The following is a 72,089-nucleotide window of genomic DNA, read 5'->3' as shown; positions in this document are numbered from 1 at the left end:
ATAAACGTCTATGGGTTTTTGAGTAAGTGGGTGGGGTTGAGCTTGTGAAAAGATGAGAAAATGCATGAAGATTTATAGATACTGATGGTAGAATGGGAGGTGGGAGAAGTGATCAGTTCTCTTTCATAGGATTTAGCTCCATTGAATACATTGAAAATACTCTTATATTCCAATCTTAGGCGTTGTAGGTAGGTTCGAGACAAATGATAACGAAAAATGCAGAGATCCCTTGCTTTGTATTCTAGTGAGAGGATATTGATCAGCTTTGATGAGCGCACACACGTGTGGAATAAGATAATATACATGTCACACATGTGCCAGCATGGCATATGTTTGTGAGATCAATCCTTCCATCAGGTTTTCCTGAACTCTTACACGTTTTCCCAAAAATAAATTCCGGTCCAATCAGCACGTGTGCTACAATATTGGAAACAGGTGGATCAACTGGAGTCTTTGGGGGCATCAAAATTGTGGTTCTTTCCTGATGGATGGACTGGATCCCGGACCTATCGTGCCCTGCTGGCGCATGTGTGGCATGTACATCGGCTTTATTTCACGCCTGTAACCTTTGCAAAGGTCTCAAATGTTATAACTTTTAGATAATCTTACAAAAAAAGTCGCATTTTTTAACGGCTGGTTGCCTATGCGTGGGAGTAAATGATTGATGTTCATGTAAAAGTCACTCCGACCATCTGGTGCGTCACCTTATCTCATATCAAGGGCCCAAAAATCATCCTGGCCTGTGATTTAGGTGGACTACTTGATTGGAAACAATGTATAGGACAACCGTCGGCCTCTAAATTATTTATAAGGTATGACCCACCTAAATCACGGATGGGCCGGATTTTCAGGGCACAAGCCTAAATTTTGTGTTGAAACTAATAGTTGAATTGAATTTCATATAATTATTACAGTGGACCCTGTAAAAATCAAGAGTGAATGTCTCTCTATCAAATTTTATTTTATTTTTTGCCTACTTGACTCACAAGTCAGCTTGATTTTTTTTATGTTTTTTTGTGTGTGTGGTTAAATTGGGATTGGATTTCATATACACGTTGCAGGGGACTCCACCAAAAACTCAAGTCCCGCGTCCTTTTGATTTTGACAGGCCACCCATGTTTATATAAAATCCAGTCCAACAATTTTGACAGGCCCACTCTGCTGCTAATGTAAGATACACTCCAACCATTAGATATTTAGTCTTATGTTACGTTCATAAACAAAAACATCATGCTGACCTATGATTATGTGGATCACACTATAGTAAGCACTTGGGAGAGAGACGTTCACCCTTGATTTTTACAAGGCCCACCATTATAATTATAAGAAATCAACTCCAACCATTAGTCTTGGACCGTACTGGCCTGGGCCAGATCAAATTATGATGATTACATAAAATCCACTGCAATCATTAGATGCCAAACTAAAACTTAAGCTTGAGGCTCAAATTTTAGTCCCATCCGAGTTTCATGAGAGCCACACCAAGGAAAACAGTTTAGAGGATGAGCTTTGCCTCATACACTATTTCTAATCATTTGACCCATAGGAATTACTTACCGGGCTTATTGTTGTAGGTGGATTTCACATTAACACCACATTAAGGCCCACCCGAGCTGGCCACCTCTTTTCTTCTTTTCTATGTCTGAAAAGAAGTCCAACCAGCTGGACTCCGAGACAAACCTGATGGATGGATTAGATCTCACATGTAAGTGCCATGCTAGCACGTGTGTGGCATGTACACGAGCTTTATTCCACATGTTTGCTCATCAATGCCAAATAATCCCTCACTACAATACAAAGCAAGGGATTGTCTTAACCAACATACAATGCCTAAGAATGGAATATATGAGAATTTTCAATGTATTCAATGGAGCTAAATCCTATGAAAGACAACTCACTTCTCCCACCTCCCCTTCTACCATCGGTATCTATAAATCTTCATGCATTTTCTCATCTTTTCACAACCTCAACTCCACCTACTTGCTCAAAAACCACAACCATAGACGTTTATACTCATTAATAGTATTGAAATCATGGTTGCTGGAACGGTGGGTCACGAAATCTTGTCACCGATCTCACCATCGAGACTCTGGAAGGCAATGGTGAAGGACTCCCACAACCTCATGCCCAAGCTCATGCCTGAAATCATATCAAGCATTGTTGTTCTAGAAGGTGATGGTGGGGTCGGCACGATCAGACAGTCCAACTTCACTGATGGTAACTAACATAATTTCTTTTTTTAATACTTAATTAATATTCCTTTAATTAATAAGTTTGATAACAGCATTATACTTCAAAAAAAATTTAAAAATAAAAAAATAAAAAGTGTTTGTTTTGTTAATGTGCAGCCATCAAGGACTTCAGCTACTGGAAGGACCGCATAGATGAGATCGATGACAATAACCGCTTGTTCAAGTACTCAGTGATCGAAGGTGGCCTACTCGGGAAGAAAGTGAAATCAACTACATTTACGCTGGAGTTCAAAGATGGCGTCAATGGTGGAAGCATATGCAAGTTTCATGGGGAGTTTGAGACGGTTGAAGGTAACCTGCCGAAAGAAGATGAAACCAAGGAGATGATGGGAAACATGGCGGGAATGTTCAAGGCAGTAGAAGGATATCTCCTTGAAAATCCAAATGCATACATATAGCTTTGATTGATTATGAGGCCTTCCTGTTTGATTTTGGTTGATTGTTGAATAAGTTCCATTTCTTTGAACTGTGTTTTAATGGGAATAGGAAGCCCTACAGCTTGTTTTTGTCTTGCTATCATAATAATAATCTTTGTTCCTCTATATTGTGATTGTAGTGGTACATCCACATAAAATTAAAAGAGCCTTAAAGAGGTTGTCACTTTGTTGTTTTCTTTATTAATGATTTGAGGCCGGATCCACCGCAAGCTTTTTAGGTTAAGCTTAACCTACAACACAATGTGTGGCCCCCACCATGATGTGTTCATGAAATTCATCCATCCATCTTATGGTTCCCCTCATTTTCTACTTGGACCCCAAAATTTGGGCCGTTTTGAAATTCAGGTGGGCACACGATAAAACAATTGGGATGTGAATGTTTGTTATTGAAAACCTTTCAAATTGCCAATGGGGCCCATCGTGTTTTGTATATACTGTTGTTAAAAAAGATGTCTTAAATTTGAAAAGTTCTGGAAAAAGTTCGACTAGTCAAAGCAAGTTCGACTCAAAGTCCAGCAACAATGTTTCTGAAATTTCTGAAGTCTTCAACCAGTCGATGGACAGGCTCGACCAGTTAAAGGTTACACGGATTGTGCGCGGACTGGGTGAATTTGAGGCGCTTTCAAAGAGGTGCGTAAGTGAAGTTTCCTAAACTATAAATAGGAGTACCTAGGGCCATTCTAAGGTATTCTAAGGCGTTATAAAGGTATTCTAAGGGTTTCTGGAAGGGGTTCTAGAGTTTCAAAGGGTGTAGCAAGGGTGAGATTCGAGGTTGTTTAAATCGGGTAAGTTATCTCTCTTTGTAATTTATGCTTTCATAGTAGATTTCTGTCACTTTGTGCTGTGGTTTTTTTCCAAAAAGATTTTGTTCGCTCTTGGATTGCTATCCTAGATCCAAATTTGTGTGATTCCGCAGATCAATTCCTAACAAGTGGTATCAGAGCAATCGTTTGGGCACAGATCTAAATCTTTAGGATTAGCAATAATAGGAAGCATTAAGTATGAGATTAAGAAGTACTCAGGAAAAAATAACTTTGAGTTATGAAAAATCAAGATGATTAGTTCCTTAATCAAGCAAGGTGAAGATGGTGCTCTTGAGGAGCAAAAGTCTACTATGACTAATGATGATTGAAATACTCTTGATAAAAAGGTCTTATACTCGATTGGTTTATGTCTCACGGATGAAGTTCTTTATAATGTCATGAGGGAGAAAACTGCGGCTAAGTTATGGGCAAAGTTAGAGGATGTCTATGCGAAAAAATTCTCTGAAAATCACCTACACTTGAAGCATCAATGGTATAACTTCAAGATGGCAGAGAGTGGAGATCTGGAGGTTCACATCAACAACTTTAATAAATTGGTTTGCAAATTACTGGATATGGATGAAGTGATGAAAGATGAGGAACAAGCATATATGTTGTTGAATTCTCTTCTGGCATCATATGAGTCATTCAAGGACACAATGTGTACCACGAATAAAACCCTAAATGTCGACACCGTTATCTCAGCCCTTCAAGAGAAGGCCATAAGAAAGCTAAATGACGACATGGAGACATCTTCTGATGTACTGTTTACGAGGGGCAAGAATTCTTAACAAGGTACAGGATCTTCAAGTTCTAGATCCAAATCCAAGGGCAAAGGCAAAGGTAAGATAAAGTGTTAGAACTGTGGGATGAAAGGACACATGAAGAATGATTGTGAAAATCCTAAATCTAAGAGAAAAGAATCTGAGGCTTCGTATAGGGAGGCCAATGTTGCCACATCAGATGGATCGAGTGGATGTGATGGTGATGGTTTGTTTGTGTCTACGATCAGACGGTCATACGATGATCGTAGGGGCGAGTGAATTCTAGACATAAGGGCATCCTTTCACATGACTCCTCATCGGAATTAGTTTGCTAGCTACAGAGAGTGCGATGGTGGATAGGTGTTTATGGGCAATGACAGTGCTTGCAATGTTGTAGCTATTGGTACGGTATGCATCAAGATGCTTGATAGGGTGGAGCATACCTTGACTGGTGTCAGGTACATTCCTGATTTGAAAAAAAATCTGATTTCTTTTAGTGTACTTGAGGCAATGGGCTGCAAGTTCACAGGTATTGATGGTGCTCTTAAAGTATCTACGGGGGCACGGGTAATCATGAAAGCGCAACGACTCAGTAATCTTTACAAGTTGATCGGGAGCACTTCAAAAGGTGGAGCTGCAGTGGCTATAACAGATTCCACATCTACACGTGTGTGGCATGTTGGGCATGGCCACATGAGCTGGTAGGGCAAGAAGGATGTGACGCACGGACAGATATACAGAGCAAGTGGAGAAGTCACCTTTGAAAAGAATCACACAGCATAATCACATGATATCAGCGAGGTACATAGATGACTCCAATATCGCATATGCTCTCGTTACAAGCGAGGGGGATCCATCTACTATTCAGAAGTCTCTAGGTGAGCCTGGTGCTGAGAAGTGAAAGGTGACTATGGACGATGTGATGGACTTGTTGTACCAGATCAAAACACTGGAGCTGGTGGAGCTTCCAGTGGGCCGGGAAGCGGTTGGATGTAAGTAGATCTTCAAGAGAATATAACATGGATACAGAGCAAGGCTGATAGCAGATGGTTATACTCAGAGAAAAGGGATCGACTTCTCAGAGATATTCATGTCGGCGGTATAGAAAGTGTCTATTAGATTCGTATTAGCGCTGGTTGCCCAATGCGATCTCGAGCTGAAAAGGATGGATGAGGAGACTGCACTTCTGCATGAGAAATTGTAAGAACGGGTCTTCATGAAGCAACAAGAGTGGTTCGAAGTTAAAAGGGCTGAGAAAAAGAGTTTGCAGCAGGTCGTGGTACGACCTATCGCCTAGGCAGTGGTATAAAATTTGATTCTTTCATGGTGAGTCAGGAATTATATGTTGATGACATGTAGATCGCTAATCATGACTTGTCTGAAATCAATGTACTAAAGACTCGATTAAGTGGGACATTCAGGATGAATGATCGGGGGGCTGCAAAGCAGGTTCTCCGCATTGATATTTATAGAGACTAGAAGAGGAGTAGGCTTTGGTTATCTTAGGTAGAATACCTTGAGTAGGTATTAATCAAATATGTGATGGACCAGGCAAAGCCGATGAGCGTTTCCTACACGTCTCTCCTCAAGTTTTCCTCAAGACATGTCCCATAACAAATGAGGAAAAGCAGTATATGTCTCATGAGCCTTATTTGAATGCAGTTGGCAGTGCATGCCATAGTCTGTATTAAACTGGTGATTTTACAGGCAATCGGTGTTATGAGCAAATACCCCTGCTATCAACATTGGGTGGCAGTGAGATGGTTACTTTGATACATTCGATGTAAGAAGACTACGTCTTTACTTTTAGGAGGACAGGGACAAAGTTAGTTAGGTATGTGGATTCAGATTTCGAAGGTAGTGTGGATTTCAGAAAGTCGACTTCAGGTTACTCGTTTATACTAGTGGGTGGAGCAATCAGTTAATGTCCATCTTATTCGACAGGTGCTTGAGGAAGGAGGCGTAACACTGGAGAAGATTAACACCAGTGTGAATTCAGAAGATATGATATTCAAGGTCGTTCCTGTAGCGAAGTTCAAGTTCTGTACAACTTTTCTAGGCTTGGCGATGGCGTAAAAGGAGGACGGAGTGTGCACAAGAAGCTATGATGTGATGCAGAGATAAGAGAAGAGATCAAAAAGCTACACGTTTGAAGATTTAATACATAGTGGAGATTGTTGTTAAAAAGGATGTCTTAAATCTGAAAAGTTCTGAAAAAAGTTCGACTCAAAGTCCAACAACAATGTTTTTAAAATTTTTGAAGTCTTCAACCAGTCAAAGGGGTGCTTTGACCATCAAAGCTCAGGCTCGACCAGTCGAAGGTTACGCAGATTGTGCGCGGACTGCATAAATTTGAAGCAGTTTCAGAGAGGTGCATAAGTAGAGTTTCCTAAACTATAAATAGGAGTCCCTAGGGCCATTCTAAGGTATTCTAAAGCTTTCTAAAGGCATGGTTTCTAGAGTTTCAAAGGGTGTAGCAAAGGTGAGCTTCGAGGTTGTTCAAATCGAGTAAGTCCTCTCTCTTTGTAATTTATGCTTTCATAATAGATTTTCTGTTGCTTTGTGACGTGCTTTTTTCCAAAAAGGGTTTTCCACGTTAAATCTTTGTGTTCTCTTGTAATTGCTTGGTGCTCTTAGATTGCTATCCTAGATCCATATCTGTATGATTCCGCAAACCAAATCCCAACATATACCATCCAATCCATTTAGAAGTTTGGCCTGACCAGGATAATGAGACATAAGAAAAAACCCACTTCAAAACTCAGGTAGGCTACACTGTTATTTTAGAGCTTTTAATCCTATATATTACATGGTGTGCCGCGCTTGAGCATTGGATAGGACTTATATGAGAACATGAGGAGTCTCACATGATCCACAATTAAACATAATATGCACATCTAGCGCAGCGAAGGACGTGATGAGGTCAATCACCATCTTCCTCAAGGATAACTACTCCGAATCCACAAAGCTTCTCTGGACTCCTCAAAGAGATTCCACAAGGAATTAAAATAGAAATAATTTCTAATAATTCAAAATAAATTGATTGATATTAATCAAATGAAATTACAATCCTTTAAATAATGAACTCAAACCTTGGACAGATTTTCAAACTCAAACTCCCTAAAAATGTGACTTAATATAAATAGTAAACTTACTATTTATAGGCGGTCATGATTCCTACTAGACTTCCTGGTTTTCGGCCAAAAATAGTAAGTGTCCAATTTGGCCTAACCACATTATTCTGCTAATTGTTCTAAGTCCTTTTAATGTTGGGCACTACTCCTAAAACTCAAAGGATCAAAAGTTATAATCGAATTAAAACATACTATTTATAGTAAAAATGGAAATAAAATGGACTATCAACCATCGATCTGATAGAAAGTTGCAAATTCGGCGTGGGCAACCCGGTATAGTGGGTTGCCCAAAATCATATATGGTATGTTGAAACACTCGTTCCGGTTTGCCAAATACAATTGTATTAAGGTTTCGACGATCCTATCACTTTTGCCTCCTATCGGGCCTTATCTGGTCCATCTTGGCCCTGAAAGTGTCTGAGACCCCCGCTCTACATCAACATCTCATGAGTTCGAAGTGCGAAGTGCGTTAGTGTGTAAAGTTCTTTGTTGTGAAGGAGAAGATTCTAAATCATCTAATGTCTATGAAACACACTGCATAAAGCCAAAATCACCAACCCTTATGGATTTAACTCCTAAGGTGAGGGAAACTGGCATTCATGGCGCTGCCACTAACATGATGCCTCTTTTTTCACGTGCGTTTAATCATTGAATGATTGACCGTGTGGAAGTTCCAATCATTCAAAACCAGCACTGTGGTTGTGAGCCCAAATCAATAAATCGCCAGATGCGAACAGCATGCTTGATCATCTTCCAATGCTTTGAACTGTCCATCATATGGGCTGTCCAGGTGATCACAATCCAAAGATCTTTGCAGGACACTACTCAATAGGATCGATGGTCTGGATTATTGAATTGTTTCATTTTTTTGTTGCACGCCCCATAAAAAGAAGTGCCCACTAGATTGTCAGTTCAGCTTAATAATTTTTAATTTTTGTACTAAGATAGTAAACAATGCAAGGAGATTTTCTATGATAACATATGATACAGCCCCATCCAACCATGAATTTAGTAAATGGTGCATCCATGACGTCCACGTAGTGTAGTTAGAGCTGGGCATGGGACGACTCATCCGACTCGAGTCAGACATGACTCGATCGAAACCAAGTGGGTGAGTCAATCTGGACCGTGTAGACTTCGTCCAATCCAAACTCAAACCGAGTCGAGTTTGGGTCACCTGGTAACTCAACTTGACCCAAAATCCAACTCAATACTGACTCAACTCAATCCAAAACTCGACTTGTACATATACAATATATAAAAAAAATACTCAGATCTGACGTTTCAAATCTGAGATACCATGTAGTTGATGGAGAGGCTGCAATTCTGGCAAGTGCACCTAGGTTAAAAGTTGTGATTTTAGCCACCCGTTTCACCCGACCCGACTCGGTGCCAACTCGACCCTACTCGGTACTTGTGACCAGGTCGGACTCGGTCCAGATTAGTCCAAGCCAGACCCGGACTCGGATTGGGTCAGGCATGCTAGACTCGGTACCAAGTCAGGTTGAGTTCAGGTCAGGTCTATTTCAAAACCGGATCATGTCAGGTCAGCCCTAACTTGGTCCGAATCGACTCAATTCCCGGCTCTAAGTGTAGTGATCTCTTTTTTTTTCTTTTTTTCTTTTTTTTTCAAAAAACCTTTGTACCATTGATAATTTAAACAGCGCATGTACAAAGCAGGGATTCATGAGGGCAAACCACAAAAAAAAAACTTGGGCCTCTCCTATCGTATGAAGCTAACTAAAGGAAAAAAGGAAAACACAGCTCTAAGTGTAGTGATCTCTGTTGCAAAGGAGGAAGGCTAAGAAAACAACAACATTCAAACAACACCATTCTGAGAATCTATCGATGTCCCTCACTGAGGCCACCTATGAAATATCTAAGATCATCAGGTCCATGTTATTTCTGAAAATACAAGCCGATTCACCTTCCCAATCTGAAAATACAGTCCAGGTCAAATGCAAGTCGATTACCCCATATTACATGTCTCATCGATTTTTCCTCTCACCTGTTAGTGAAAGAGAGGCAACCAAGCGATCCATCAACTAAAGACGAGTATGCAGTCCGCTAGATGGAGGCACAAGTACATAGTCCCTTACATGAAGGCATGAGTGCGTGACTCAAAGGGGACGCGAAGCACCGAAGCGAAGCGTTACATTGGTCTTAGGGAAGGGGTATGAAAGAGTGATTGAGTAAGAGAGAGTCTTATGACACAAGGAAGAGTGTGAAATGATAATGAATAAGATCAATGTCTTCGTCAAGTAGTAAAGGACTTGAATCCACGGGGTATTTTCTTTAATCCACAAGAAAAATGATAGAAAATATGGATATTTTATTGAATAATGTCTAATGTATATGATTTCTCTATTACATCATTAATAAAGAAAAAAATAAAATCCTATTTCAAAATTACCTAAAATAGCAAAATTCTAACTTTAATAAAACTTGTCCAAAATAGTACAACTCATCTAAAGCCTAATTTGCCAAAAATAAAAAGTATATATAAACTTTACTAGAATAGTCCTAACATGATTACAAGTAATTTCTAAAAAAAAAAAAAAGATGAAAATCTAGAACTCTAAATATAAAAATAAAAATACAAAAAAAATCGGATTTACTAAAAATGATAACCTTTTTTTATAAAATCTCATTTTTGAGTTGGAAGCATACGTTTTCTCACTTAACGGATGGACACGACCAACTATGCGGGTCAGTTAAGCCCGATAGTCCGTTATGGTATAGATTGATAAGTCGTACGTCTTGTAATGATACCATGATTTGATTCACACTTCAAACAGCAATTTATCCCTATCTAGATTGAATTTCTTCAAACCAAATGTGCCTACGGCGCAATTACATCATGCCCTATGTAGGAATGGATTCAAATCTGACTTCTTTCACTTCCATTTGGCCTAGCCATGCTAGGAATATGGAACAAATTCCTTCCCCCCAAGCTGGCTATCTTCGCTTGGAAGACTTCCTGCAGGGTGGTCCCAGTCGATGCGGCGGTCCAGAGGCTTGGGGTGTCTATTGCCTCGAAATGTGAATGTTGTCATTCTCCCTCTCCTGTCAGTTCGGCGCAAGTTTATGGCTCCATTCGACTACCAGTCGATTATGCCCAGTCCAGCGTCTCCCCTGCCTCGTTACCTCACGACTATCAGCCATCTGTCCCAGGGATTCTCAGCTCTCCTGGTGCGGTCGAAACCCTGGACCATCTGTTTTGCTATGGGATAACGGCCAAGCGAGTTTGGGATTTCTTTAACAGTTTGTTTGATATTCCTCTAATCCTGAGTCAGCCTTTCCTCTCTAGGCTTTCTCTATGGACTTCGTCTGCTAGCCTCAAATTCTGCTCTTCTATCCTTCTGGGTCTCATTCCAAGCCTTATAGTTTGGGAGCTTTGGATCAGTCGAAATGCTGCTAGATTCGAGGGGAAGAGAATGTCTACCAACAACATCATCTACAATGTCATTCGATGGATGCGTGAGATTGGATCTTCTTTTCCAATCTCAGCTAGCCATACCATGACCGAGATTGCTATCCTCAACGCTCTTCGGATTGGCATCTCATCCCCAGCCCCTTTCAAAAAACTGACTATCGTCAGATGGTCCAAACCCCCCAAAGATTAGCTAAAGCTAAACATTGATGGATCGTCAAGAGGCAACCCGGGTGAAAGCGGTGGTGGAGGAGTGTGTCGTGATCAGTCTAGTAAACTGATTTTTGCATTTCACAGGTACTATGGGTCTTCTTCTAACACGATGGTCGAAGCCCAAGCAATGCTTGACGGGCTAGACATTTGCTCTCACATGGGTCTTACCAACATTGTGGTGGAGTCCGACTCCAAAATTATTGTGGCAGCAGCGGAGGACTTTTCTATTTCCTCTCCTTGGAAGATCTGGTATATTCTGGGGGAAATCCAGTCCAAAATTCCTGGCCTTAACCTAGTTTTCTCGCATGTCTTCCACAAAGGCAATGCAGTGGCGGATGCCCTTGCGAGAATGGCGAGTGAAGGATGCCCGGACACAAACTTCACTAGCCGAGCCTCGCTCCCTAGGCACATCAGAGGTGAGCTTGTGTTCGACATTGCGGGGCTGGGCAGGCTTAGAACCCCTTAACCTTTTCCGCCCTGCCCCCCTCGAGTAGTCAGCCGTGCTGTGTCCCCGGCTGTGTTTTTTGCAGGATCCATTGTCGTTTTTTTCTTCTGTTTTTGTGTGTACGTAGTACACAATAGGCGTGGTCCTCTTTCTTTTTGTAGGGACCCTCCCGAAAAGGCTGTAAATCCTGTTGTCTTAAATGAAATTCTCAGTTTTTCTTTATTAAAAAAAAAAAAAAAAAAAAATGCTAGGAATGTCCTACATCACCTTCTATGAGAAGTGGCCAACACCTCTCCCCCCTGTACCCTCGTAGGTAGCCCCCCCCCCACACACACACACACACACACATATATATACCCGATGTCCATTGTTTCCTAGAACGTGCCCACTTGAAGAATGGATCTACCTAATTTTTAGGTCCAATCATCTTTCAGGTGGGGCCTATTTTTTAGGCAGCTCAAACGTCAATACATGTGGCACTTTGGTTTTATGGGCTCATTCGATAGTATAACATTCCACTTATATTAAGGCCCCCTTGGGATTAAGGAAAATGAAACCATAGATTCAATAAATCATGAACTTCTCAAATTCATGGATTTACATTACATTTAGATTTGACAAATCCCAAAGACCATTGTTTTGAAATGAAGCTTCAAATTCTTCATTTCATGGTTTTACAAGGTTTTTAGTTTTTTTAGATATTTGGATTTGCCCATAAAAATAATAGATTTTTGAAGATTCAGATTGAAAAATTAATGAATTTGACAATCCTCAACAAAAAAAAAAGGTGGGGAATATTTGAAATCCATAAATTTCACAAATCCTGGCCTCAAATCCCTTACCCCAAACAGCTCCTAAGTATATTCTTATTTAAGTCTTAGATACTTTGAGCTGTCCATCAAATGACCCTAACCTCCGATTATACCAACAAGAAGATCCTAACATCCAAACTAAAATTTAACTGGAGGCGCACATCCAAAGAGAAAGATGTAGTAGCATTAAGATAACCGTTTGGATTCACAATTGTATTAAATGGTTATTAAGTTTTAAATATTATTTCATAATCACTCTAATTTATGCAACCAAACACACCCAAACCAAAATCTTTGATTTTTAAAGAGGCAATAAAGGCAGGCTAATTTAGATCTACTCCTGATAACCAAATAGGAAAATAATTTCAATTAGAAAACATATGCAAATCTCTCTCATTCACAGTAATAAAACAAAGAGAAATTCTAGTACAGATGTGTAAAAAACAAAAAGAAAAGAAAGGAAAAAGATAGAATGGATGTGGGACTAGGGCTTGTGGGTCCTCTTCTTATACTTGTCTTTGATCCAGTGGAGGCTAAAAGAGGTGCCTTCCTTAAACTTCTTAATGCCAGAGGCAGCAACCGCTTTTGTCTTCTCCAACCCACCTCCAATCTTCCTCCCATTTCTACTCTTCACAATCTCTTTTTTCCGGTCTGGGACTGGGTCTGGATCGCTGTAGTCCCATTGATCCGCCCACGACGTTCCATACGAGCTATTACTCTCCATTCAAACCTAATTATCACAAAACCCCAACAGATATTTCAAAAAAAAAAAAAAAAACCAATTTCCAACTTCTAAGACATTGAGAGAAGGAATTAGAGAAGGAGAGATTTGCTGAGACAGTTGGTGAAGGCCTCTTTGGGCTATTTATATATATTTATGGAGGTTTGATAGATAGACTCGGTTTGCCTACCACTCCTTATTAATAGGGATTTTTACCGCAGAAATTTTGATTTAATCAGAAAGTGACTGAACGTTTCTTTGGTAAGCATCCCTTTTCAATGGGATGAAATGATTCCATCACCCTCATCTACTTTTTTTTTTCTAAAATTCGTTGGAATAGTGCATTGTGGCCTCACGTGGTGATTGGGTGGGCGTGCAAGTAAATGGGTCGGCTGCTCGGGTGGGCCGTAAAAGGGTTTCCAAATCACCACACCATTTTACGTGGGGTGAGTATATCTATTTATAATATTGTACAATTGTACAATCTAATTACACAGCTATGGTATCTACAATAAAGGGAAATAATCCCTCCCCCCCCCCCACAAGCTGAGCGTGGGATTATAGCTGACGCGAAGCTTGGATTGGAAAAAGGCAAATAGTGGCCGTGAAATACTTTTGGTGAATATATCAGCAGCCTGCAAATTTGACGAAACATATTGAGTGCAATGGGTGCCGGCAACAACAAGTTCTCGTAAGAAATGGTAGTCAAGGTCGATGTGTTTGGCACGCTTGTGAGAAACAGGATTCGAGCTTAAGAAAATCGCGCTCTTGTTGTCACAAAGTAACAAAGGCCGATGTGTGAGGGTGACCTTGAGATCACATAGGAGATGAGTAAGCCATAGAACCTCAACAGCGGTAAAAGAGAGAGCACGGTACTCGGATTCGCAACTAAAGAGGGAAACTGTAAACTGCTTTTTGGCACTCCAGGAGACAAGATTGTCCCCAAAATAAATGGAATAACTAGAGGTGGAACGCTGAGTGTCAGGACACCCTGCCCAATCGGCGTCAGAATAGGCCAAGAGACTAGTAGATGGCGATGCAGAAAAGGTTAAGCCAAAATGAAGAGTGCCCTTGACATAGCGCAAGATATGCTTAACGGCCTAAAAATATTCTTCAGTTGGAGCATGAAGAAATTTACTAACGGAGTTGACAGACTGAGCAAGATCAGGGCGCGTGATGGTCAAATACTGTAAGGCACCAACTAAAGAGCGATAAAGAGTGGGATCCGAAAAGGGTGCACCGTCAGAGGAGAGGCGCTGAGACACAACCATTGGTGTAGCAACAGACTTACTGTCAAGTAATTGAGCACGAGCAAGAATGTCATGAGCATACTTGGTTTGACTAAGAAAGAGTCTATCCGGAAGAGAGCAAACATCAAGGCCAAGAAAATAGCTCAAGGAGCCTAAGTCCGTGAGGGCAAATTCCGCGTGCAGCTGCTGAATGAATCGGTTGAGAAGTGCTAAATTATTCCCTGTAATAATGATGTCATCAACATAGAGCAACAAGTAGATGAGATCAGCTTTCCTACTGAAGACAAAGAGGGACGTATCAACACGGCTGCAAGAGAATCCAAGTTGGCGCTGACTGTTTGCTGGGCCATTGGCAGTTACATTGGTATCAACGTCATGCCAACAATTTCAATAGAAGCGAGGTTTGGTCAATGGTGGGCAGCTGTTAATGCCATGCCTTGACGATCGGTAAAGTTCATGTTGCTTCCTTGCTTAATTATCTGGGAATTGTGGAAAGCTCGCAATGTAGCAATTTTTTAGGGTCAATCGGTGTCCCCGGATAGAGTCATTGCTAAAATTAGATGGTGGGATACCTTGCTAAACGTTACTCATAACGGTGGAGGTGCGCCAAGGTCACGGTCGCCTCATAATTTCGCCCAGCCAACTGTTAATCCCAGTGGCAGACCAGAGGTGGTAAGGTGGATTAGGCCAAAGCCTGGTTGGATCAAAATTAACGTTGATGGTTCTACCAAGGGAAATCCTGAGAATTCTAGTGGAGGTGGAATTTGTAGAGGGGAGAGGGGTGACTTCATTTTTGCCTTTTCACACGGTTATGGTTTTGGGACTAACACGGTTGCCGAGCTGCGAGTGGTGCATGATGGCCTTCTTAGCAATATTCAGAGGGGCTTCGATCATATCATTATTGAGTCAGATTCGAGGCCCGTAGTTGAACTAATTAATGGGCTGACACAGCCAGGCTGGAAATGGAAGGCATGGCTGTTTAGAATAAGTCAGTTGAGGCGGCGGGGTTAGGTTAATGTGGTGCACGTCCATCGAGAAGGGAACTTGCTGGTAGATATTTTGGCTCGTTTTGGTAGTGCTTCTCAGTCTCAGGTTTCTTTCGAGAATCTTTCAGATCTTCCTCGTCAGGTTCAAGGTAACATTTTTCTAGACAAAGTGGGTTTGGGTGCGATCACAATGGTCTGATCCACAATGGGTGTTTTTTGTAATTATTTCGTCTGATTTCAGGTTGAGGCTCCTGTTTTATGTAAAGGAGCTTCCCAGTTGTAAAGGTTTTTTGTGATGATCAAAGATATAATTTTTGAAAAAAAAAAAAAAAAAGAGAGAGAGAGAGAGAGAATCCAAGTTGTGAGAGAAATGTACTGAAACGATGAAACTAGGCCCGCAAAGCTTGTTCCAAGCTATAGAGAGCCTTTTTAAATTTACACACAAGAAGATGATGTCGAGGTTCAACATAGCCGGGAGGTTATTCCATATAAACATCGTCACAAAGAACACCATTAAGAAAGGCATTCTTGACGTCAAGTTGATGTAAGGGCTAGCGATTAGACACGGCTAGAGAGAGAACAACCCTGACGGTGGACGCTTTGACCACGGGACTAAAGGTGTCGGTGTAGTCAAGTCCGGGAAGCCATGTGTAGCCCTTGGCAACTAGGCGAGCCTTGAAACGATCAATGGAGCCATCAGAATGATATTTAGTCCTGAAAACCCATTTGGAGCCCACAATATTTGTATTGTGTGACCAAGGAACAAGAACCCAAGTATCATTCTTGAGCAGCGCTACAATCTTTGCATCCATGGCGGCAAGCCATGCAAGATCCTTAGCTGCAGAGAGAAATCCTTTGGGCTCGAAAGTACTAAGCAAGGCATGTAGAAGGGTCAGAGGTTGAACAGTGCTGAAAAGAGCCGGATGCTTGGGTTTGAAGATCCCATCTCGAGCTCGAGTGACCATAGAGTGACGAGCAAGTGGAGCTGGATTAGACACTGAGGAGGATGGACCAAATCCGGTGGAGAGAGCTCTAGAGCCTGAGGAATCACGAGGCTCACGTGCAGTAGGATCCAAAGCAGAGGAGGATGGGCTAGAAACCTACATGGACTCAGAAACAGGAAAATCATCACAGATTGTGCAAGGGTCGACAAGGGGCCGTGTAATAGTGGGCATAGGGGATAGAGCCAGAGGGGTAGGAATAGAAGTGCATGGCTCTAAAAAATTAGAGATAATCAACTCCGAAGGGGGATGTGCACATGAAGAGTCTAAAAATGGAAAGAAAAACTTATCAAATTGAGCATGTCAAGTAATGTAAATACGAGAAGTAGTGGTGTCCAAGCAACGAAAGCCCTTATGAGATGAACTGTAACCAATAAAGATGCAAGGCAAACTACGCGGAGCAAATATATTAGAAACATAATCACATAAACAAGGATATACTCGACAGCCGAAGGGATGAAAATGCTCATGATTAGGAGACTTACCATATAGAACCTCAAAAGGTGAAATACCACCAAGGATCGGCATAGGCAACCGGTTGATATTGTAAGTGGCAGTGCAGAAAGCATTAACCCAAAGGTGAGGGGAAACATGGGAATGAAAGACAAGAGCAAGACCGGTTTCAATCACATAACGGTGTTTGCGTTCTGCACGTCCATTATGGAAAGGAATATAAGGACATGACATTTGATGATGAATGTCATTGTCCTGAAGATGAGATTGAAATCAAATACTGGTGAATTCGGCTCCACCATCACTTTGAAAAAATTTTATTTTTGCCGAGAGTTGATTTTCCACAAATCGTTGGAAGTGGAGGAAAATATCAAAGAAATCATACTTAAGCTTCATGGGGTAAAGCCATGTGAAACGTGAGTGGTCATTTATAAATAACACATAATAGATAAAACCCACATTTGATTTAACAGGGGATGGACCCCAAATATCACAATGAATTAGGCCAAGCAAATAATTAGATCACTATCGTTAGAAGAAAAAGGCAATCAATGACTTTTTGCTAACTGACATATAAAGCACATATGCGGAGTGGGAAGCAAAGAGGTAAGAGATAAATGGCGTTTTATATTAAATAAAGATATAATAGAAGGATTGACATGTCCAAGTCTAGCATGCCATAAATCAAATGAGGCACGTAGAGATTTTTTAGCAAGAACAGAAATAAGAGCCTGATTTTCGCGTTCCAGCACATAAAGATCACCTTCTCGTTTACCGGTTGTCACCGCCTTTCCTGTTATTCGGTTTTGTACAATAAACTGATCATTAGTAAATATAACAGTGAATGAAAAATCAGTAGTAAATTTACTAATGGATAAAAGATTTTTGGTAAGGCGAGGGACAACAAGCACATCTAACAGTTGAATATTTTGAGAGGGGTAGACACTACCAGTGTGGGTAATTGGAAGAGAGGCTCCATTGCCTACTAGTACACGGTCCTTACCAGAATATGGTTCTGATATGTCCGGTTTACTCAAATGAGGGGTCATATGTGTTGAGGTGCCCGTATCCATGAACCAATCAGACTCGACTTCAGTTGAAAGAGAGCAATTAGTAGTGAATGCTTCGGCAAGCTAAGGATCAGCCCTATCATATCTATTTCGACAACAATCAGCAGTATGGCCCTCGGTTTTATAGATCTGGCAACGGGGATTGTAATGATAATGGCCATGACCAGGTCCACTGTTTCGCTGGTGTCCTCCACGACCACGAAACTGTTTAAAATGACCACCACCACCAGAGTTAGAAGAGGAACCATGGGTGGCAGTGAACGCAGCAGGAACAACAGGAGATTGCTCAAGAGATTTCTGAAAAATGGCAAAGCTTTCAGCCTTAGAAACTAGATCGGTGAAGAGGGGAAGGGGTGTGAGCGACATCTAGGTAGTAGAAAAGGTAGAGAAATCAGTACCTAACCCCCGAAGAAACCAATGAGATTTGTCTATATCATCAATCGGACGACCCATCGCCGAGAGCTGATCACATAATGCCTCGAATGAGCGAGAGTATTCGGAGATTATGCGGTTTCCTCGTTTGATCAGTTGCAACTCATCTTTGAGATGGAGTTCACGTGTTTTGGAATGATGGCTGAAAGAGTTTTCCAAGGCAAGCGAGACGTCTCCAGCAATGTGAAGACCGAGCACTTCTGCCATAGCTTCTTCGGTGAGGGAGGAAAGAAGCAAGCTGAGGATGCACTGATCTTGAAGTTTCCAATCTGTGTATTTCTAGATTTCTGTAGAAGACTCGGTAGCAGAGGTGGAGTTTGTGGGTGGAGTAACGATGGACCCATCGACATAACCAAGAAGTCCCTGGTATTCAAGAAGCGGAATAAGCTGATTACGCCAGAGAAGATAGTTTGAGGAAGAGAGCTTAATAGTCACCATATGAATCATGGTGTTGAAGGAAAGGAAAGAGTTGGAGGAATCGGCAGCCATGGGGATCGGTGGGAGGTTGAACCTGTGAGGGGCTCTGATACCATGAAAGGGTTTGCAAATCACCACACCATTTTACGTGGGTGAGTATATCTATTTATAATATTGTACAAATGTACAATCTGATTACACAACTATGGTATCTACAATAAAGGGAAATAATCAAAACAGATTTGCGTGACATCTCATACAATCAAGGAGGATCCAGTGAGTCAATGGAGGATGATTTACAAGGATTCTCAATAGGCCCCACCGTGATATTCATGTAAACCTGACCTCCAGGTGGGCCACCTCGTGGTAGGCCAAACTGGCAAATATCACATTCATCCAGAGTGTTGTGGGCCCTACAATGATGTATGTGTTTCATCCATGCCATCCATCTATTTATTTAGATCGTTTTATGATATGAGACCAGAAATGAGGTATATCCCAATCCTAAGTGGACCACATTACAGGAAACAGTGTTGAATGAACATAGACCATTAAAAACATTTTGGGGCCATAAAAGTTTTGGATCAAGCTGGTCTTTGTTTTTTCCTTTCATCTGGGCCCGTATGACCTAATCAACATATTGGATGTCAAATAAACAGTACAGTGGGCCTTAGGAGGATTTTAATGGTGAATATCCAATCACTATTGTTTTCCTGTGGTGTGGTCCACCTGAGATTTATATCCCTCTAATTTTTGGGATCAAGCCCTAAAATGATCTGTAAAAATGGATGAATGGAATGGATGAAACACATACATCATGGTGGGGCCCACAGAGCACCGACCAATAGCCACTGGGTTGGTGGCAGGGGGAGTAGCCAATCCGTTTCCCATCCAGTCCATCCATCAGAATGGCACTACTATTTTGAGGAAGCGGCTTACTTGTGACACAGGGCGCATGCCCGGGGCTGTGTGGGGACACGGATATGTCAGTGACAAATCCTCTCCGTCCATTTTTTGGCAAGACCACAGTAGGACAGGCTCCTAGATATCAGGTAGATCCAAAAACTCATGTGGGCCATACTACACGAAACAGTGGGGATTGAACGCCTGTCGATGACAGAATCGAAGCTTTGTATCAGGACGATATTTGTGCCTACAGTTTATCTGAGTGGCAATAGGGCATAAACATCATGGTCAGTTCCAGGAAGGTTTCAACGGTGGACGTTTCCGTTCACACTGTTTCGTTGGTGTGGCCCACTTAAATATTGGATCTGCATGAATTTTAGAATTCTGTCCTATTTTGGTCTTTCAAAACAGATGGACAAAGTGGATTTCTCACGTACATTTCTGTTGACCCCACACAGCCCTGGCACAGGTATATCTTTGTGCCCGGGGTCACTGGCAATCAAGCTTCCCTATTTTGATACCTTGGCCCAAGAACCCATTTGATACACCAGTCAGGTGGACCAACCCATCCACCTGTTTCCAATACTGTGGCCCATCTGCTGATTGGACCAAATTTTATTTTTGGGAAACCATATAAAAGCTCTGACAAACAGATGGATGGATTAGATCTCACAAGTGTATGTGTGACGTGCTCGCACATGTGTGTCATGTACATGAGCTTTCAGCCACACGTGTGTGCGCTTATCAAAGCTCATTATTACCTCACTTCAACACAAAGCAAGGGATCTCCTCATTTTTCATTATCATTTGTCTCAACCTACATACAACGCCTAAGATTGGAATATAAGATATTTTTCAATGTATTCAATGGAGCTAAATCCTATGAAAGACAACTCACTTCTCCCACCTCCCCTTCTACCATCGGTATCTATAAATCTTCATGCATTTTCTCATCAACTCCACCTACTTACTCAAAAACCACAACCATAGACGTTTATACTCCTTAATAGTATTGAAATCATGGTTGCTGGAACAGTGGGTCACGAAATCTTGTCACCAATCTCACCATCGAGACTCTGGAAGGCAATGGTGAAGGACTCCCACAACCTCATGCCCAAGCTCATGCCTGAAATCATATCAAGCATTGTTGTTCTAGAAGGTGATGGTGGCGTCGGCACGATCAGACAGTCCAACTTCACTGATGGTAACTAACATAATTTCTATTTTTTAAATACTTAATATATATGCCTTTAAATAAGTTTGATAACAGCATTATAATACTTCAAAAAATAAAATAAAAATAATAAAATAAAAAAATATGTGTTTGTTTTGTTAATGTGCAGCCATCAAGGACTTCAGCTACTGGAAGGACCGCATAGATGAGATCAACGACAATAACCATTTGTTCAAGTACTCAGTGATTGAAGGTGGCCTACTTGGTAAGAAAGTGAAATCAACTACATTTACACTGGAGTTCGAAGACGGCATCAACGGTGGAAGTGTATGCAAGTTTCATGGAGAGTTTGAGACGGTTGAAGGTAACCTGCCCAAAGAAGATGAAACAAAGGAGATGATGGGAAACATGGAGGGAATGTTCAGGGCAGTAGAAGGATATCTCCTTGAAAATCCAAATGCATACATATAGCTATGGTTGATTGTAAGGCTTTCACCTTGGAGTTTGATTGATTGTTGAATAAGTTCTAGTGTTTGTTTTCCAATAGCAGTTAATATCTTGCTATAATAATAATAATCTTTGTTCATTTACAGTGTTATTAATGTAGTGGGACGTCCACATAAAGTGAAAAAATGTTTAAGAGGTTGTCACGTTGTTGTTTTACTTATTAGTGATTTGACGCCGGATCCACTACAAAGCTTTTTGGTTATGCTTAACCTACCACATAATTTGTGGCACCCACCATGAAATTCAATCCTTCCATCTTGTGTTTCCCATATGTGGATTAATTGCATCCTACCCTGATGTAGAGGGGGTCGCAGATACTTTCACATCCAAGATGGATCAAAGAAGGCCTGATCTGAGGCAGAAGTCATCAAGACTGTCAAAACCTTAAAACAAGCATATCTCGCAAACTGGAATGAGTTACTCGACGTACCATATATTATTTTGAGGTAGGACAAGCTACTTTAGCCAACCAACCCGGCTATGCTGGGTTCTCCATGCTAAAATTACGAGATTCCATTAGATCAACGGTCGAAAATCAATTTTATTTCCATTTTTACTATTTATAGTAAATTTTAGTTTGATTATAACTCTTCATCCATTGGGATTTAGGGTTGTGTCCAACATAAAAAAGTGTTTAGAAAATTAGGAGAATAATGTGGTTCATATGACACTTATTATAAATAGTAATTTTACTATTTAGAGTAATGAATTTTAGGGAGTTTTAGTTATAATTTAATTCCTAAACTTCTTTCAAGTCTTGGTATCCCTATTTAAAGGGTTGTAGACTCATTTATCAATCATCAATAAACTTATTTTGACTTTCTAGAATTATTTCTAGTTTCTATTTTTCCTCACGGATTCGAGAAGTCTCTGTGAGAAGTCCAGAAAAGCTTCGTGGATTCGAAGTAGTTATCTTTGAGGAAGACGGTGATCGACCTCATCATGTTCATCCCTATGTCATACCCTTGCCTATCTCTACCTACAAATGAGCAGATTTGTGTGGGGGTCCACCGTGATGTATCTATTTATCCACATTTTTCATCCCTTTTCTCAAATCATTTTAGATATGAGCCGAAAAATGAGGTAGATCCAACTCTCAAGAGGACCACACCATAATTACTCTTGCATTTAATGCAACCCAAGCTTACCATTTGGTAGTACTATAAAACTCACGTGGTATTGTTGATCACCTTTATGTATCATCAAAATCATAGTCATATTCTTCTTAACTTCTACTTGACTAGCTTGACTTTAGCTTTCATAGGTAAATGGTGTACAACTAGATCTTCGTCGAGCCAAGCATGTTTTCTTATTAGACGACAAAATTTGATAACCGCATTTCAAGAATTCGATCATCATCTGCCTCTCATCAGGGGACAAGGATCTCCCATTACATACTTCCTGAGGAGTCTCGGAGGTTTCGAAATTGATTACCTCGAAATTGTCAAGTGTAACATTGGCTTTTGAATTGAACTTATTGATGAGATAATCAAGTTCGGGAGTCGGACCATCATTTCTCACGTCCTTGACCTCTTCCAAACCCAAGAGTTCAAAATCTAGTTTTATGTCAAAGTAATAGATGTAAACTTTGACTTCATGAGACTCTTAAGATGAGTCTGACACCTTATTGCACATGGTTTTTGAAAAATAAAAAATCTGACTTTTTTGGAGTTTTGAAATTTTTTTGAATTTTTTGAATTTTATGTTGTTTTTGAATGTTTTTCAACTTTTTTGGTTTTTTGAATTGTCAAACATCAAGCAAGCATGTGTTTTGAACCAGTGTCTTTCCTAGCCTTGCTCGAGGTTCCGAAGCCTATTGTTTTTAAGACCAACATTCTTAGTTGTTTGGTCGGTCGACTCAATCGTCATGAGAATTGTGAACCAATTGGGGCCATGTGCTTCCTCCCGAGCAGGGCCTGAGGAAGTAATAAGTGGATCTGCTCCTTCGTGCCTAACCATCATGATGAAGCAGGGATTGGGTTCTAACTCAGTGTCAGATGTATCGGACTCTTCTTCATTCCCAGTATCATGCAGCTCTTTTAGATTGTTGTATCTCTGGTGAGACAATTGTGGTGGTCCAATCAAGCATGGGCAACTCTTGGCCCTTTGTGAGACTATGGCTGTAAACATGTGGATTGAAATCCGGATTTTGATCCAGGTGGATGATTCCGGTGCTGATGAATTATACTAGTGTGAAAGGAAGAGGGCGGCCCATCTCCTGACGACCTTCCCACCTTCTCTTGGAATCCAGCTCATCTGATTCATCTTCTACAGCAGACTCATATCCCAGTCAAGCCCTTCCTCTCCTTTCTTGAAATTCAATCACTTTGGTGAGGCTTTGATATTCAAAACGGTAGTTTAAGATCTGATGCTTGGATGGAATGAAGATGTATGTATTTTCGTTTGAGAGGACACGGCGAATTGAAAGTTGTGATATGTGTGGTCTCTCTATAGGTACCATGCATCGATGACCGAGATCTTAGTGTGCATGTGTACATGTGCACGCATGTTTACTTGCATTTTACAAGCATTCATGCATCCATGAATCCATGCATACATACATCCATCAATTCGCGTAAGTATAATTGATATATATGTGATTTGTCAATTTAGTGTGAATTGTTGTTGTATGTGGAAAATAATTGTTTGATTGTAGTGCATATATGTATGTATGTGTACAAGTAGATACACTAACACTCTCGACACCTATACTCGGTGGGCTACGAATTCAAACAGACACATACGTAGATTAATTTTTTTAATATGAAGTTTTGTTAGAGTCGGGAGAATATAATGCCTGAAAAATTTATGCACTTGTGTAGGTACATGAATGCATATCCTATTGCATACCCTAGATTGAACCCATCCTTGCTCTTGCTCCGGTGGTAAACTCTCACGAGTTTCAACACCCGGTCAACGATTCGAGTATCCATAGGTGGTGAAATCTTGGTGGTGGGATTTCACCCCTTACCCCTTGACCGGGTGTTGAAACTCTCACCACCTATGGATACCCGAACCCTTGACCGGGTGTTGAAACTCCTAAGAGTCTACCACCGGATCAAGAGTAAGGACCCACATATACCTGGTGCTGACCTTTAGGAACCCAATATATTATCCCATATTCAATCATCCATCAAATCAACCGCTAATTAATTATTCATCATCAGTTGAAAACACTTGACCGTTCACTTCGCTTGTGGACCACCCCATCATATTAAATCAACCTTTGGATCTTCACACCAACTCTTGTGCATATCTAATTGTAATCTGGCCCGTTAATCTTATCTGCCACCCATGAAAAGTCTATCTAACCATCTAGATCATGATCTAGTGACCAGACTCACAAGTACATGGACATAAACACATACATGTCATCATCCTAAACTTATATATTATCTTTTACTTGATCTATAATCAATCCAAACCAGTAAAAATGTTCTACGTGAGCTGATTTCGCTATCTAAACATTAAAATCCAATCAGTTTGAACCAAGTCGTGTCAACTCAACTGATGAGTTTTCAGATTGAGGCTTGAGTGACCAAATGGGTGAGTCAACTCAACAATTCAACCGAGTCTTTGTTTTTTTTTTTTTTTACACACGCACACACACCCCACACACTCATGCTAGTGGAATTTCACCACTTATGGATACTCGAACCCTTGACTAGGTGTTGAAACTCCTGAGAGTCTACCACCGAGTCTTTGTTTTGACTCGACTTGATATCTCAATAATTAAAACATATAAAATATAGTTTAGTTATTAGAAATATGTAAAATAATAAAACTACAGGTGCAACCGCAAGTGGTGAATTGCTTGGGGTGCTGGTAGTAGTGAGGATAGGTCCACAGAAAAAGCAGTTGACTGGATGAGTGACTCAGTCGATTCATTGAGTTGACCGAGTTTACAAACCGACTTGATGAGTCTTGTCAAAACTCGACCAAGTCATGTTCAGAAGCGAGTTTCCACAATACTTGCGAGATTCTTTACCAAGTTTCAAGTCGAGGCATCCCAAAAACGTCCAGGTCGAAATATGGCTTTCAAATTAAGTTCTGAATTAGTGGATGCTGCTAAAGGGAGTGGCGATGCCACACGAAAAAAGGATGAGCCTCGTAGAATGGCAGAGGCAAATAGAGCTTTTGCACATTTTCCTTAATCCATGAACAGGATCTATATAGACACAGAGATCCATGGATCCATACATCTCGATCAATATTTAACACAATGTTTGTACATGAAAAATAGATCAGAAAATGAATGCATGGGTCGAAAATGGTGGGACACATTTTTCACTCCACCGCAAACATGCATGCATTATAAAATTTACATAACATGAATAGCTTTGAGAAAACAAGACTAAACAGTACCTATTTCACGGAGCTTCAGAGAAATGGGAAATGGTCTTATGGCATGGGATTGGAGGCCCCATCAAGTCACACGGATGAGAAGAACAACCATAACGAATATGCAAGTCATGATGAAGATTATGAGCCATGTGAAGCAAGTGGTCTTGAAACTCTCAGAATAAATCTCCATGGCCCTCGTGTTTGCATGCCCAGTGCTCGCCAAGCTATGTTCCACAGCCATCTCGGTTGAATCGAGTATCTGCTTAGACAGAAATTCCCAACTAGAATAAAAATCAGCAAGGCAGAAATTTTAATCTAATGAGAGAAGGATAGTGGACCCAGAATCACCATAAACAATGGTTTTAAGACCCCAGAGACTCAGATGGATTCTGGTATCAAATCACCATAGACACCTGAGTTGACTTGAACGAGTCACATCAGACTCAACCCAGTCTTGAAATCATGCCAGAAACAGCTATTTTCCTGTACGCATGCATGGAGACAATTAACGATACTTGCGGTGCATTTGCACAAGTTCAAAACACCCAAAAATAGGGGTGGCAATGGATCAGTGGTTGGTGTGTGGCTCAGCTAACCAGCTTCTAAGGCAGGTTCAGACCAAGCCAAATTCCAGGCTCGTGTTAGAAAATTTGGCCCCATTTACATAAAATGAGTCGGGCTTGGGTTGAATCCTACCCAACCCAACCATAGAGCTTATCAAAGGGCTCGGCCAGATGCCCCAACTCGACCCAACCCTGCTCAAAACCTGAAACAAGTTAATGGACAGCGAGTATATACATAAACATGATGCGTGTTTGTACGTAGCCAGTAATTAGGCAGGGCTGGTGTGCCCCATATTCATTATTAAACCTTAGCGTGGTTGTAATAGGCCAGTTGAGCCCTACTCTATTACAATTAAACGGGTCAGGTCAGGTCGGGTCTCGTCAGGTTCAGGCTTTATTAACTGCAAGTGGTTCAGGTTGGTGCGAGTTGGGTTAGAGCTGAAATTCTCGACCAGTAAAGTAAGTGGGTTGCAAATGGGCTGACCCTGAGCCAACCCAAACAAGAACGGCTGCTACCCCTACCAAAATATTTTAAAAAATAAGGAAAAAGAAAATGCTTGTTTTGTTTACAAATGGCCTAGAAGTTTTTGCAAGGTGTCTGCTTGAGTTGTAGAATGTGAAGATCATTTGAATGTGAAGATCATTTGAATAATTGAGGAACTAGGAAGTACTCAAAAAATTGGTTCAAGTCTCAAATGGGACTGTAACATTAGGTTTAAGACTCGATGGAGTAAATATCCAAATTTCAACTAGGCTCAGAAAGATGGAAAGCTTTCAACAAGGGGAAAGGATTAGGCTCAGAAAGATGGACAGCTTTCAACAAGGAGAAGGGTGGACCACTGCCTTCCTTCACCTTACAGCTCCACCAGCCACTGGCAAATGTAGGATTCAAAAAGTCGATTGAGTAAATGTCCAAATTTCGACTAGGCTTAGAAAGATGGACAACTTTCAACGGGGGGAAAGACAGACCACTTCCTACCTTCACCTTGTAGCCCCGATATGGCCACTGGCAAATGTAGGATCTTGAATCCTACTCTTCCAATACAGGCCAATGTGATCGCACAAGGTCCTGGCTGTTGTTCATCATGTGGGCCCACACTGTTGTGTCTTGAAAGTCAGGCCTTCCCGTTATCCACTGGGCAGTGCGCTGCTGGTCAATACTAACAGTCCATTTCCTCCATACACCTGATAAGCAGATTGACCTGGTTAACGGGCTGCAGCACATGCATATGCCCTATGGCTCACCTAATGAACGGCCTAGATAGTGCACATACATGCCACATTGGCATGAAGGGGGAATAGGATTCAAGTTCCTAGTCCTGCAGTAGTCACCACAACATTCTACTCAACACCATCACCATTTTTTCAATATGCATATGAAACACTACTGATCAAAAGTTTTCTGTTTTCATCAGATAATATAAACTGCTCATGGACATTGTATCTGATTATGGGATTATGGTTATAGATTGAATTGCGATCCTTACCTTCTCAGTGTCTTGCAATGATCGGTTCATCATGAGGCTACTCTCTTTCAGTTGCTGTGCTAACCCAACCATTTCATCTGTGAAATCCTCTTGAAGCTTCCTGCCAAAAGAGGAATAAAATCATTAGAATCTAAAGAAAGCCAACAAGTGTTTCCAAAAGACCATAATCAAAATGTATAATCCATAGGGCTAGATATGATGACGCCAACCTAATTAAGTATAATCCATAGGGCTAGATATGATGAGGCCAAACTAATTAAAATCTGCAAAGGTAGAGAAATTCCAGTGTTTGGTTGAAATTCTCTGCATTCCTTTTCTTTTCTTCTTTTTTTTTTCCTCTTTTCCTTTCTTTTTTTCCTTTTGAAAAGTGACGCAGGACAATTAACCACTTGCTCTAAAAGCTCGAACTGTTAGAGTATGGTGAATTAATCCCTTTATCTCATAGCCTAGGCCCCACATCGCATGAGTTAGGACCTCGGTCAAACCCCCTTCGTGGGCCCTAAATCACATGGGCCACCCACCTCAAGTGTGTCCCCGCATCCCACGGGCTACCTCACTCGAGTCCGGTGTGAAATGCACATTAATCACCCCCGGTGAGGAGTCTCAAACACAAGACCTCCCCCGTGGGCCCCAAATCACATGGGTCACCCACCCCGAGTGTGTCCCCGCATCCCACGAGCTACCCCACTCGAGCCCAGTGTGAAAATGCCCCTGCATTAATCACCCCCGGTGAGGAGTCTCGAACACGAGACCTCCCACTCTGATACCAATTTGATGCAGGACAATTAACCACTTGCTCTAAAAGCTCGAACTGTTATAGTATGGCGAATTAATCCCTTTATCTCATAGCCCAGGCCCCAAATCGCATGGGTTAGGACCTCAGCCAAACCCCCTTCGTGGGCCCCAAATCACATGGACCGTCCACCTCGAGTGTGTCCCCGCATCCCACAGGCTACCCCACTCGAGCCCAGTATGAAATGCGCATTAATCACACCCGGTGAGAAGTCTCGAACACGAGACCTCCCCCATGGGCCTCAAATCACATGGGTCACCCACCCCAAGTGTGTCCCCACATCCCACGGGCTACCCCACTCGAGCCCGGTGTGAAAATGCCCCTGCATTAAAAAGATTATCAAAATATATTAAATTAAAGGAATTGGAAAGAATCCCCAATACATAGGATAGGAAGCTTGGCCACGGAAATAGATAAGCAAGAAACTGCTGAAAAAGTTGGATACAATTCATCTGTGTCAACTTGGATTGGGTAGTACCTGATCCAGTTTCAAACCATGAGTTGCCCCTGGCTCAAGTGATTCCCAAACTCACCCGGGGCTGAACAAGTCAATCCAGTTCACCAAGTTAAAAGATGTGCCTCCAAACAGGGGTTAGTTGTAGTATATCACCCATTCAAACTTCAAGTGTTCCTTGGATGTACCCCCAAGTTGGGATTACTCTGTAATTCCCGCAGAACACATCCATTCCACATTTGGGGCATTCATTCTGCATTTGCAGCAGTATAAAACGGAATCTTCTCCCTCCCTCCCCCTCTAAATCTACCAGAAGGATTGCTTGAGTTTGGATCATATAAAATACAATCTAGAAGATGTGGTTGAACGGTAGAAGAATCTATGGGTTTGTTAGTAATTGATAGTCACCATCTGGAAATACGAGTCACAGCCAGCCGGGAATGTGAGAGATCAATGAGGGAGCTACTAGCTCTCTGAGTGACCGAATCTATCCTCCCTCCCTCTCTTTGCAGTAGCATAGAAAACTGAATATCCCTCCATCTCTTTTCTTTTGATAATCAAAAGAATAAAAAGAAACAAATATCCTTCAAAAAAGCACTCTTCACTGTCATCTAAGCCTTATCCCAACTAATTTGGGGTCAGCTGCATAAATCCTGTTCCACCCAAGGTTTGAAATTGGTGTGTTACGTAATGCACTGTTCCATCAATGCTGCTACATATCACCCTGTATCGCCTTGTATCGGCTGTTTCAGGCTGATGCAGGGTTGAGACACCCGTTTAATTCATGGGCAATACAGTACATATCAGGCAATTAGTACTGGTTTCTGATGATAATTCAAACCTTGGTTCCGACTTCCAACCAGTGTTTTAAATAGCATGTAGTGTACAGAGCAACATTTGCAAAAGCGGACTGCATACTGAGTAAACTGTGGGGCCCACTGTGATTTATGTATTTTATCCACTCCGTCCATCCATTTGACCAGATAATTTTTGGGCTTGATCTCATAAATGAAGCATATCCAAATCTCAAGTGGACCACACCATAGGTAATGGTGTGAATTGAACGTCTACTGTTGAAATTTTCTTGGGGGCCACAGAAGTTTTGGATCAAGCTGATATTGTGTTTTCCCTTCATCCATGTTTGTGTGATCTTGTGAACACGTTGGATGACAAATAAACATCACTGTAGGCCCTAGGAAGGTTTCAACAGTGGAAATCATTATTCCCACCGTTTCCTTTGGTGTGGTCCACTTAAACTTCAGATATGCTTCAATTTTGGGCTTAACCACTACAATGAGCTGGAAAAAGGCACGGACAGCGTGGATAAACCACATACATTCATGGTGGGCCCAATAGAGTTTACTCAGTACGATAAAGGCATACTGCGTTACTCAATACACAATCCGATTTCAACATTTGCCCATGTAGTGCGTAGTGTATAGAGCAGCATTCACCCCTGTAGTGTGTAGTGTAAGCTACATGGTACTTCTATTTCTTAATTAAAATAATAGGAAAATGTGGTAAATAGTAAAAATAATATAAAAACATAGCAAAAAAAGGCCTAGAAAAAATATGCTTCATTTTTCAAGTAGAAGCATTGTTCAAAACAAGTTCTCCAAAGTCAACACACTTATATTCAATCCAAGACAAATCGCATTAACAAATTAAAAGGCAAACAAGTAACAAAAACAAATATATACAATTCTTTTTTGTAGCTTTAGTGAAGAGAGAGAGAGAGAGAGAGAGAGAGAGAGAGAGAGAGAGAGAGAGAAATAGCCAAGTATCATTAAATGACTAAACATGTAAAGTCAGGTAACTGTGGGACTGAGTAGGTTGGTTACCAAAACAAAATGGAAAACAAGGGACAACCACCATGGAGAAAAAAAGTTATGCCTATCCGACCATCACGTAGGCCACAGCATAGAAACAATGCACAACCTATTGAGAAACCACCACTGTAGCAAAGCAGCTGATGCGGACACAAGTGCATTCAAGGTGTACCAACGAAGAAAGCGCCAACCACAAGTGCCGTCCTTGTGGATAGGCGACTATTAAAGAGCTGAAGACCTTTCACATGTGATTGGACATATAGAAGACCCCACTTAGGGAAGACACATGTGAAGGAAGATTGGAGAAAGAAGACCGAGCGCCCAAACTTTCCCATACTTATGTTATTTGCGCGTTTTTAACTTAGTTAGGGGTCTTTTAGTAATTTTATGTCTTTATTTGCTTATCATAGGGGTATTTTAGTAATTTTATGTTTTTATTTGCTTATTTAAGTGGGCTAAAGCCCTAAACTCGAATTTCAACTATTGATTAATGAAAAGCAAACCCTTTGGTTGCCTCCTTCCTCTCTTCTCTCTAATGGTGCTTCTTCTCTTCCATTGATCTTCTTCTTCTAATTTCTTCTTGTGCCCCTCCAACTTCTTCAAGGTAATAATTTTTTTCCTTCTATTTTCCAGTTTTGGCTAATCCTTCTTCGATCAAAATCTTGAGAACCGATCGAAACCCTAAACCCCCAAATTCTCAAATCCCTAATCCGAGAAACTTCTTGGTTCTTCGAACTAGTGATCCTCGTTAATCGATTAGGTGTGACCATGCAAGATCGGGAGGTCTCATCCCTCGCCGGATCCAACCTAAGTAGTAATTGAATTCCATAATCCATGGTTGTGGTGATGGCCCGCTCCATTGCATGTTTCCTTTATGATTTTCTCAGTTATGATGATTACTGTTAGAATTTTAGATCATTTATTCCTTTTATTTCCGCTGTTTAATTGTGTCCATGACCATGCATCATAATTAGGGCTGTCCTGCGTCAAATTTGATATCAAAGCCTAGGCTTGCATGGCTTTTTGTCTAGATCGAGTTATCAAATTAGGGTTTTGATTTTTAGGTTTAACTTAGGAAAGTTCCAGGTTTAGAAAGTTTTCAATTTTAGAAAGTTCCTAATCTGGAAAATTTTCAGATTTGAGTTGTTTCCTGTTTCAACTTAATTGTGTCAGTTCATAGTAGTTTTGCATTCATTGCATTCATCTTGAAAGTCATAACACCTAGTAGTCTAGTTAGGTAGAGTTTGGTTCAAGTCTTCATTGTATGCCCACGAGAAGAGGTAGAGGTTTCGGACTTCAAACTACCATGAATAACGAGCAATTATCTGAGCAACTTGCTCAATTGATACAAAAGATAACCGCCCTAGAAGCAGGTTAAAGGCGTGAGTTTGCCCGCCTTGAGAACCAAATTACCACTACCATGACTAAGGTGGAGCAACTAGAGGCGTCCCAAAAGGAAAACCCCGCTATAGGGGAAGATGCGCACTCCCAAGTGGAAGGAATCATTGAAGAACGCGCTGCTACACGTAGTGGCAGTGAGGATAGAGATCGTGGTAACGGTCGTGGTGTGGTGCGAGAGGCACAAGCCACATGTGGTTATCAAGACGGCTATGATCCAGATGAGCGTGCAATGAAAAGTGTAAGAGTTGAGGCCCCGAGTTTTGATGGGCGCTTGGATCCCAAGGCATTCCTTGACTGGGTTGCTGACATGGACCACCACTTTGAGTGGTATGGCATGTCGGAAAACCGTCAAATGCGGTTTGTTAAGATGAAGCTTGTGGGTCGAGCCAAGCTCTTCTAGACCAACACCGAGCGTAGGATAGAGAGAGTTGGTAGAGCCCCTATCACACATTGGTATGAGATGAAAGAGAAGTTGAAGGAGAAGTACCTTCCTCTCTCATACCATCAGAAGCTCCTTGACCAATGGCAATCCTTACGCCAAGGGTTAATGTCTGCCGCTGACTACATCGCTAAATTTGAAGAGTATGTAATGCGATGTGATATCCGAGAAGACCCTCTAGTAACGCTCTCGCGTTTCAAGACGAGCCTTTGTGCGGATCTTCAGCGCGAGCTTATTACTCGGCCCTTAACGGACTTAAATGAAGCATATCCAGTCGTGCAGGAATTAGAGCAATATCTGAAAGCTCCTGTCGTTCGTTGTTTTGAGTCCCGAGACTCCAATGCTAGATCTAGTTCCCAACGAACTAGACCTAATATTGGTAGTCAACCTAGGGCACAGGCGACCATTCCGCCTAGGCCTAGGGAGGACAAGGGTAAAGGGGTTCTTGGTGCCGGTCCTAGTAACATGAGCCAAGTGAGGTGCTATGAGTGAGGCAACCTTGGCCACATGTCTAATCAGTGTCCTACGAAGAGCCATAGGAGAGCCTTAGTTATATGCGAGTCCCACGAGAGTGGAGATGACCAGGGTGATTATGAAGTTGAAGAGTATCACCCTGAAGGAGGACTTACTGATGAAGAAGACGTGGATGGAGAAGCAACGCTTGCAGTAGTCAGGCGTGTGTTAGCTCAGTCTAGAAGTAGTGCTGACTGGCGTCGAAGCACTATCTTTTACACTATTGCCAAGTGTGGTGAAAAGAATTGTAAGGTGATAGTGGACAGTGGAAGTTGTTAGAATGTGATTTCCACTAGCACCTTAGATCGCTTAAAACTGAAATCCACACCTCATCCAGACCCGTATAAAGTTTCTTGGGTTAACAAGACATCCCTACCTGTCACCCAGCAATGTCTAGTCCCCATCGAGTTTGGGTCATACAAAGGGTCTCTGTGGTGTGATGTTTTACCTATGAATATGAGACATGTTATCCTAGGTAGACCGTGGCTATTCGGTAATGATGTCACGATCTTTGGCCGTTCAAATGCGTGTACTTTTATGTATAATGGTAAAAAGATCAAACTTAATCCCATGCCACCTGAGAATATACTAGGGAAGAAGAAGGATTAGAAGGCAAGTGAGCCTAGAGAACTGGGGAAATCCAAACCTAAGTCTTTACATATAATCAGCGCAAAAGAGTTTGAAAAAGAGGCTAAGGAGGATTCTATAGTGTATGCCCTTGTGGCTAGAGAAATTACACCTGAGGTTCCATCAAAGTTGCCCCGTGAGGTGACCTCGGTCCTGAAGGAATACAGTGATGTATTTCCTAAAGACTTACCGAATGAGTTGCCACCTATGAGAGACATACAGCATGCCATTGATCTTATCCCAGGGTCTACTCTACCGAACCTTCCTCACTACAGGATGAACCCTGCAACGCATGCAGAGTTGAGGAAGCAAGTTGATTAGCTTCTGCAAAAGGGTTTCATCCAATAGAGCATGAGCCCGTGTGCCATGCCTGCATTGTTGACGCCAAAGAGAGACGGCACGTGGCGCATGTGTGTGGACAGCCGTACCATAAACAAAATTACTGTCAAGTATAGGTTCCCTATACCTAGATGATATGCTTGACATGATAGCCAAGTCCACTATATTCTCTAAGATAGACCTCAAGAGTGAATATCACCAAATCCGTATACACCCAGGAGATGAGTGGAAGACGGCGTTTAAGACGAAAGATGGGCTGTATGAGTGGTCGGTCATGCCCTTCGGCTTGACTGACGCACCCAGTACTTTCATGCGGGTGATGACACAAACTTTGAGGCCGTTCATGAAAAAATTCCTAGTGGTGTACTTTGACGATATTCTTATTTATAGTACCACTAAGGAATCACACCTTGAACATTTAAAGAAGGTCTGTAGTGTCCTTAGGAAGGAAAAGTTGTACGCTAATCTTAAAAAATGTGCATTCATGTCTAGCCAAGTTGTGTTCTTAGGATTTATAGTGTTATCTGAAGGGATGCGCGCAGACCCTGAAAAAGTCAGGGCCATAGTTGAGTGGCCAGAACCAAGGAACATTCATGAGGTGCGAAGTTTTCACGGCCTAGCAACTTTTTATCGTCGGTTCATTAGGGGTTTTAGCACGATCATGGCTCCCATTACCGATTGCATGAAAAGGGAAGAGTTCGTGTGATCTAAAGCTGTCGTCAAGGCTTTTAAAGAAATTAAGGGCAAGATGGTGGAAACTCCTGTCATGCGTCTACCTGACTTTTCTAAAGTCTTTATAGTAGCGTGCGATGCATCTGGTGTCGGTATAGGTGGAGTGTTGAGTCAAGAAGGACACCTAGTAGCCTATTTTAGTGAGAAATTGAATGAGGCAAAACAAAACTACTCCACTTACGACAAAGAATTTTATGCGGTGGTGCAATCCCTGAGACATTGGCAACACTACCTCCTACCGCAAGAATTCGTTTTGTTTTTTGACCATGAGGCTTTGAGATATTTGCATTCTCAGATGAAACTCAACCCAAGGCATGCCAAGTGGGTAACGTTTCTTCAGGAATATTCGTTTGTTTTGAAACACAAGGTTGGGGTTGAAAACAAACGAGCGGATGCCCTTAGTAGGAAAGTGGCGTTGCTCAACTCCTTGAGTGTAGAGGTAGTCGGATTTGAGCAACTAAAAGATGAATACCCCATATGTCCTGATTTTGGGGGTACTTACGCGTCGCTCTCTAGTGACCAGCATATTATGGGTGAATATGTTCTTAAAGATGGATTTCTTTTCAAGGGAGACAGACTTTGTATTTCCCGTATGTCCCTTCGTGAATTCCTCATCTGGGAGCTTCATTCAGGAGGGATAGCTGGCCATTTTGGTCGTGATAAGACTATTGCCCTCGTGGAAGATCGTTTCTATTGACCAGGCCTCAAGCGAGACGTAGCCAAAGTTTTAGGGCAGTGTCGAACATGTCAGCTGGCAAAGCAAAGAAAGCAAAATACCGGGCTGTACACGCCATTGCCAGTGCCACATGCTCCGTGGCAGGACATTAGTATGGACTTCGTGCTCGGGCTTCCCAAGACTAAAAAAGCACGATTCCGTTTTTGTCATCGTAGACCGTTTTTCTAAAATGGCGCATTTCCTCCCATGTTCGAAGACGTCAGATGCGTCTCATGTTGCTCGTCTCTTTTTTGATGGTGTGGTGCGTCTCCATGGGTTACCTAAAACCATAGTGTCTGATCGTGATGTTCGATTTACTAGCTATTTTTGGAAAACACTGTGGCACATTATGGGAACTCGTTTGCAATTTTCTACTGCTTACCACCCACAAACAGATGGTCAAACTGAAGTGGTAAACCGTAGCCTTGGAAATCTTCTACGTTGTCTAGTGAGTGGACATGTTAAGACTTGAGACCTAATTTTACCAACTGCTGAACTTGCTTATAATGGGTCAGTTAATAGATCTACAGGGTTGAGTCCTTTTGAAATTGTAAGTGGTTATAAACCTAGAATGCCCATAGATCTCTTACCTATGTCTGTTACCCAAAGGTCTTCTGAGTCAGCCGATGCATTCGCACGCCATATTCATGATTTGCATACACATTAAACAGCGGTTAAATAAGAGCAATGATGATTATAAAGTTTCAGCCGATTCTCATCGTAGAGTGCAAGAATTTCAAAAAGGAGACTATGTAATGGTGCGAATAAGGCCAGAGCGATTCTCTCAAGAATCTACAAAGAAATTACAAGCGCGTAGTGCTGGACCATTCAAGATATTACAAAAGGTTGGGTCCAATGCGTATCGGGTTGACCTTCCACCTAAAATGAGCATTAATCCAACTTTTAATGTGGAAGATCTACTCCGTGCCCATACTCCCATTGTTGATACATCGTCCCTTTCATGGCCTTTTTCTGAGTTTGCTACCCAACCCCTTCCACCCCCTCCTCCACCCATTACCCATAAAGAAGCAATTGAGGAAATCTTGGATGACGAGATAGTATCAACGAGAGATGGGAGTTTCCAAAGGTATCTTGTCAAGTGGAAGAACAAACCATCAACTGAATCTACGTGGCCATCGGGGGACGCATTGCAGGGTATTGATCCAGATCTACTCGAGCGCTACAAAAGTTTCAACTCGTCGGAGTCGAGTTTTTCTCACCCGAAGGGAATTGATGCGGACACAAGCGCATTCAAGGTGTACCAACGAAGAAAGCGCCAACCACAAGTGTCGTCCTTATGGATAGGAAACTATTGAGGAGCTGAAGACCTTTCACATGTGATTGGACATATAGAAGACCCCACTTAGGGAAGACACATGTGAAGGAAGATTGGAGAAAGAAGACCGAGCGCCCAAACTTTCCCATACTTATGTTATTTGCGCGCTTTTGACTTAATTAGGGGTCTTTTAGTAATTTTATGTCTTTATTTGCTTATCCTAGGGGTATTTTAGTAATTTTATGTTTTTATTTACTTATTTAAGTGAGCTAAAGCCCTAAACTCGAATTTCAACTATTGATTAATGAAAAGCAAACCTTTTGGTTGCCTCCTTCCTCTCTTCTCTCTAATGGTGCTTCTTCTCTTCCCTTGATCTTCTTCTTCTAATTTCTTCTTGTGCCCCTCCAACTTATTCAAGGTAATAATTTTTTTCCTTCTATTTTCCAGTTTTGGCTAATCCTTCTTCGATCAAAATCTTGAGAATCGATCGAAACCCTATACCCCCAAATTCTCAAATCCCTAATCCGAGAAACTTCTTGGTTCTTCGGACTAGTGATCTTCGTTGATCGATTGGGTGTGACCATGCAAGATCGGGAGGTCTCATCCCTCGCCGGATCCAACCTAAGTAGTAATTGAATTCCATAATCCATGGTTGTGGTGATGGCCCGCTCCATTGCATGTTTCCTTTATGATTTTCTCAGTTATGATGATTACTGTTAGAATTTTAGATCATTTATTCCTTTTATTTCCGCTGTTTAATTATGTCGATGACCATGCATCATAATTAGGGCTGTCCTACGTCAGCAGCCAATATGAAGGACTGGACAGGTTGGATGGCATGTCATACACACCACAGTAGACTCAAACAAGAATTGGGTGTAGAACAAGCTTATTCTATGATGTTGCATTAGATCTTACCTCTCAAAATGAAGATGTGAAAAATTTTGCCCAAAAATACCCTGAATCTACTTCCAAAATGAAATAAAATTCATTACTGAAGATTTAAGGGGAAGAACTTACCTCTTTTTGGCTTTAAATCAATTATTAAAAATAAAAAAATAAAATAATAAAAAAACTTGAGCTCCACAACCATACAGATATTAGAAGGGGAGGGGGGGGAATCGATCTTCTCCTTTGTTTGGGCTCCGATGCTCCTCAAAATTTAGCCAAAGAGAAATTCTAATGGGCCCGATTGATTCTCTAAACTTCTCTTCAAACACTGTGTGGATTGAGGGAACCGAAAGAGGGCTTTTGAAAGAGGGAATAGGGCTTTTGGTGATAGAGGGAATAGTGCTTTCAAAAGAAAATTTTAAATCTCCGCTTTTATGTGTTAGCATACTGTGTTAGTTTTACACCATTTAAAACTGGTTGTAACTCTTCAACTGTACACTTGGTGGAGTTGTTACAATTGCCTAATACATATGATTCTAGAGATATGTTCCATCCCCAATAGGGACCCCAGTTTGGATGGTCTGGATAGCTGTACATCAATGCCACGTGTGAGGAGAATGAGTCACCAACAATTTCCGAATTGTGCTAACTAATATAAAAGTATTACAACATAAAAGTTCCAAGTTTTTAAGCTTAAAAACGCACTTCCACTGTAGCATTCGCTACCTACACCATACGTTACATAGCATATAGCGTACGCTACCCCCAAAATATCATAAGCTGCATGGGAGTCAACACAGTTTTGGTGCACTAGGCAGTGTTGTAGCCATGCTATGCTACGTAGCATAGAGACAGGTGCTACTTAAAACACTGGTTCCACCATTCCTAAATGGAAAAAAGTACAAAATCAAAAGGTATATACACTATTGATCAAACAACTACACACGAAAGGCGGTGTAATGCCAGTTCTCACCCCACTCATTTTGGTTGGGGTGCTCATCCCAACACACCAAATGCAGAAACACAAACATACACTCAGGTATGGATGTCAAGTCATGAACCAAATCATGATTTGAAGATAAATATACCTGTGCTTTTCAATGTGTGCTTGTGCGGCAGCATCCAATTTAATGGGCTTTGAAGGATCACTCTCCACGATCTCATGAATTCTTTCTCCAGCTTTGTTAGGAGTTCTGAGTAATCGAAACAAGACATTAGCTCAAAAAGTTGAAGTGAAATAAACAAAATGCTATCAGCACCGATTCTGACTAATAAAGACATCTGTTGCTTTCTACTTATCATAAGATAATAGTACAATGTTGTACTGTTATATTGCCAAAAGTTGAAAGAACGGGTATTTTCATAGTCCAGGATGGCTGTGAACTGGCTACCCTAAGAAAAATAACTAGGACCATGTCAGTGCAAAAAGCAACGACTTCATTTACCCAAGTCTCCTTCGCAATCCTCGAGAGGGGGACAGAAGAGCTCCACCTTCCTCAGTTCTGGTAGGGCTTTGCTCAATTTGGATTTCATCGACTGACTCCAAGGATCCTGGCACAGAAGGCTAGCAGCATTTGCCAAAAAGCCGATTAGGACAGCGGACTAAACCCTACTTAACTGTGTGCATGAATACTTAATATTGGAGGTTTTGCTAAGCCCACACGCAAGTGCAATAAAGCTCATGCACACACCCACATGTGCCTACTTGGCACAACAGGTCCAAGATCCAATCCGTCCATTAGAACACCACTGTATTGATGCCCTTACCCAATAATCAGGTTGATCCACCAGAGAGGTGGGAGGTGGGACACAGTTTGTAAAACAAATGGACGGCTCTGAAAACCTGGGCTGAAGTTTTCTAACCCATCCACCTGTTTCCAATATTGGGGCTCACATTCTGATTGGACCAAATTTTACTTTTGGGGAGACATGTAGAAGGTCAGACCAACCTGATAATGGATAAGATTTTGTACCTATGTGCCATATGCTGGCATATGTGTGGGTTGTACACGAGCTTCATTGCACATGCGTGTGCGCTTAGCAAAGCTATCATATTGGAACCACATCATACACTGATTTTGTGTGAAGTGACTGAATAGCAGCCTTCAGAAAATAACCAGGTCATGGACTGACGCAAAAAAAATAAATAAATAAATAAATAAAAATAAAAATAAAATCCAGTTGTTTTCTGCTGCATTTAGGTGGTAAATTGAATTCAATTGCAATTATTCCATTCAATAAAAGAGTGAATGACCAAAGTAGCTAGCCCATCTCCATTCATAATGTGACACTAGCCCCAAAATTGCAATCCTATTGTTCCAACTCCCAAATGGACAGACAGAATAACAATTCGGGTTTGTTGCCTTGCGGACTAAATTGGTCCATTCCCACTTTTCTATTTCCTGTACAATAATTGAATGAACTGCAAACAGTAAATTGGGCATCCAAATGCACCCTAAAGTTGCAGTGGGAGCACCATGAATGCATTGGTGGGGTCACTTTCTTTTTGCATGACTAAGCATTTGGGGCAAAGCAACGACAGCAAGTGCATTGACCAGGTTTCAGTTTTTCTGTCTTTTCAACCCAAAATCCTGATCCACCTCATTTTGACAACCAAGAAGGATTTGGCGAAAGAGGAACCACCCAGCCTTGCTATAAAAGGACCACCATAGCTGTATATATATTGTGACCTCAATGCATGTCTCCACTTAAAATGCTACATAAAAGAAAAAATTATGGCAAAAGTTTCATGCCAGCTGCCAACCTGATGCAAGTCATGAAACCTTTCTAGGCTTGCGACAGAGCACAAAACTCCCTCGAGCCCTATGTATTAGTTTACTAAATAGGTTTATTAAAATCCACGAGTGGGGAAATGTTACAATCTAGAGGGGAAAAAAAGATTAATTCTGAGGAAATTATTTGCATTATATCAATCAAAAGCTTGAATGATGTAGTTAATTTGTGAATGCTCAAAGGAAGCAGCCTATACACCCACCGACTGAGCAGCTAATTTGGCTGCTAGAGCTTCAATCTTCTCCGAATACTCATTCGCCTTCGCTTTAGAAATCCTATAAAAATAAAATTAAAATTAAAAAGAAGAAGAAGACAATCAAAAAAGAACGTCTGTTATCCAAAAAATTTATTAAGAAAACCCACAAGGCGAAAAGAAATAAAATCCATCAAGGCAATGAACAAGAATCCATGTTCATAAATAAGATCCACGGATGCCTTCCTTTGCAAGGGAAATGGCAATACGCCACGCTAGGAATTTGATGAAAATTGATATCCAAAGAGCAGGAGCCCAGCCTTAGAAAAAAAGAAGAAGAAAAAAGAAAGAAAGAACGGTCAAAAGGGGGAACGCATTTCCCAAAAGCCCAACAACCACTTTACAAGATTTCCATTCCACCCAAATGGCCCTCCTAACCGATTAGCGAAAACCTCCACCCTTTCCACCCTCTCCAAAGGTCCACAAACCCAACAGCTCAGGAAAAGTAAACTTTGAATCAGCCATGCTGGTCTAGGATGCTTAATGACCTCCCAATCTCCCATCATTGTTGAGCTTGTTTCTCGCTTTGGGATGCTCAATGAGCTCCCAATGTCCCATCATTGTTGAGCTTGTTTCCCACTTTCAGGGAAGGTTCTCCAAAAATCATCTAGTGATGCAGGACAACTAACCACTTGCTCTAAAAGCTCGAACTTATAGAGCATGGTGAATCAATCCCTTTATCTCATAGCCCAGGCCCCACATCCCATGGGTTAGGTCCTTGGCCGAACCCCCATCGTGGGCCCCATATCACATGGGTTCCGCCTCACACAGGCCGCTCACTCAAAGTGTGCCCCTGCATTAATCACCCCCGACGAGGAGTCTCGAGCACGAGACCTCCCGCTCTGATACCATTTTGATGCAGGACAAGTAACAACATGCTCTAAAAGCTCGAATTTATAGAACATGGCAAATCAATCCCTTTATCTCATAGCCCAGGCCCCATATCCCATGAGTTAGGTCCTTGGCCAAACCCCCCTTGTGAGCCCCACATCACATGGGTTCTGCCTCACACGAGCCACCAACATCACACGGCCACCCACTCTTTGAAGCTTCAGACAACCATATCATAAGCTAATAATACATCTACGTGAACGTTGTACTTCTGCAAGGATCAAGAAGTTGAAGAACACGAGAACAAAATGACTATGCAAACCTCGGTAAGCCCTCTAAGGTTGTTTCTGCTCCCAATTGTTCTAGTTGTTCCCGTAAAGTAGCAACATACTGCACGGGTTAAATCACATGGTTAGATCAGGCATGAAAACGTGGATATTCACTGCAAACGAGTATCATAGGCTGCAAAGCCAACCTTGACAAACACTTCATATAAGTAGAAAGTTTAATGTGCGAAATATGATTTATATGAGAAATGCTAAAACCCAACTGAATGGACAATAAGTTACCGTCCAACCAGTGGATAAGTTCCAACCTTTCATGTTTGTGTGAAACCCAACCCTCCAATAGGTTGGCCCAACCAAAGGGAAAGCCTAGTACAAAAATCAACCCACTCCACTCATTAGGTGGGCTCCACCATAGAAAACAATAGATACCCGTTGATATAATAAAGAAATATCGGTGTGGCCCACCAAACGGTCCCATTGACATAATGGATTATGCTGATTTTTGCATAAGCTGATACTCATGGTGGGGCAACGCTCGGTACAGTTTGGATGTCGCAAAAACATAACAAGATGAAAATATACGTTGGTTGGATGGTTTACCAGTCCAACCAGTTGGATGTGAGCATTTCTCAATTTATATGGTAGAAATTACAGTTTATCAGAAGTCGTAAGGTTGTGGTAATTGATTGATGATGCATTACAAGCATTGATATAATAAAGAAATATTAGTGTGGCCCACCAAACGGTCCCATTGATATAATGGATTATGCTGACTTTTGCATATGCTGATACTCATAGTGGAGCAATGCTTGGTACAGGTTGGATGTCGCAAAAACATACAAGATGAAAATATACGCTGGTTGGATGGTTTACCAGTCCAACCAGTTGGATGTGAGCATTTCTCAATTTATATGGTAGAAATTACAGTTTATCAGAAGTCGTAAGGTTGTAGTACTTGATTGATGCATTACAAGCATTTTTTAGTGTCCCCAAACAAAACATTTGTAGCTCATCTTCTTCATGTATTTTGATTCTGAAAATTTTTATAAACATTCAAAGAAGTATTCAAATTTCAAAATGCCAAAAAAAAAAAAAAGAAAAAAAACTGAAAAGAAGCAGAGGTCAATAATTCTAGATTAATAGGAAACTTGGAAAAAAGAAATAGTGCAGTTTTAATTCAGCAGCATCCACAGATCATGAAAAGAATGGTAGCCCAACATCTGGCCAAGTTAGTTAAATTGCCTGAGCCTTGGGGCCTAATAGATTGCCGTGAATGGGAATGGGTAAAAGATCACATATAGGCAACACTGCCACAAATTGTGGTTTGGTACCATGTTTCCCATCAACACCCAACTTGTGCAGGGCATTAGCACCATGAAAGCACGCGCCTCCACCATGAAGATCATGCTTCTCAAAAATCAGGCTCATCCACTCACTAGGTGGGTCACACCTGTACGTTGAGTCAGACCACCAATTGTCCATTGATTCCAACAATGTGGCCCACCTGATGAGCGGAATGGCCTGATTTTTGTCCCAGGTGATCTTCATGGTGGGGCCTACTATTTTCATGGTGTTGATGTCCTACACAATTGGCATGTAAGAACATTGACTAGAAATTATAGAATCTAGTAAACAACACAATTATTAGCAAAAATAAGTAATATATGACCAAAAAAAAAAACCATAATTTGATAAGCTTTTAGCAGAACCATCACAAATAAGGAAACATCAAAACCACTATCATGAACTAATCATGCGAATGGAGGAATGGGTGGGCAATGCCGATCGAATTGGATGGGATAGCCCTATCCATTTCATTTCAAGCAGGCAATGAAATGAAAAGAATTGGAAAAGGGGCCTTTTTGACGTGCTTCAGGGATGTTTTGGAAACACCAGAGATTCTCAACTTTGTCAAGTGCAAATCATTATTACTGAAATTTTGAAAAAGAAAACTCAGGATTCTCTACCATTGCAAAACAAGCCGTTTGGCGACATGGGGCTTTTGCCTCAAATATTAGGTGGCAAGTCTCCTCGGCCCCAAGATGATGCCCAGCTGACCAGGCAATCCCTTACACGATCAACACGACCTATTGGAGACTACACAGTAGCTCTAGATCTGGCTGTCTAGGACAAATGCTTTGACTATAATATCTTTAGCATAATCAAACAAAAGCCTAATCTGTTTATGCCATGGTTGTGATCAAAAAAATGACAAAAACTAGAGAAAAACACCAAAAAAAAAAAAAAAAAAAAAAAAAAAAAAAAATCCCAATCTTATACGAACTAATTGGGGCCAGCTACATGAATGATGTTCCACCATTCCACTCTATTAAGGACCATATCCTCATTTAAATTATAGATCATCACGTCTTTTCTTATTACCTCCACCAACATCCCTTTGGGCCTTCCGCTTGCCCTTTTAGAGCCTTCATCTCGAACCAACTCACTCAAGGTATTCAACAACGGTAACGGTGGCCGATACGGCTAGCCTTATGGCCGTTACAATATGAGGCTTAACGGACGTTACGATCCTGTAATGTTCAAAAAAAAATTTACTTTAAAGGAAAAAAATATATTAGCCTCATATTGGACCGTTACGGGCATATTTTTTTCAGAACAGGCATTACAGCCCCGGATTGCATAACAGCTCCTAACCAACACAGCTCTTGGCCTCCATTGCAAATGACCAAACCATCTGTCTACAATCTCTCATCTTATTCACAATGCGTGATGATTAACTAATATGTAAGTTTCACTAGAGAGATTGCATGAGTACAGCATGCTTTCTACTTACATGTATGAGTTTTGCCTGATTTTGTTGCTGAGGTGCAGCGGCGAGCAACCTCCTTAAGTTCACTTCAATCTTACTTAATCCCATGACTATTTACCTGCCCACACACAAGCAAATAAATAGCATTTGATCTTGGTAGTAGTTGTTAAAATCATGTAACCATGCCTAATCACCTATTAGGAGGGGCCACGTGTACAATATGGTCAGATATTAAAACCATGGGACCATGCCTAGTCTCAATTTTGGTGGGACCCACGACAGCCACATTGGATAAAGATCCTTATAATGTTACTTCTCCCCCACACTATTTCTAAGCCAATATGGTGTCATATGGGTCCCTCATATCATTTATGGGAAAGGGCTGATAGAAATACAATATGGATGACACCTCCGTGTCTTATTGGTTATTTAAAAGCACAGGACTAAGATATCGACTTTGGTAGACCCATGCCCTACACATTTGATAAGGGTCATCAAAGCAGTGCTTTCTTCCACTCAATTGCAATTTTCAACATGTTTGGTACTCTCAAAATCTTCCAAAATTGCAATTAAGTGGTTAATGACACTAGTCTGGCATCAGCCCGCATATAGTTGCATGAAGTGTGAAGCAAAGCATCAACATTATTGGGTGCAGAAGCAAGGCAGCATATGTTTCAAAATGTTTTAAAGTGTAAACTGGTATGAAGAAGGAGTGGTAGCATGAGTTTGAGGCGCGATTTAAAGCAGGAGCAGTGAGAAGGATTTTGCAACTAAGGGCCAGCCCCCCACCAAAACGGACACTAGAGAAAATCATTGGTACTCTGCAAAGCATTAGCCCTCTGTAAATATGGCATTCATGCAAGCTCAACCCAAAGTGATCAAATCATGTGCTGCATGCATCGTCCGAAAATTGAATTAATTAGATGATCCAACCTCTTATTATTGGATATTTATGTACTAATTTTGGACCATGACTACTTTTCATTTTAACTATCCATGTGATGGTTGCCAATCAAACAGTTAATATCATTCCTTCAATTTACTATTGGAACTATGCCCCATCCACATGGGAGGCACAATTTTGATAGCTTACATTGAGTTACATGTATGCCAACAAGCATCACAATGTGATGCCATCCGATCAATGGACTGCTTCAATTTTAGTTGTAGACCGTTAACTGTTTCATATTCTCTGCATCCATTCATAACTAGAAAGAAGACAGCAAGTACATTCATACTCACATAGTTCTTCTATCGCGGGCCATCCACGATACGGCCAACCAGATGAACGGATCGACTAAACATTTCTACAACCGCATGTGAATGAAGGTAAGTTGCAATTTAGGGGTTGTTTGGATGCCTGTAAGTTCTGTAAGTGAGAAGTGACTTACAGGTGGTGTTTGGGGGAAGAAATCCACTGCCAGAGAACTTCATTGGGCTGGGGACGAGAAGTCACTTCCCTGTAAATGACTTACAGGCCAACGTTCAAATTTTTCAAAAAGTACGGAAGAGGGGGAAAGGTGATCTATTGAATTGTGACCGATCGAGGGTGCGGCCCACCAGAAGGACGGCGCAGAGAGAGACGAACGTGGGTTTGGAGAAGGAGAATCTGGCAATTTCAAGAGAAGGAGGGTTTCTTGCAGGAAGAAGCTAGGGTTTCTGACTCCTTTCCCAGCCTCCTTTCTTTGAGAGAGTGCTGAAAGGGGTAGCAGATTGCTAGTTACCCCAGGCAGAGATGGACGCGGATTGCGTCCTACCCCGGCCGACTGTAGCCACGAACGGACAGTTCCGTAGGTGTGCCCATCGTGATGTATCTGTTTATCCACGCCGTCCATCCCTTCTCTCAGATCATTTTAAGGTAAGTTTACAAAAATGAGGTAGATCCAACACTCAAGTGGACCACACCAAATATGAATCTGGCATTTAATGCTTTGGGCATTTAAATGCAACCCAAGCTTATTATTTGGTGTGGTCCACTTGAGCGTTGGATCTGCCTCATTTTTTGTGTACATATCTTAAACTAACCTGAGAGAATGGATGGACGGCGTGGATAAACACATACATCACGGTTGGCCCACTCATAGAACTGACCGTTCGTGGTTAGATACGGCCGGGATAGGACGCAGTCCAGGCAGAGATATACCTTTGACCGGGGCTGTGAGGGGTCCACGGAGATGTCCGTGACAAATCCACTCCGCCCATCTGTTTTTCAAGACCATAATCCCCATTGTTGAAATCAGGTGGGTTACGCAGCCGAAACAGTGAAAACAGAAACGTCCACTGTTGAAATCGTCGCGGAGCTAATGTTTATATGCCATCCAAACTGCTCATGGGATTACTTCCGGATAAACTGTGTCCAAATATCATCCTAGTGTTGCATGTTGGTTCTGTTCACGACCGCACGTATGCAGACGTGTCACAATTGAAATTGCGGCTCAATTAGACTGAACAACAATGACCCTATATGCCAATATTGGCAGATAAGATCATTTCAAACCGAATGACAATGACCCTATGTGCCAAGATTAACAGATAAGACCAATTCAAACCGAACAACAATGACCCTAAATGTCAAGATAGGCGGACTCATAGTCTACAACAAAAATATGATAAGATCAGTCACCTATTCAGCTACTCGCTCAGTGTATAAATAAGATCAGGCGATATTCAAAATGTGAGATTTGTCCTCTAATAATGGGTTACACCTAGAGGTAGACATCGAGTTGAGTTGGACCGGACTAGGTCCAGCTCGACTCAATCCGATTTTTTCAAGAACCTAACCCGAACTCGATTTGATCCAGGACCGAGTCTAACAGGGATGACTCGATCCGATCTGAATTTTTGTTGATCTGACCCAAACCGAGTCGGATCTAGTTGAGTCTATCCGGTCGATCCAGACTGGGCTGAGTCAAGCCGAGCCGGACACTCTGTGCTAAAAAAGAAACGAGAGGGAAATCGGGAGAGAAAGGAGGAGAGAAAAAAGAACCTCGTGCGATGCCGCTTGGTTGGGGATAGGTTAGGGTTTGCGGTTCAAGTAAAAGAGGAGTAAAAGTAACAGTCTAAAAAAATATATATTTATACCTGACTAGATTGGATACTGACCCGAACTCAACTTGATGTGCGGTTGGATCTGAGTGGGTCTACTCGATCCGACCTGATCCTGGCTTTTGGATCGAGTCGGATCGAATCCTACCGATTCGAATGAGTTGGATCCATCAGTCGGATCGGATCCTGCCCAGCTCTAGGTGCACATTTATCTTCTGTACAAAATGACTTTTCAATACAGATAAAGTGAGAAGAAAATGTTTCCTAATGAACAACTGAACCTAACGTACGAGTGTAGACTTAAATTACAGCTAAGATTGCACGCTACGGATTACGCTACGGAATGTAAACAGTAGGCTAAAAGTAAAGGATTACATAAAGAAATGTAAATTGACAGGTAATTAAAACGATAATTAACTGATAATTTTTAATTTGATTAGGTTAGTATGAGATGACATCTTCTTATTGAATTCCATTACTATTTATAACTTTGATTTAGCCATCTAAATCATTTTCATGTTCTGACGTTTGCCGTAATTGTTCAGCATTATTGAGTTTCCTCTGTTTCTCCTTTTGTCATCTGTCTTGTAACCGCTTCTACACGATTGCTCTTCATCGGTCGCTTGAACAATGATGTGGCACTATTGGATGCGTTCCAACTGTATTACCGAGAAATCTTCTTCGTACATCTCTTCAAATCTTCAAATACACCATGTGGATTTGTATAAATTACACGCGACATATTCTAATGTTTCTCATGAGGAATGACGATAATGGAGATGAACACCTTATACATAACTTTTGTCCCCTCCAGGCATTCCATCCCCTCTGTCTCATATGGTATGGCTCATATGAATTTTGGATCTGCCTAATTTTTATACTCTTCTTCTATTGTAGTCTTGCAAAACAGATGAACGAAGTGGATTTGTCGAAGATATCTCCGTAGGCCTAAACAGCCTCAAGCACAGGAATATCTCCATGCCCAGGTCACAAGCAATTTGCTCCCAATGACTTGGTTCTATGTGGGCTCCACCGTGATATATGTGTTTTATACACAGTCCATCGATTTTTCCAAATCATATCAGGGCTCATCACAAAAAAGAAGTAAATTTAAATCTTAGGTGAACCCGCCACAGAAAATAGTAATAATTAAATGTTCACCATTGAAAATGTCCGAGGGCTCACTATAATGTTTATTGGACATCCAACTTGTTGGTTAGATGATACAAACTCGGATGAAAGGAAAAAATAATATCAACATGATCCAAAACTTTGTGGCCCCCAAGAATTGTTAATGGTGGGCATTCAATCATTACCGTTTCCTGTAATGTGGTCCACTTGAGATTTGGATCTACCTTATCTTGGTCTCAGACTATAAAATGATTTGGAAAATGGATGGACGGTAGATGAAACACTTACATCATAGTGGGGCCCACATAGCACTGACAAGAAGCCACCTGTAGCAGCTAGTGTCATCACTAGTCCATTTATGTTGTGAGGAAAGAAGGGGAGGGTATTAGTTACCACTCCGGCCTCATCTCACAGAACCATGGGGCATACCTTAATATATGTATTGTACATCCACGTCGTACATACATTTTCTTATATCATTTTAGTGCAAAAAAAATGAAGCACATCTAAATCTTAAGTGGACCATACCATAGGAAACAGTGGTGATTGAACGATTACCATTAAAAACTTCATAGGGCCTGCTTAATGTTTATAACAAAATTTATTTTCCATCTCACCCGTTGATAAGGTCACAAAGATTTAAATGAAGGGAAAAAAATCACATCATGATTGATTAAACCTATTTTCTATGCCCCAACATGGACCAACAGTCACCGTATGTCGACACTACAAGTTTGATGCTCATAGAATCATACTTGCATCTAAAAAGATCTTTCATTATCTTTTCTTCAATAATATGTATTATATTGTTAATATAGTGGTATGAGAAGCATATGCATGTCTTTCTAGGAACAAAACGTGGAATGACACATCGTTTTCACTTGTTGACATACTATTAAGGCAACATACCCAACACGCATATAAAAGACCTACCGAGCCAAGAGTCCTATTAGAGATTTGCATATCATATACAAAGTAAGGTCATCTCTTACAATTATTTCAAAATGAGAGATCTTCCCATATATAGTCTCGCAATGAATATGAAGATTCTGAATATCCGAAGATTGAGCTAATATCTGAGCAGATTACTACTAATAGGATGGATAATGTGGACCCGTATCAGAGCAGATGGGATGGGAGATTTGATATGTCAATCCAGTCCCACCAGTTCCTCGATTAAAAGAGGACACAATAGGGAAAGGGTATAGGGCTTTAATCAAAACAGATTTCAAATGCAACAATGTCCTAAGAGTCCAATAGGAGAGCATTTATGTAAAATTAGAGATCTAAAAGCCAACAATTTTAGATTTACAAGGACTCTATTTAGCAAGACTACAAGACGTAATCGTAAAGCATTCTACACTATTAAGAAAACCCAACAAAGGTTTTACCACCTTGACAACCTGTAAAAAGAGCACGTGATAAAGAGCTCGAGGCCCTGTAGCAAACACAATCTATATTTACCTTTATTTTTATCTTAGCATAGCTTAAGCTAGTCTTCGCATAAATAACTACTATTCAGTGCCACTAATATAGTACCATTTATATTAAATGTGGACAACCTTTGGATCACAATCAACTGAATTTATCAAGCTTGGTTTTGAAGTGACTTTTTATTATCTTACTGACTGAGTCTACTTGTCTATTGGTCCATGGGTGCCGAGGTGAAGCGAAGGCATTGTGAATGCCAAGCTTTTCTCACAGTCCTCATAAATGAGCGCCGTCAAACTGCATGCCGTTGTCGGTAACAATGGTGTGAGGGACTAATGTGCCTTGGATGGAATGTGGAAGAGGGTTCTTGAATATCATCAAACATGTTGAGTTTGATGTTGATAGATGATCCTTGGGAATGTGGAGAGGCTCCAGGAATATGTCGATTAATGTGCCTTGGATGGAACATACTAGTGAGAACTTCCTTGGATCCTATCTTCTTTTTGATGAAGTCATAATCCACCTCCACGTGCTTTATCTGTTCATGAAAAACCAGGTTCTTGGCTATGTATGATTTTACTTGATTGTCACGGTACAAAATCATAAGTTCACCATTGAAGAGTTGAAGTTCCCGTAAAAGTGATTAAATTCATAATAATTCATATATTGCATGTCTCATAGTTATATATTCTAACTTTAGCACTTGATTTGGCAATAACCGTCTGTTTTCTTATTTTTCCTAGTTACCAAGTTGCCTCCCATGAAGGTACAGTAGCATGATGTTGATTTTTTTGTTTGAGACGAAACGTGCCCGATTAGCATCTACATATGATTTTCGATTTTAAGGTATTCATGAAATTTGTAGAGAAGGCCTTGTCTGAGAGTATTTTTCATACATGGAAGTATGCAAATAACAACTTTCCGATGTTGAATGGGTTGGGTTCGAATCTCGGTTTTGCAAATTAATTTCTTAGCCTGGCATGAGGTTGGCACGGCCGGAGCCTACTTATTACTTTAATACGTGCTTGGATTGAGATTAGAATCTTCTTGATCGAATGACCCGAGATGGGCTTCTTTAGCCCAATTAAAAACGATCCATTCGCTTTCACCTAGAGCACTCAATGGTCTGACCTAGTGCGCTAGCCGGGGCCCAAAATTTAAACACGTTAAACATGATGGGCTGGGTTTCATTTGTGATCTATTAGCATATGCCAGACCAGCCCATTTTGGATTTCAAGGGCATTTTCTCTCATGTATCATGTGTGATTTTGTATAGAAGTGGGTGGATGGGCTTGGTTTTGGGCCTATTTTTTTCGGCCATCGCATGCCTAGGTAGAGCCGCTGGATTTGGACAGGTATCACCATGGCCTGTTGAAACCCCTACTTGTTACTGCATTATCTTGGGCTTGATATGAACCGTGGAAAATGGCCCCTGTAACTGGATTTAAATACATATGAAAGTTTGAGAAATGAAATTTGGGTGGCCCAGATCAAGATATTATATCCCTATTGTAGACGCTTATCCAGTCAGGCTTCACTCATGGGCTTTCATAGTTTCATAAGTCATGACCTGGCCCATTCAACTATACACCGAGACTCAGTATATACACCTTTTCAAACCAAACAATCAGTCTTAACGGATCTGGGCTAGACCAGATAACTGTATGACCTCGAGCCGAACATGGGCCTGTTACAAACAGGCTCAGGCCTGAGCTCGTCCCTTCAAAGGTAAGTGTTGGTAATCCAACCGTTGATCAGGTAGGATGCACATGATTAAAGAAAGATATTTAGAAAAATGAAAACAAACGGCCTACATGCAAGACGTGTGATACCTAAGCATGATTGGAGGATATATTAAGTTGGGCCCGATTTACATGTCGGGCCCAATCCCCTAATAGGTCAAGGCCGGGTCCAGAGTCGGGCCTGGCTGGCCACTTAGCCAGGTTTGACTTTGGTGGGCCACACCCAAAAAAAATATTATATTTAGGGCGATCCTGTCTGTCCAATTGTAGTAGTGAGGGTTGTGATACGATGGGGCCAAGATAGCAGAAAGCGTGTGAAATTTCTGGATGGATGTCATACGTGTCAAAGATCTTGGCTTGATGAATGGCCCTGATCTCTCACACATGGACAACCAGCCTGGATCTTTGACACGTGTTCAGGCCCCTCGTTGAATGACGACCCTTGATGTGACTCCGTTTATTAGTAATGCCAATTGAATTGATGGCTACAATAGTACACTGAAAGTTGAGTGACGGAAGCGGATTGGCTGGTGTGCTTACGTCACCAAGCTCTGTGGGTCCCACCATGAGGTATGTGTTATATCCAAATCGTCCGTACATTTTTGGAGCTCGTTTTAAGGCTTGATTCGTAAAACAAAACAGATCCAAAGATCACGTGGACCACACTGTAAAATGAAGTGGGGGATTGAACGTCTACCATTGAAAGACTTTTGGGGGTCACAGAAGTTTTGGATCAATATGATATTTATTTTACCTTTTCTTCCAGGTCTGTGTGACCTTATGAACGGATTGGATGGAAAATAAACTTTTTGGTAAGCCCTACGGATTTTTTAACGGTGAGAATCATTCTCCCCACTTCTATTTTTGGTGTGGTCTACTTAAGTTTTGGATACAAATAATTTTTTGGATCAGGAAGGATCTCTCCAAATGTATGAACGGTGTGGATATAATAAATACATCATTTTCGGGCCCATATAACTCTAATCTCCTTTGAACTGTTCGTACAGTTCGAAGCTTGAGGAGCGTCGAGGCTCGTCTTCGCACGACGCGTAGACACACCAGCCAGGTAGGCTGTGTGTGGTACATCAGCCAATCCGAACGATGCCCACGGGAACGGATTGGCTATGTCACTAGCCAATGGCTGGTGGTTGGTGCTACGTGGGCCCCATTATGATGTATGGGCCCACGGAGCACTGACCACTAGCCACGGGGCTGGTGGAGTAGCCAATCCGTTTCCATAAAACAGTAACGGACGGTGGATGCGAGACGCATCTTGAAAATGGTGATTTCCAAATCCAGTTGAGAAATTACATCTGGATTCCCGTCAATCATATGGGAAATTGTACACACCAACTCTCGATGTGCACTAGTTATCACCTGATGTAGGGCCCACTGCGATATTTATTGATTCAAGGCTCAGATTTCACAACCTTGGTGTTTGTGATTGACGTTAAAATCTAACGGTTAATCATCATTCATTAATTTGGTGGTCCACATACTGTGAATCAGCTATAGCTTTCACACGTGAGAGCATATTAAAAGTTAGTGTCACTCTCCTAAACTTGGTGTCTAAGTTTGCCCGACTTGGCTTTGAATATCAAGTTATGATTAGTTTTTCAAATATTTTTAACCATAAATTTAATAAAAGCTACATCACACTAAATTAAATATTTATTTAATATAATATTTACTCTCACTTTTGAGTTTTTCATTATACATTTTTTTTTCTAATATAAATAGAAAAGACCACTACAACTAGATGAACGGGTAGATTATTTATCCGTTTTGTGTGGGATTATCTGGATGCGAAAATCCCGATATCTGCTGTGCATAGGTCATGAAGATCAAGGGTTCGGATGGCTTACCTAAGTAGGATGTCATTGCTGAGAATAAGAATACCAGAACACCTATAAAGCTTAGGATCTTCCTCTCCTTCACACCCTTTCTGCAACTCAAAAGATGAGACTCGAATTCTGCCGTGGTATAGGATCGGGGACCCAACTTTGTTTTATAGTTGTTGTGGAGAGAGAGTTTGAAACCCATCACAACTCTCTCTTCCACGCTCAACATTACTGCATCCTAGCACAACTCAAATTACTGTATGCGTAAGACAACTATAACATTCCAGCCCTAATACGCACTGCTGCGCAACGGATCACCTGAAGTGGGGCCCACTGGTTTACTCAAGCATATGTCCAACTGCTAGGACAATCCAGACCGTTGATCAGTAAGGCCCACTACATAGAGTTCTTCCATTCTCCCACTTGGGCCTCATTGAGCAACGTCAATGATTGTCATATAAAATAAAGTAGAAAAACAAGTTTTTGATTTTAAGAAAACATCCAAATGGTTAACCAATGAAATAGTTGGACATTATGAGTAATGTTATTCAATCTGATCCATCAAGACTGTCAGTATCGAAACGCGGTAGTCGTCACAACATTTAATTTAGGCGAAGTGAGGCTAAGTGCGATCACAAGTACTTTCAATCTTAACAATATAGATTAGGAACTAGGAAATGTGGTATAAGGATTACATACTTTAGTGTGATGATATGTACCTATCCTTAAGAGGTCCTAAAGCTTTTACATATCTCCAATAAGACACGACTACAGTTCTACTTACTCAAAATTTACGCATATATATAGAGAAGTAGAAATAAATCTTTATATCAAAATCATCAAAAAAAACTGCATAAAATGAGATCTTTAAATGTCTGTGAAAATCAGAACACGCTCAACTCTCACTAACTGGAAACATCTAATGAATGCTTCCTGTTACTGGAATGGCGTGATAGGGAGCCCTTTAATGAGCGAATCTGCAATAATCTGCTTAGTGCCGATGAATTCCACGGACACCTGATGATTTTGAACTCTTTCCTTTACAATAAGATATTTGATGTCAATATGCCTCGACCTTAACGAATGCTTGTTGTTACTAGAGAAGGAAATAACAGCTGAATTATCGCAAAATATTCTCAAGGATTTCGGGATATGTTCCAGTACCCGCAAACCTGAGAAAATCTTTGTAACCATAGTGCCTGATTAGATGCCTTGTGGCAGACGATAAATTCAGCTTCCATGGTGTTCAAGGCTATGGTAGACTGTTTCACGCTTTTCCAAGACACAGCTCCTCCCACCGTCATGAAGATGTATCCTAAGGTAGAATTTTTAGTGTCAACGCAGCCTGCGAAGTCTGCATCTGAATATCCGATCAACTCCAAGTGGATAAATCTTCTGTATGTGAGTCTGAAATCTTTCGTTCTCTGAAGATACCATAATACTTTCTTTGCAGCGATCCAATGTTGCATTCCTAGATTGGATAGGTATCTTTCCAACATTCCAGTGACAAAGGCAATGTCCGGTCGCGTACAGACTTGAGCATACATGATGCTCCCTACTACTGATGCGTACGGAAATTCTTTCATTCAATTCTTTTCTAAATCATTCTTTGGACACTGAAATAGGCTAAATTTGTCACCCTTCACAATGGGCTACTGTCCGGAAGCACAATTTTACATGCCATACCTTTCGAGTACCCTAGTAATATAGGCCCTCTATGACAGGCTTACCAGCCCAAGTGATCTGTTACGGTGAATCTCAATACCAATGACATAAGAAGCTTCACCATAATCTTTCATTTCAAATCTTTGATATAAGAATTTCTTGGTGTCGCTCAACATCCTAGTATCACTGCTAGCTAACAGAATGTTATCAACATAATCATCATAATGAACTTACTCCCACTGATTTTAATGTAGATACATTCATCTGCAGTGTTTTCTACAAAGCCGTATGAGCAAATTACTTCATGAAACTTTAGGTACCACTGTCGCGATGCCTGTTTCAACCCATAGATGAATTTTTTTAGTTTGCAAACCAAATGTTCTAAGCCAGTAGCTACAAAACCTTTGGGTTGCAACATATATATATATTCTCATTCAGATCCCCATTGAGAAATGTAGTCTTTACATCCATCTGATGTAACTCTAAATCCATATGAGCTACAAGAGCCGTTATGATTCTGAATGAGTCTTTCTTAGATACTGGTGAGAAAATCTCCTTAAAGTCAATGCCCTCACGTTGGTTAAAACCCTTGGGAACAAGTCTGGCTTTATATCTTTCGACATTACCCTTGGAGTCCCTTTTGGTTTTAAATATCCATTTACAACTAATCGGTCTTATTCCAGTGGGTAACTCTACAATATCTCATACTTTATTGTCCCTCATGGATTTCAACTCATCTATCATGGCATCAAACCAACGAGAAGGATTAACACTCTGTTTGACTTGTGCAAAGGATTCATGATCCTTTTCCACCCCTATGTCAAAGTCGTGCTCCTGTAAGTATATAATGTAATCGTTTCGATTTACAGGCCTTCTCTCTCTTTCAGATCTTCTCAATGGTTCAGCTTGTTGAGTGTGATCTTAATTTTCCTCATTAGTGGTTTGGACATGAGGTTTTACGTGGTGTTCTGTAGTGACTACAGGATTAACTATATCATTAATATCCACATGGTCTGAAGTGACTATGACCGGAGTCAAAGTCCTTTGTTCCTCAAATACAAAATTTCTGGTGTTCGTGCTCCCACTATTTTCAGTGTCCTCAATGAATCTAGCATTCACAGTCTCAACGATCCTAATAGAGTGGGAAGGACAGTAGAATCAATAGCCTTTTGATATTTCTAGATATCCAATGAATAAATAACTTACGGTTCTAGGATGAGGCTTCTTTTCATGCGGGTTATAAATTTTGGCCTCAGTAGGACAACCCCAAACATGTACATATTGAAGACTTGGTTTTCTCCCATTCCACAACTCAAAAGAAGTTTTGCTTACTGCTTTGTTGGGAACCCTGTTTAGTATATGAACTGCAGTTTTGATCGGATCACTCCACAAAGATTTTGGCAATGTCGAATTGCTGACCATACTTCGTATCATATCCATAAAGGTGCGATTGTGTCTTTCAACCACTCCATTCTGCTCTGGATTACCAGGCATAGCGTATTGAGCGATAATGTCACAATCCTGTAGGTATCTAGCGAATGCCCCTGGATTACATCCTGATTCGTCATATCTACCATAGTATTCACCACCACGGTCAGATCTGATAACTTTAATCCTTTTATCGAGTTGATTTTCAACTTCAGCCTTATAGATTTTAAAAGCATTTAGGGCATTTGATTTTTCATTAATAAGGTAGAGGTACTCGAAATGAGAGTAGTTATCTATAAAAGTAATAAAATATTTGTGTCCACTTCATGAAGCTGTAAGGAATGGTCCACAAATGTCTGTGTGTATCACCTCTAATAGACCTACACTCCTGGTTGCACCTTTCTTTGTAGTTCTGGTCGGTTTTCCTTTCATGTGATCAATGCACACTTTATAGTCAGAGAAGTCTAGATAATGCAAAATTCCTTCTCGCACAAGCCTCTTTAATCTCTCACGAGATATATGGCATAGCCGCTTGTGCCACAACATGGAGAAATTCTCATAGTCTAACCTTCGCTTGGATCCCACTTTATTTCCATACAAGGTATTAATATTATAGACGTGAGAGGCAATCAAGTCTAACTGGTATAAGTTATTTACCATAGAGTCGGTCCCAACTTTAATCGAATTAAAGTAAATACTAAAACTTTTATTTTCAAATTGAAATGAATATCCCAATTTATCCAAACAGGAAATTGAAACTAAATTACGTCTTATAGATGACACATAAAATGTATCTACTAAATCCAAAAAATAACCAGACATCAACTTAATCTTATAGACTCCTATTGCCTCCACGTCTACCTTGACACCATTGCCTACGTATACTGAACGCTCTGTATTAGTTAGTGGCCTAGCCTGTAGTAATTCCTGCATACAAGTGCATATGTGAATAGTTCCTGAATCTATCCACCAGGAATCAGCTGACACATCAGTCAGATTAGATTCAAAACAGACAAGAATAGAATGATTCCCTTTCTTTATGAGCCAATTCTTAAACCCTTCACAGTCTTTCTTTAGATGACCCGTCTTTTTGCAGAAGAAGCACGGTTTTCCTTTAACTTGTTTACGTTTTGATCCATTTCCTAATTGATTCTCATAATTACCAGATGGAGGACCAAATAATCCATTATTAGAATATTGTTTCCCTTTCCTTTTACCTTTATTTCTTTGCCCATGCCCATGACTGGAGGTCACCATATTAATATTTTGAACTTTAACCATCTGCCTGATTCTATCTTCTTCTTGGACGCACTGAATGATAAGTTCATCTAATGTCGACATGTCCTTCAGAGTGTTATAGTTTACCAGGAACATGCCGAATTGGGAAGGCAGGTTATTCATGATTAAATGAATCAGTTGATCATCAGTGAGTACAAGCCCTAGAGAACGGATCTTAGAAACAACCTTGATCTGCTCTACAATGTATTCATGGATATTGCATTTTCCGTCATAAGATGAGCGAGTCAATTTATTCAAAAGAATGCTCACTTCAGACTTATCAGATTTCTTGAATCGTTTTCCCATTTCAGTTAGGAAAGTTTTGGCATTGTCTGTTTCAGGCATGGTGCCCTTCATAAATTCAAAAATCGAATAGTTAATTACTTTTAGGCATGTATCATTTGATCTAAACAATGTAACCCATTGATTATATTCAGCTTCAGTGGCATCATCAGATGGTTCTGGCGGTTCTGGTGTTATCAGGGCCAGATCTAATTGAAGACAGCCTGTAACACCCCGAGTTTTCAGGGACCGTGTAGGAACTCGACTCCCAAATTTCAAGGTGCCATGGGTGCCCTAATGGGCTTTAAATTTTAATTACATTTGGATGATCTTATAAACAATGGAGAGTTTAGCAAGGCATGCAGCGTAAGTAAATTATAAAGCAGTATCGAGTGCTACTAAATATAAAAGTATCTAAACCATAAATCTCAAGTCATCTAAATAGGGGACTAGTCCCAACCATACATGACCCAAAGCGACTAGAGCCCTGACCCATACCCCACGGTAGCCCGAACTCAAACTAAAAGGATCCGCCGAAAGTCTGGAAGCAGGGAAGCTCTTCAACCTCATCCATGCTCACCTCATTCGGCTTGTCGAACTCCTCCTCACCTGCATCTAGTAAAGGGTCTAGTTGGTGTTTTAAAACACCATCCCATAGTCGGAGTGAGTAGCTAACTCAGTGGTTACTATTAGCCTTAAGTTATAACAAGTAATAATTATATGATGAATTTAATAAAAGACATACATTCACAGATCCCAAACTAGTCTTGTTAATGCATATACATGTATTATGATATGATGCATGACCTTGCAACAACACTCCCTCGAGCGACTTCGTCTAACGATCGCGCATGACCAACACTCCCCCATTGTGACCTCAACTGTTAAGTCGCCAAATCCTAGCTAATGTGATGCGTGAATAATGTTAACCAAGTATTTAGTTAATTCCGTTCATCCAGCAAATTAAAAAAACTGGTACACCCCACGTATCATTGTCCTCAATTGGTTGCGAGGCTAAGACCCCTCAACATGTAAGGCCAGGACCCCACGATCCTTGATCCCATCGGGTTCCCCATCCCCGATCAAGCACATGGGGAGTGCTGAGAAGAGGGATCGCTCGCGGTCACTACGGGGAGGCTCGTCACCCCAATGTAGGCTGACAACTTGGACATAATGTACCATTCCACCATGCCTGGCTCTCGAGTCAGTGAATCGGTTTCAAATGGTTATCAATGGGCTTTAATGGTTGAAGGGTGTTCTAGGTTCTATACAAGCGTGAGCAGATATGGTTAACAAACATGGTTGGTCAGTAAGTGGACTAGATCGTGGGAGTTTAGGTGAGTACATGATGGACGACATCGAGTGCAAGCGACTCATGTAGTTCAACTACTGTCGCTCATTTGCATCTGCCCAAATCCGCTGGTTTAGCCACAGGATGGTCCTACCAATGGGACCACCTTCTCCCACTTCAATTCCCTGACCAACTCAGAGGTTTATGACATTCAATGACACTTCAACGAATCAAAATTCATCATCTAACGCAAGTGATGTCATACACTTATATATTAAACATATAAATTCATATTTTCTACAACTGCAAATACTAACAATAATATGAAATAAATGTGTTTGTGTGTTGTGTGGGGTTAACGAAGAAAACAAGGGCTACACATCATTCATAGGACAAACATACAATAAGAATTAATACAATCATGCATGCCACAAGAAAGGTTATACTAGGATCGCATACGAGATGAACATACCATACCAAATCAAGCCTAATCATGTTGAAGAGCAAATAAACAATACTCAAACATGTCATAGAATTTAGTAAAATCATATATGGGATAAACATGCCACATCAAAATCAAACCCAATCATGTTGAAGAACAAATAAACAACAATTATTCATTTCATGAAATTTAAGGGGACCTACCATGTAGGGTCTTGGCTAGGCTCTCTCTAGATTACTCAAACACCTCATCCTAACATTCATAATCATTAAGCTCATAGTAAAATTGGTGCTAGGCCATCTAAGGATAATAGTTCGTACCTTGTGACGAACCACTCGATCCACGACGCCCGTAGGATTATGGTGTTAGGAAATCATTATTGAAATGCCTAAATAAGCATACAAGCTTGTAAGTATTGAAAGAAATTTAACCCAATACCTAAATCTACAAACATAACTCCATACTTACCTTCAATCGTCGCCGAATCGACACCAATGAAGGACGATGTTGCTATAGAGGAGATGAGAGGGTAAAGGTGCACAAATCCTCATGCTTCCAAGCTCTTCCTCTCTCTTTCTCCTCTTTTCTCCTCTTTCTCTCTTTCTTTCTTTCTTTTCTCTAGGGTAAATTCGTATGGGGAGAGGGCTGCCCCAAAGAAGCCCTTATATAGGGCCAGATTTTGTGTAAATGGCCCCAAGCGCTAAATTTTTACTATACTAGTCCTATGGGAGGGTCTTTCTAGCCTCTAGGGCCCACTATGGGGTATACATATTAATATACACCGTAGGATAGTTAGCCCTAATGATGATCTACATATGGATATGATCAGCCCGCCATTGGGATGCGCCGATCGACAGATATGATTAGAAGTCTGTTCAACGGTCACCGATGGTCGATCGAGGCCGCGGCTATACAGATATGAGTAGAAAAATATCCTTACTCCACGTGTGAAGTCTGGTCATAAATCGACGATTCGAAATTCTCAACTTTGCATAAGAGTGGACGACCCAATTCACTTAAGTTTCAGCTTCTTCCTTTAGGGTATTTGCACTTCTCTTGCACTCATCCTTTAGCTTATGTTGAGCGGTTCTGAACAGTACCCAGGTCCGACTCCCGCGATGGACGTCAAGCCCAGTTAGACAGACATTATTTTATAGTTTTGGAACTAGTGGCCAACCAACGAGTGGTCTACAGTTTGTTCAAAAAATCGGAGCATTTCTGAAATGAATTAGGTATTGAGATTTCTCATGGGCAATGATTAGGGTTTGGATTAACTATATTCATAGTGTGGCTTATTTATAGCTAGTGAAAGTGGAGATTTGGTCATGATTACTATAAACCGTCAGTTTTAGGGTAAAAGAGTAACGGGGTTGATTTGGTTTATTAGTCAATATCCGGGCCTTATCCGACTCGGCTTCGGTTAGATCTTTAATTTAGTTATGATTGTCTTAATTATTTAGTGATGAGTCGATTAGATTTGGGTCCTATGCGAGTAAATCATGGGGTTAAACTTGATGTTCAAGTGATCGGGCGGATTCGTTGGCTTCCTATGGTTGATTAATCGAACTTGTGCGGTTCTTTACTAGTACCACCCGTGTATAAACTAATATTGAGTGCTAATGGTCAGTAAGTGATATTATAAGTTAATTATAAAAAATAAATTTCAAGGATTTTTAGAAATCCAAAATGGTGAAAATCCAGGACGTTACACAGCCCAGTACAACTTCAATAGCGTTCTTCCATTCAGCGTAATTAGATCCATTTAAGGCAGGGACTTGATTCTGATTAGTTGGAATTGAGACTGAAATAAAAGAGATACACATATACTCACATTAGTTCATAATTTCAGAAAGCAGTTTCATGAATGTAAATAAATATCAGGCAAAGTTAATCAATTCAGTTGTTAATTAAGTGAGGCATCAACTGAATTATCCAAGATGAAAATGGGCCCAACCATCACATCCTGGTGAGAATCTATTACATCATCATCATTCCTCCTGTGGGTAGTAATAATAACATATTAGTGATCCTCCTGAACATGAAGCTAAGTGATGTCGGTGATGTAGGTGAGATGAGTCTTTCAGCTTTACATTATTAGCACCATTTACTTCACCCGTTCACGTGTATGCCAAACGGTAAACGTCTGTGTTTTCGTTACCGTACGCATGATAATGTGAACGTAACTGTATGCAATCCTCATTATCCCAATGTTACAAGTCTATACTTGTAAAATTTTCTTCTATGGGGGTCACTATGGTAGCTAACACAATAAAATCCAACACTATAAATATAGACTTAGGGTTGTGATTATAATCCTGCCTCGTAATGGATTATATCTAAAATTAGTCCGATGCGACCCATAAGTTAGCTGGTAATGACCTTTTGGAAAATAAAAGTATCTTAAAGTGAAACATACGAATAGGTTTTACACCATATATTCCAACAGTCAATATCAACTTCTGAGGATGAGTGATGGGCCAATAGGGTCGAATCAGGACCCTATATTGTTAGGTCATTATCAATGAGTAAAACAAATTTATTCTATAGCATTTACATGATAGATAGAAAGTATTAACCTTTTACAATTTGGTGTATAGATCTATCCATGGGTGTCCAGAACATAGATGGATCAACCCATATTTTGAACATTCATTAAATAAAGGTTATGATCTTGATTATCTATCTAGTGAATAAACCAGCTTGAGTGTTCATTATGGGTTGAATAAATGAGTCAGATGTGGGCCCATATATAATTTGGGATGAATCTGAACCACATGGTCCAATAGATGTGCCCAATTATTATTCATACGGGGCCCACCTGGCGATAGAAGGAATTGTACTTAATGCCCCGGGATAATGTAATGGGTCCAGTGTAGGCATTAGGCCCATAGGTAGTGTAATAGTGGACCCTAATCCACTGAATGGGCCTAGCACAATCATCGAGCCCATCTTAAAATATCGGATCCGAATCGCTAACTACAAGTGGATCCGAAATCACTAGAATCGGGTCCGCTGGCCCGACCCAATATAAGGTTGATTTCGACCTAATACCCAAAAATCACGTCGATTTCAACCCTCTGTAGGCAGCAACTGAAGAGTAGGAGATGGAATCCTCCGCCGCCGCATATCCTTTTGCAGTCAGACGAAGGAATTTTTTGGCTGAAAAGAGGGAGAAAGAGAGATCTAATCTCAGCTGTTCTCCTTGTCCCCTAGATGCAATGAGTAGAGTTTGAGATCCTCTCATCTTTGCAAGCATTATCGGAAGCAGCGGCTGCAGCTAGGATAGTGGCTGTCATTGATGGATGCGAGACGCTGGCAATGGCTCCGGATAGTGGAAGAAAAGGAGATCAAAAAAAAAAACCATCACCATTGCCTGCACAAATAATTTTCAACAATGGTTGCCGATCCAACAGATCAAGGTACTGGATTTGGGGTAACTGGAATTCGGGAATGGAAATCCCCAATTGAATAACTGGATTTGGGATTTTCAAAATCCCTAATCTGGATTTCTATATTTAGGGTTTCGAATCCAAATCCCTAATCTAAATTTCTGTATTTAGGGTTTTGAATCCAAAATTCCTAATTAATATGTATTTGGGGATTTGAGAAACGAAAAACCCTAATTTCCTGATTTGGGGATTTGAAATTAAAATCTCTAATATCTCAACTGGATTTATGGGGTTATTAAACTGAAATCCCTAATACTGAACTTGGGATTAAAATCCCTAATCGGATGACTGCATTTTGTATTTGGGATTTAAATTCCTAATTACAGGATTGGGAATAAAATTCCTAATATAAACCCTAATTTCCTACATGGGTTTTGTAACGCCCTGAAAATTGGGGGTCGTGCATACGCTCGACTCTCGAGTTCCCGGGGTCACTTATATCCAGTTTTCATTAATATGCGATTAATCCAGTCTAAATGCGCATTCTGGAACTTCCTGGAACATGAAGCACAACCACACAAGTCTACTGAAATAGAAGAAAATCAATTATACTTATATATACATACCTAAAAGAATACAAACGGGCGCACAAGGTGACGCCCAACAAATTCACAAAAAGAATAATATGTCAAAAAAAGAATAAAGCTGAGCCCTCAGCGCGGCGATCCAACGTGCCATCTACAGGTCCGATGAGGACCCGATCATCAGCTGGAAGAAGAGAACCGGTCTTCCTCCTCAAGGCTCGCATCGTCAGGCTCCACGAAGTCTGAACCACCTGCATCTATGAACGGGTCTGGTTGATGTTTTAAAACACCGTCCCAGAGTGGGAGTGAGTGATCAACTCAGTAGGTGCTATTAGCCTTAAGTCGCAACAAGCATCAATTATAATAAGAATTTAATGAAAAGCAATCAATCATAAACATCTATCTAGTCTTGTTAATGTGCATGGATGCAGGATGATACGATGTATGCCCTCACCACAACGCTCCCTCGTGCGACAATATCTAACGATCGCTAATGCAACACTCCCTCAGTGCGACCTCGACTGCCGAGTCGCCAACCTAGCTAATGCCATGCAATGATGATGTTAACCGAGTTCTTAGTTAAGTCCATTCATACAGCAGATTTGGAAATCTGATACACCCCACATATCAAATACCCTAAACTAGTTGCGAGGCCAAGACCCCCAATGTGTGAGGCCGAGACCCCGCGATCCTTGACCCCGTCGGGTTTTCCCCAGCCCCGACTTCAAGCACATGGGGGGTGCTGAATGTGGGGTCGCTCGCGGTCACTACGGGGAGGCGCGTCACCCCAGCATAGGCCGACAGCTCAGACATAGTGTCCCATTCCACCATGCCCGGCTCACGAGACTGTGGATCAATATTCTATCCGGTATCGATGGGCTACAACGGTGGTGGGGTGTTCAAGTTTTCATACATGTGTGAGCAAACAAGGTTAACAAACTAGGTGGGTCAGCCAGTGGACTGAACTGCACGAGCTCAGGCAAGTATGTGGCGGAACGACATCGGGTACAAGCGACCCATGTAGCCTAACTACTGCCGCTACACGTACTCGTCCAAACCCATGGGTTTAGCCTCAAAGTGGTCCTACCAATGGAACCACCTTCGCTCTCCTCATGTTCCTGACCAACCCAAGGGTAGGAATAGTGACTTATAACATGCTAACTACCAATGTAACATCAAACATATTCAACACCTTGATCTCATATTGCTCAACATACAATTCAAATTTTCCTACAAGCAAAATCATTAATATTATAAATAAAGTGTATGTGTGTGGTGTGGGTTATTGAGGAAGTTAACGCTTCCTCCATGTTGAGAAATCATACACACAAGAGTAATGAAATCATACGAAATATGAAGCAACAACGTATAAAAATCAACACGGCATGAGCATATGATCATCCATACATCAAATCATGTGAGAAACATAAACGACATCATGACAGAGAGAGTCAAAACATATAAATTCATATCATATCAACCGACACACAATTCCTAGGATTTCCTAGGCTTTCAAAAATAACATCCAAGCAATCAAAATCATTAATCTCGTATTAAAATTGGTGCTAGGTCACCTAAGAGTAATAGTCCGCACCTTAAGAGAAGATTTCCATTCTTTGAGATCTTAGGGTTTGGGGATTTGGGTAAAACCACCATTTCCTAAATCAAAATAAAAAAGATAACATTAATGCCTATAAATCTACACTAAGTTGCTCTATTGAAGGGAAATATACCATTCTTACCTCCTCTTCTTGGCATGGGTGGGTTTGGTGGAGGTTTCCTTGGAGAATGGGTAGAGAGTTTGCAAGTTTGAGCTTCCTTGGGCCCCACCTCCTACCACATACTCTTTTCCTTTCTTCTTCCTTTCTCTTTCTCCTCCTTTCTCCTCTTTCTCTTCTCCCTTTTCTCTCTTCTCTCCTTCCTTCTCTAGGGAAAATTCGTGTGGGGAGAGAGGTGCCCCAAATGAGGCCTTTATATAGTCTCAGGTTTGGTGTAAATGGCCCTAAGGGATGGGTTTTCACTATACTAGACTTATGAGAAGGTCTTTCTAAGCTCTAGGACCCACTATGAGGTGTACAAGTCAATATACACCGTAGGATAACTAGCCCTAATGATGATCTACGTATGGATATGATCGGCCCGCCATTTGGATGCGCCGATCGACAGATATGATAAGAAGTCTGTTCAACGGTCACCGATAGTCGATCAGGACCACGGCTATACGGATATGAGCAGGGAAATATCCTTACTCCATGGGTAAAGTTTGGTCGCAAACCGATGGTCTGAAATTCTCAACTTTGCATAAGAGTGGACGACTCAATTCACTTAAGTTCCAACTCCTTCCTTTAAGGTATTTGCACTTCTCATGCACTCGTCCTTCAGCTCAAGTTAACCGGTTCTAGACCGTACCCAGGTTCGATTCCCGTGATGGACATCAAGCCCAATGAGACGAACATTATTCTATAGTTTTGGAACTAGTGGTCCACCAACGAGCGGTCTAGATCTTGTTTGGATAACCGAGGAAGTTCTGGTGGCCCTCTGACCATGAAACTTATAGGATAGGTGCTCCATGGCCCGATGAAGGGCCATGCAAAATTTGGGGATGAACAGATATGGGGTTTGGTCGCACGGGTTTGATTCGCGGTCAACGGTCATCATGTCACGATCGGGTCCTAGAGTTTGTGGACGGGCGTAGAAAAATATATTAAACCCTCATTGTAAATTATGAAGAAATCTGACGACTGAAGTGTCTTACATTTCAATTTTATTTACACGTGTCAGATTCCAATTTTGGCATTGGTGAGGCGTATATGGCAAGTGTCAGATTTCACTTCTGGGTGTCCACTGGGTCCGTGGTCCGCGATGGTCCTCGAGCCCAGTGAGACCTATGCTCTCCTATATTTTTATAATTTTTTGACCTTCCCATGTCGCGGTATAGCCCGCACGGGCTGTCGTTAGGTGTAACGGCCATCTGGCTTGGAGGCCCGCACCAGGTTCTACCAGGACCTGTCTGGCCTAATCAATTGGGCTAATCTTGGTCTAGTTTATTTGTGATATCTCACTACGAGTAGCTTAAACGAACGGTCCTGTGGCAAATCCTACGTGGACGCCCTAGGACACTGTTCTGGTTGGACGGGACGTTACACTACACCTGATGTTCAAGTGATTGGGAGGATTTATTGGTTTCCTATGGCTGAGTAATCAGACTGGTGCGGTTCTTTACTGGTACCACCCCTATATACACTAACATTGAATGCTAATGGTTATTAAGTAATATTTAGGTTAATTAAAATTTTAAAATAAAAAAAAATTGATGGATTTTTGGAAATCCAAAACGGTGAAAATCCAGGATGTTACAGGTTTTGAATTCGAAAAAATAAACTTAATTCGAATCTGAACATGAAATAGATGAATATGATCGTCCATGCCTTTGCACAGAAGCTCTGATACCAACTGTGGGATTATTTGGATATGGAAATCCCGAGATCTGCTGTGCACAGGTCATGAAGATCAAGGGTTCGGATGGCTTACCTAAGTCGGACGTCATTGCTGAGAATAAGAATACCAGAACACTTATAGAGCTTAGGATCATCCTCTCCTTCACACCCTTTCTGCAACTCAAAAGATGGGACTCGAATTCTGCCGTGGTGTAGGATCGGGGACCCAACTTTGTTATATAGTTGCTGTGGAGAGAGAGTTTGAAACCCATCACAACTCTCTCTCCCACGCTCCACATTGCTGCCTCTTAGCACAACTCAAATTACTATCTGCGTAAGACAGCTATAGCATTCCAGCCCTAATACGCACTGCTGCGCAGATAGACTACGCAGCGGATCACCTGAAGTGGGGCCCACTGGTTTACTCAAGCATATGTCCAACTGTTAGGACAATCCAAACCGTTGATCAGTAAGGCCCACCACATAGAGTTCTTACATTTCGTGCCTGACTAATCTTTGAGTTCTAAAATACTATTAATATAGGTGTGATCATAACAACCCGTGGGATCATATCCAAATTATAATGTATAAATAATGAAAATACTTTATTTAAAGTTCAAAACACGAATTAAAGAACTGAATCTTAAAAGATGAGATGAACGTTGTTACGCCCTGAAATTCGGTGCTCGAGTTGGCCAGACCCGACTCCGAATTCTAGGTTGTGATTAAAAATTTTAAACATTCTTAAATACATATTTAATAAAATCTACATCAAATATTTATTAAATACAATGTTTAGATTCACTTTTGAGTTTTTCACTATACTTTTTTTTATTATCACAAATATAGAAAAGATCACTATGACTAGACAGATAGTTAGATCGTTGCTCCACTTCGCCCTTGACTAATCTCTGAGCCCTGAAATACTGTTAATATGGGTGTGAGCATAACAGCTCGTGGGATCATATCTAACCCAAATATAAAATTTGTATAATTATACAAAATGTGCAAATAATGAAAATACTTTGTTTAAATTTTAAAACATGAATTAAAATATTGAAGCTTAAAAGATGAGATGAATGCAATATTGAGATTGTAAAGATGCTACAAATGTCAAACTTTCCATGAGTTATATAAATAACAAAAATTAAATAATCATTATTTGTTACAACACCGTACTCAAGTGGATGGGCACGTTGACGCACTAGTACCTCGACGTAAGGGACTCATTTATATGTTAGCTGGTCAAACTACTGCTTATGCCTTTTAAGGACATTCTTGGGGCAGCGCACTCGCATTCTAACTTTCATTCTTAATTAAAAATAAATATGCACACAATATGAGTAACCATCATCTATTCAAATCAAAATAATTAAATATGCAACTTGCTACAGATTAGTTATCGACTGCATACTTACATCACATATTTTTCGTTATTATCAAATTATGCATGTAAGTCGTAAGGTTCGATAGCTATTAACTCAGTAATTATTTTAATTAGGTAAATAAAATCCTTGATTATAAATTTAGAATTATTATTATCTAAGTTAATAATTAATTTATCAAAATTAAATTTTATTTAAATTTGAATTAAAATTTCTTTATGAAATTGTAAATTAGTCAGCGTGGGAACTTGTAAATGTAACCTATGTTAAATTCCAAATTCAAATAAATTAATGTATTATTTAGATTTAATAATTCTAATTTAATTAATATAGTAATATATGAATAAAATCTAACTATTTTTTATTATAATTTTCTGCTTCCTTCTAACAGATTATAATAAAGATATATTCTAAATATATATTAATTGATTTTTTTCTTTTCTAAAAATAAAATAAAATCATAAGACTTATATTTCTATTTTATTAAAGTTCATCCTATTAAACTTAAGTAACTATATAAATAGAAAACTCACATTAATAATTAATTTCTAATATTTAAATTTTAATTTTTTAAATGTCAAAATTTAATTTATTATTATTATTATTTTGTTTATTTAGAATTAAATTTACCTAATCAAAATTAATTCTAAAAATTCTAAAAATTCATAACCTAATTAAATTATCAATGAACAATTAAGTTAAATAATGCTAAATTAAATTTAAATTCAAATTAGTTAATTGAACATTGGTATTCTCAAACTAAAATTGTACTCAATTTATGTTATATTAAATTATTAATTTTAAACTTTATTTATTATTAAAATTTATTTTATATTATACATATCATTATTTTAATTAGTATGAATTATTCTGGTATATTATTTCTAATTAGTCTTTAAAAAAATTTAAAATTAATAACTTGAGTTACTTTATAAATTTACGCCAGCAGAATTAATTTAAAATATAATTTAAGTAGGATTCGAAATAATTTTAATTTAATTTCTACATAATTCAAATAATTTAAAATTTATTTTGTATTAAATTCAATACTCTAGAATTTTAATTTATATATTTTTTTACTCTAATTTTATTGAACATTTTTTTATAAATATTTCATGAATAAAAATGCCAACAATAAATAATAATTTACTGCAAAATTTAATTTAAAAGAAATTAACTATAATGAAAAATAATAATTTAATAACAATAATTATAAAATTTTCAGACTAGAGATAGATCACCCGCCTTGATAAAATTTTCACCAAGCTTCTTTTTTTTTTCCCCTCTTATTTTTTATATTATTATTATTTTTTTACAATTTCCCTTCTCATGCTTATACGACTACGCCCATGACCCTATTTATATTAAAGGGTCATACCAGATGAAATACATACGTTAAAAAAAAAAAAAACACAAAAACAAAACAAAAATAAAATAAAATGTTACCTTTCAATTGCATCCCATGTAAGTGAAACACCCACTATTTAGTTTCATTTATTAAAAAAATTACATCACATGTGTATAGGAAGTGATGCATGTGTTGTGTGGTTGTGCATGTGCTGCATGGTTGTGCATGTGTGAACAGTGTACACATGAGCACATAAGTAATTAATGTAATATAGATGGTTGATCAGGTGGGTGGGTCGATGGATTGAATGGATGGATGAATTTGGGTGGCGAGTTGAGGAGCACTTTGGACGGTGTTGATTTGTGTATGCATTTAATGATTTTATTTTGTTGGTTTAAGTTAATGAACGGATGATCGATTGATCTTGTAATAAAACTTGAGCGATTTTAAATTGTTGGGTTGGTCATTGAGATGGATGGTCTAGATTAGTGACTCCTGATAATAGTCACATGCTTTCTGTTTTTTTTATATATATATATATAAATCCAATAGTCACGTGATAATAACCTTAATACTAATTAATATATATTTATATTTTATTAAAAATTAATAATATTTTATACATGTTATTAACTATTTAAAATGTTAAAATTTAAATAGGCATGCTACAGGCGTTTATGACATATTATATTAGAAAGTTATACCGTAGATGGATAGATGGTTGGGATGTACTGAAAATAAGATTTAAGTGGACCATATAGTGTTGAAAATCAGTCGTTTTTAAAATAAGAAAAATGAAAATTCAAATCTTTCAAAATTTCAAGATTTTTCCGCCAAAACGCTTTTTGAATTTGTTAAATTAAAAAGTGCGGTGTGTGTGCTTTGTCCCACATCGAAAATGTAAAGAAAACTTTTGTGGTTTATATGTGGACTTATGAAGAGTTTTCTTACTTTGAGTTTTTGGAGGAGATAAAAAAAAGGGTTGCGTGTTCCTGTGCATAGCACAAGAACACACGCACGCTCGCGCTCAGGCACGGGCGTGGGAAGTGTGGCTGTAGTGGCGCTAGATGGCGCACTTTGCACTTCGCACGTGCGCGGTAAGATGGGTCTGGTAAGAGCCTTAGGGCGGTGTGGATTTAAAAATCCGAAATGAGCCCAGGTTTTATAGGTGACCGAGAACGGTCGGATCTTAAATCTGAAACGTCTAGCTGTTTCTAAAAACGGATAGCCACCTTAAAAGCCACAACGGTCCAAAAACTGACGGGCCAGGATATCCAACGGTCAGATCTTCTGATCTGACGACCAGAAACGACTGGGATTAATGGACAATGGCTAGAAACGTTTTTCAAACGTTCTGGACCATTGAATACCACACAACAATGGTACTATACTTGATGTCTATATAAACTGGACCATTTTCTGACCAACTATTTGCATGAGTTCCCTCAAAACAATACTCTACAACAATTGATCCTTTCAGACATTGGATTTTCAGGAAAGTTACTAGATTCTCTCGGTAATCTCAAATTCTTGACTCAATTAGAACTCAGCAATTGTAACTTGTTAGGATCATTACCATCCTCACTTTTGAACCTTACTAAACTGCAATATCTTTTTCTTTCATCCAATAAATTGAGCGGCCCAATTCCTTCTTCATATAGAAACGAGCTTCTGAATCTCAAAGTGATCAGCTTAGGGAATAATTTGCTTAATGGGACCATTCCATCATCATTGCTTTCAATCCCATCACTACAAATGTTAGATCTCAGAGGTAACCAACTTAGCAGTCAACTTGGTGAGTCTCACAATGCCTCTTCTTCACA

General features: G+C 40.4%; 3 protein-coding genes across 5 annotated transcripts; 2 read left to right on the top strand and 1 right to left on the bottom strand.

The window, feature by feature from the left end:
* Positions 1–1,908: 1,908 nt before the first annotated feature.
* LOC131255124 (pathogenesis-related protein STH-2-like) lies at positions 1,909–2,650 on the top strand. The gene is made up of 2 exons (XM_058255819.1): positions 1,909–2,217; positions 2,349–2,650. The coding sequence occupies exons 1-2, from the start codon at positions 2,034–2,036 to the stop codon at positions 2,648–2,650; spliced, it is 486 nt and encodes a 161-aa protein (XP_058111802.1). The 5' UTR covers positions 1,909–2,033.
* A 17,899-nt stretch (positions 2,651–20,549) lies between these two features.
* On the top strand, positions 20,550–21,316 carry LOC131256456 (pathogenesis-related protein STH-2-like). The gene is made up of 2 exons (XM_058257344.1): positions 20,550–20,733; positions 20,873–21,316. Exons 1-2 carry the CDS (start codon positions 20,550–20,552, stop codon positions 21,172–21,174), a joined length of 486 nt encoding a protein of 161 aa, XP_058113327.1. The 3' UTR covers positions 21,175–21,316.
* Positions 21,317–25,383: 4,067 nt separating this feature from the next.
* Positions 25,384–46,303, bottom strand: LOC131255696 (uncharacterized). Of its 3 annotated transcripts, XM_058256484.1 has the most exons (9): positions 45,939–46,297; positions 45,790–45,854; positions 44,572–44,665; positions 41,813–41,880; positions 40,609–40,681; positions 39,059–39,177; positions 38,702–38,806; positions 27,605–27,704; positions 25,384–25,813 (listed from the first exon to the last, which is right to left on the bottom strand). In XM_058256484.1, exons 3-9 carry the CDS (start codon positions 44,653–44,655, stop codon positions 25,637–25,639), a joined length of 726 nt encoding a protein of 241 aa, XP_058112467.1. In that variant the 5' UTR covers positions 44,656–44,665; positions 45,790–45,854; positions 45,939–46,297; the 3' UTR covers positions 25,384–25,636. The 3 variants fall into 3 exon arrangements, with proteins under 3 accessions (XP_058112467.1, XP_058112468.1, XP_058112470.1); XM_058256485.1 differs by lacking the exon at positions 45,790–45,854 and having other exon boundaries at positions 45,939–46,299; XM_058256487.1 differs by lacking the exons at positions 40,609–40,681; positions 44,572–44,665; positions 45,790–45,854 and having other exon boundaries at positions 45,939–46,303.
* Between the last annotated feature and the right edge of the window lie 25,786 nt (positions 46,304–72,089).

Source organism: Magnolia sinica, chromosome 9 (assembly GCF_029962835.1).
Source record: "Magnolia sinica isolate HGM2019 chromosome 9, MsV1, whole genome shotgun sequence".
NCBI lineage: Eukaryota > Viridiplantae > Streptophyta > Magnoliopsida > Magnoliales > Magnoliaceae > Magnolia > Magnolia sinica.
This window is presented reverse-complemented; position numbering and strand designations above follow the sequence as displayed.

What these genes read in the sequence shown, in the direction of transcription:
- LOC131255124 (XM_058255819.1), top strand. Translation starts at nt 2,034, where the DNA reads ATGGTTGCTGGAACGGTGGGTCACGAAATCTTGTCACCGATCTCACCA. An exon ending in ACAGTCCAACTTCACTGATG is followed by an intron (nt 2,218 to 2,348) that starts GTAACTAACATA and finishes GTTAATGTGCAG; the next exon opens with CCATCAAGGACTTCAGCTAC.
- LOC131256456 (XM_058257344.1), top strand. Translation starts at nt 20,550, where the DNA reads ATGGTTGCTGGAACAGTGGGTCACGAAATCTTGTCACCAATCTCACCA. An exon ending in ACAGTCCAACTTCACTGATG is followed by an intron (nt 20,734 to 20,872) that starts GTAACTAACATA and finishes GTTAATGTGCAG; the next exon opens with CCATCAAGGACTTCAGCTAC.
- LOC131255696 (XM_058256485.1), bottom strand. Translation starts at nt 44,655, where the DNA reads ATGGGATTAAGTAAGATTGAAGTGAACTTAAGGAGGTTGCTCGCCGCT. An exon ending in GGATTGCGAAGGAGACTTGG is followed by an intron (nt 38,807 to 39,058) that starts GTAAATGAAGTC and finishes TCGATTACTCAG; the next exon opens with AACTCCTAACAAAGCTGGAG. An exon ending in GCACACATTGAAAAGCACAG is followed by an intron (nt 27,705 to 38,701) that starts GTATATTTATCT and finishes CTCTTTTGGCAG; the next exon opens with GAAGCTTCAAGAGGATTTCA.